This window comes from Hypomesus transpacificus, chromosome 26 (assembly GCF_021917145.1).
Source record: "Hypomesus transpacificus isolate Combined female chromosome 26, fHypTra1, whole genome shotgun sequence".
Classification (NCBI taxonomy): Eukaryota; Metazoa; Chordata; class Actinopteri; order Osmeriformes; family Osmeridae; genus Hypomesus; species Hypomesus transpacificus.
In genome coordinates this window covers 4,721,875-4,792,848 of record NC_061085.1, presented here as the reverse complement: position 1 = coordinate 4,792,848, position 70,974 = coordinate 4,721,875, and the positions used below count along the sequence as shown (strand labels likewise).

Genomic DNA, 70,974 nt, shown 5'->3' with positions numbered 1-70,974 from the left:
TGAAATCTGATTGATTGATTGATAACTGTGTCTCTTTATATCCTTTATCATTTTATAAATTGAATTTTCATAAAGTGGACAAATGCATGTCTGCAGCAAAGTAACTACAATGTATGATATGGTGGCTGTTATTTGCAGCGTGTATCAGTGCATCAATAAAGCTAACAGTCCAGTATACATAATCCTGAATCATGTTTTTTTCACTACATGCCAAGTGGGTACATTTATACACATAATACCCTCTAGCATCATTGTTAGCAGGCGTAAGAGTTCCTGCATACTGCTCTTGTTATACCTGTTGTTATATGAGCCGTAAGAACATACAGTAAAGTAAGTCCTTTTTTTACACGTTTTGAAACAGAGCAGAGGCAACACAAAGATTAACCATTTGTCAGCTTGATATATTTGATATTATTAAAGGAGTACTCCATCAATTTAGTGACTCAAGGGACAAAATATTACAAAATGATGAAAATCAAGGCAGGTTGAGATATCCTGATTTTTTGTCCCTAATATTGGTCAAGCTCAAAAAACGCTGGATCCTACAATTCCCATAATGCAACAATTGTGTCTTTCATTAGACCCACCCTGCCTCAAGCCCAAGCTGAGATAACCCTGATGACATCACTGGGGTTATTTTCTCAGTTTGGAAAGACATTTTACAAATGTTTTACTGGCTGAGTAGTACTCCTCTTAACAAGTAAACTTTACCTTGTGTGGCCCTTTAAATATTTAATATATTATGAAATTCTTTGTGAATTTGTCTTAGACCAGGGATTCCCAAAGTGTGGTGCGCGCACCCCCAGGAGCTGCCTCTAGGGGGTGCGCGAGAGGAAAAATGTAATGGTGGTCTATTGGTGTAATATGAATTATTATATGGCAACGACAGTACAAGCTTTCTGATTGGCTAATGGATCCTGCTAGCCGCGTATTGCCCTCCTCGCCCGTCTGACACGGATCCGGACCAATTATTTGTTTGTAAACATTCTGGATGCGCGCGCAGCATGGTAGCAGAAAACGGGGAAAATATAGCCTTTATAAGGGCTAGAGAATTACACGGATTATTCCAATAGTTAGATTTTAAAAGACCAAAAAGGTCGGGGAGGACAACCTTTTTGGGAGAAAGCGATTCCACATTGATCTGTCACATCAGAATTTGATTTGGGGCACAAAAGTCTTGAAATTTGAGTGAGAATGTCGCCCGGTAGACCGCATAGTCTTAGGTGGCAGCCATGTCTTCACGTCATGACAAAGTTAATATTTTTTACAGTTTTACAGTCAGTCCTACAACAAAAAAAGTCGAGCAGGGCAGCTTTCAAGAAATCTGGGAATTCTGCTTTTTGCCAGCTGGTCCAATTATTTTTGTGATTTGTGTAAAACTGGCAATCTGAGTGAGACTCTGTCCCCGTTACTGTACAGTAGTGTTTTGACGTTAGCCTCAGTCAGACTCGGGTCGCTCACAGGCAGTCTGCACAACGTTGTTTGTCACTCCATTCTACACTTAGAACGTCAGGGAGGACTGCCTTTGGTAGATACGAGCCTGCTGAAGATAGACAGATTGCCCGTGTCACTCCTCAGGCTATTTATAGGTACATGTTAGCCAATGAACGCCAGCAAGATTGGCACGTGACTTGAGCATATAAATTGATGTGTTCCTGTCAAATAAATATTTCTCTAGTTTCTCTCCCATGAGAGCTAGTTCAGAAATCATGTTTCTTTCACCTGCACTGTTAACACTGGGTCAAATACTTACGCCAGGATCGCAGCAGAAACCTACTCTGCAAAACAGGGCGTTTTCAGCGGACTAAATCTTGTAAACAAACTTCACGCGCTAGCAAACTGTTCTCTCATTGGTACGATTTTAATGCGGCTTAATAGGCTGTTGCTTTTTTTTTTAAAGGTGTGGGGGAGTGGGGGTGCGTGAACCCAGTCGGGATGTAGTAGGGGGTGCGTGGCCTAAAAAGTTTGGGAACCGCTGTCTTAAACCAAAAGTTAGTACTGACACACCCCTTATTCTTAGGAGTTTCTCCTAACTCGGCCAGTTAGGACAAATGTTTAGCATTAGGATGTTTTGTGAATACGGTCCCAGATTTGTGAGTAAGAATTAGGTTCACATCTCAGCTTGTAATTTCCAGTTTTGTCCACCATAGGGTGTTATACTCGCTTATTGTTAGCTTTTAACCTGAGACAGAAGACTTCAGGTCTGTGTATCTATGTCGTAACACACAAAGGGAAAAAGTTAGCATGAGAAAATTACAACCCTCTCAACAACAAAACAATGTTTCCAAATTTCTGCACTTTTGTTCCTTAGTGAAATTTACTACTAATAACTATGTTTTAAGTTGGTGGTTATGAATTTATTATATTATTATATAATAAATATGAAAGTATCGACCCCCCCGACTTGTGGTTTTTACCTCTTTTGGGGGCGTCCGAGCCTTAATCGGGGGGGGGGGGGGGTCCGACCCCCCCAAACCCCCCTATAATCCGCACACTGGTCCTGGGGAGCTGCGGTCCTGGGGAGCTGCGGTCCTAGATTTCCGACACTGCCACCTATTGAATTATATAACCATGGACCGGAACGAGATCATCAATATATTCCTGCAGTAGTGGATGTAGGTTACGGCTCAACATTAAATTATAACAAGAAGAAGAAGAAGTGAATGTACCTTGTTTCATAACAAGATTAACGAGAATCAGAGTGTAAGTAGCTATCGTGAATCACATGTGGTTATATATAAAACAATTCTGGTGTCTTGAATTGGACAATAAAGTTAACATTAGCTAGCGAACTTCAACTTTGCTGTCGAAATCTTTTCCTGACACCGGACTGGTTTTCAACGTCACTACTTGATTAGCTAATATTCAGTAGTAGAGCCCGACCGATTTATTGGCGGGCCGATATTATCAGCCGATATTAGGCATTTTCCAAACTATCGGTATCGGCATTTATAATGGACTATAAATTAATATATAAAAATGAATTAAATAACAGACCAAACACCATTCAACCATGTTATGAGTGTTGGCATTGCATGTCCACCAGAGGGCACTCTACAACGTCCCTGTTGGCAACACTAGTGCTCAGAATGCCACAAACCCTACAGCCAGCTGATCCAGCCAGCCAGAGTTGGGTAGTGTGTCAGGGAAATCTGTTTATGTTTTGCTACGGGTTTCTTTTTTATATATATCGGCCGATATATTGGAATATCTGATTTTTAAATCATAAAATAATTATATCGATATCAGCCTTAAAAATCCTTTATCGGTCTGGCTCTATTCAGTAGGCTAGTTAGAGCACTAGCTATCTACACACAATCATTTGTTAGCTTTTTAATAGCTTGCTTCAAAACTAACTGTAAATTGTTACTCTTTGTTTATGTGTTTGTTTATTTTCCACAGAGTTGGAACTATGTGTTCCCCCAAGGACCAGTTGAACAGTTCACAGAAGACAGGGCCAGTTGTTTGTAGCAGGTCCCTCAGGAGCTTGTTATTACCGATGTTATCAGGGCATAATGCTTTGGTGAAGTTAAGCCCATCAACGCAACTCTAGAACGAGTTCAGAGTATCTGCAAATGTGCCACAATCCTCAAGGCTCATGTTGCAGGGTGTACATTGGTTCTCTGTAGTCCCATAAAACTTTTAAGGCCACTCCAGGCATCACACATCTGTCCACATTGATATATTTTCCACATTTTCTTTAGGCTATTTTAGCTTCCTTAATTTGCTTACTTAATTTGATCAAATTACACTGGATCTTGATACCTATGGAATATGTACATTTGTTTTTAATTGAATTTTTATTTGAACATATTTTCTAATGTTGTACCTTTCTATATAATTGCGTCATCAAACATCATCACAAATGCTGACAAAGCTTCCACAGCCTCATCAAGTGTGTAAATTAAACACTGAAAAAAACACTGTCAAGTCAAAAAACACTGACCAGTCTGTGCTATCAAAGCAGTCCCTGAGATATATGATTGTCTTTACCTAATGAAGGACTTTAATTTGTAGTGTCTAATCCAATATGTAATGATGGTATTCAATGACACAAGTCTGTGTTCTAGAAGGAGTGGTCTGGAGTCGCTTGGGTCCGATAATATCAGCTTTAATGCAGCAGTTGGAAATCAGAAGTACAGAGTACAGATGAAGTACAGAGCTCTGGGGTTGTCTACGTTTCCCTACCTATATATTATACAGTGCAGTAAGACAAAAATATGAAAAGAGGCTTGAGCTTTCTCATTTATCAGGGAGTTGTTCTTGCCGGCGAGTCCCACCTGCTTGGATGCCGGTTTCAAGGTTGTTTCTGAAATTAAAAGATAAAGACACAAAATACAGCCCGTTTTCCACACACTGGGTGAGATACAATGTTTAAGCCTTAGCAAACTTCTAAGTTCATAAGACATAACTTTAATAAACCCAATATATAATTTGAATAGACACAATATATTCTTTAAGTCATGCATCCTTTATAGAGTCGTACGAACATTGTTCCTGTTGCCATATTCACTAGTGCAAAGTGCCCGTGATGCATTCGGTGATTAAGATGCCACAAATATTAATAACTGGAATTATAGATAGTGCTGTGCCTGTGATGCAGCTGGTGATGACAACTCAAGAAGTGTACTGTAATGTATTATACATTCATTATTAGTCAAATCATTCCACAGATATGGCCACGGTTTGTTCAAGTTTTCACCAGTACATCAAAGTGCATAAAATCAAAGAACTTCTATTGACAAGAAGGAAAAGCCAATAGAACGCTCCATAGCAACACCAGCGCCCAGCCATTTTGGGGTGAAAGCGACTCGGCAGTCCCATATAGGTCTATGGGCAGGCCACTAGTTTGTTGCTGTCGCTTCGGCAGTATCAGCTACTTTGTTAAAAAAAAAAAACGCGATGACGACAACACAGAGTAACGTAATCATTAGACTAGTGATTATCAAATCCCTTTTAACAGTTTATTTTACACATGCAACAGATAATCGGGAATGTTGGACAATAAATGTATAACAGCAATAGAACAGCTTTAAAGTAAAAAAAAAGATTTTCAGTATATTAATGACGTTCAAGCAAGACTCAAATGTGTATTTAATGATGGGACTCGACAACTGATAACAAAACATAAAAACACAAGACAATACAGCATTTACTGTGGGTGTAGCTATTAAGTGAACAACATTTACTGATGGCTTGATTTAAGAAATGTTCTGTTCCACTTCTGATTTGGCTGGGAGATTCTCTAATAGTGAGTGTGCAAGATATGATGTATTCGAATCCTTATCGAGAGTCTAACCATGTAAATTAGTGACTTTTTGCACTTTGTGTCACACTACCCCAGCACTCGCACAAGCACCATACCACAGGTAAATAGCTTCCTACCCATTCCAACTGTGTGGATAACTGAGCTGATATTTGTTCGGAAGTTGGACTCCAAAGCTATTACTAAATCCACCAGTGCCATGCTGGGCACTTTAAGGTCCTTCTCTCCTAACTGGAGGTCAGCATACTGTTTTTCCTTGAGGAATATATACTGTGAATCAGCAGGGATATCTGTGGTCAAGATTTTATACTCCTTACAAGGACCATATTCACTGTCTGCAAATTTCCTCACAACCTTACTGGCCATTAACCCAGCTATGTAAACCAGTACATTTCCATCATGGTCAAAGGCAGATGCTGCTGAAACAGCTGGCCTCATCTCACTCAGCAGGTCCAGGACACGTTTTGGTAGGACACCCTCAGGGACCTTGACATCAGACTCCAGCACAGCAACACTGTTCTGGAAATACAAAATACATACACATATTATTGTGAATATGAATCAACATGCACCAATGCTAAAATGTTCTATATTTCATAATATCCATTTGTTACCAAACATGTATTCATTACGTCAATTAGATAACTGTAAAATTATCACTGACACCAAATTAACATTGGCCTTTCTAATCTTTGTCAACTGGTTCACTTCCCTAATTTAACAGTTTGTTGTTGCTTATGGCATGTCTGTATATAGACCTTCATGTTCTTGCAAATAGCTGGTCCTGGCTGAGTACGCTCCCTGGATTCTGAGATTCTCAGTTTTACTATAGGTAGATAGCTGGTCCCTCAAATAGCATTCCTTAGATGCTGCACCCACCTGTAGAAGACAGTATTGTATGCATGTTTTTTTATATTTAGGTAGAAATAATTAGGTGATTATTGTAACACCAGTCAGTTAACGTTATAGCAGTTAAAAGAAGCTGCTACTTAACCAGGCTTTCTTTCCACAGAAAGGAGGAAAGGAAACAGGGAAGGTCAATGATTTCATTAATTACATTACTCTCTACATTAGGCCAAGTGTGACATGTAAGAATAATGTTCTACGAGTTCATATAACGTTATAATAGCCTAACGTTGGACCGTTTCCCAGGAGGTAGCCCTACACAACGTTACAGTACTGTACATACAAAAATAAGTTATGAAATATATGAATTCAGCAAATTAATTGTAGTTTAGTGTCATATCCCTATAAATTATTCTGGTTTCTATGGCTAGGACTTGCAGTTCCTAGAAGGAATTAAGTTTACTAGCCTAATACAAAAAAAACCCAAAAAACTTTAAGTTTGCAGGTGCATAAAATGTATCCATCAGGATCTTTTGGGAAAGCGATGAAAGGCCTAAATACTGTCGCACATAGTTTTTGCAGTTGATTGCCTAACACTGCTTTCTTTAGTCCACTTGGACTTTGTAGTCATCTTGCGTCTCTTTCTGTGTAACTGTTACTATGAGTTGTCCAGTCATTTCAGTTGGACTTGGAATTTTCACCCCACAATGGCGGCACGCTACCGAAGCGTCCCCTAGTGAATGTTACCAAAAAAACATCAGTGTCGCTCGCCTCTTGTGCTTCTCTGATAAAATGCATCATCCTTTAGTGATGTCATAATCAAGCTATTGAATTAAAGTGGGTTAACATAACGTAAAATATATTTTTGAAAGGAGACAAACATACATCAGTTACTGCAAATCTTTCAAAGAGCAATTACACATGAACATGGATTCAAACAACCTTCACACATTCAACCTGAATCAAGGTGTGACCAAGGCAAAGATAGATTTGTTTTAAATAACCAGATAAAAAGCCCATTTAGATCAACACCTCTTTCACAAGGGTGACCTGCCAAGAAAGGCAGCAGCGCACGTCAGTGGTCAAAACAGACAACACAGGCAGTAAAAAACAAAAAAAACATTTAAAATCTTAACGAGAAAAGAAATAAAGTGCAAAAGTTATTGATATAGTAACAATTTAAGAGCATAGGCACTGTTCAAAAGATTTCCATTGTCTTTTTCATTTTTTTATAGAGTGGAATGTCCCGTCAGCGCCTTAACTCAAACTTGGATTTTCAGTGTGAGGGTTCCACTCACACTTCTTGAGCCACTGGAGGAGGGTGAACCCTAAAGTGAGACACACGGTGCTGGAGAGGCTGAAGGTTTTAATTGGCTCAGCAAAAGTAAAAACAACAAAAGTAGCACTCCAACCAAACCCCCCCCCCCCCCCCCGAAAAAAAACAACAACTTAGAACTTGCATAGGCAACTGGCATCAGAAACAAGCAAGGTATGCATGAGACAGAGTCCCCTAAATGAACCTAACAGAACGAGGCCCAGGTGAACCTTATAACAAAAATCAGAGCTGAGCAAGCCGGGCATGAGGACCTCTAGTGGCCAAAGCACAAAACAAAAACTGACACTTCCAGAGGAAGGTTTGCAATTTTAAGTTCTAATTGAAGGGCATTCCAAGCTAGCCTGGTCCTAACCAGACCCTCGTACATTTCATTTGTACAGAGGGTCTGGGATCTCTCGATTGACAAACGTTAACTTCCTTGAAGGCGGGTCCTCTGTTGAAGTTTAAAACTATTGGATCCACCCAGAGCCACTCTGATTTGCCATAACCAATCGCAAGCGTTCGCCTTAGCCAACTCCTTCACCACTACTGTAACGGAGCTAGCTGCCGTAGCTGGAAAATCAAACTTTTCCCGAACCCCGTGGTGAGGAGGGCCACAACATCATGGCCACCAACAAAACTCAGCAAGGAATGTTCTTGCTCCGGCTTTAACCTATATTCGGCAGCGTTGCCACAACCGCAGAATAGTTTCGCTCGCATCTTTCTCCGCCGCCATTACTGAACTACTCAAACAAGTGCACGACATTACATTACATTTACATTTATTCATTTAGCGGACGCTTTTATCCAAAGCGACTTCCAAGAGAGAGCTTTACAAAGTGCATAGGTCACTGATAATAACAACAAAACAAGCCCCAAAGCATTGCAGGTAGCCAAAAACAGAAGTACACATTGTGAACAACCAAAAATAAGTCCTAAAGGGAAGAAACCATAAGAGCATGTAGTTAAGCAAATTACAATTACACAACATGAATCTCTAAGTGCAAGTGTACCTGTAGGAAAGCAATAAAAATAGGATTAAATATAATACAACAGTTTAAATCAGCTACCACTAACCAACAAGAGCAACAGTCTAAGCAAGAGTCATTGTGATCCTTGAGGAAACTAGCGTTGGGTTCAACAAACCATTCCTAAGTACCGTTGTACTTCTGGAACAAGTGCGTCTTGAGCCTTCTCTTGAAGGTGGAGAGACAGTCTGTGTCTCTGATGGAGGTGGGGAGTTGATTCCACCACTGGGGGGCCAGGCAGGAGAAGAGCTTGTGTTGGGACCGGGCAGTCTTGAGCGGTGGGACCACCAGGCGGTTGTCTGAAGAAGACCGTAGGTGGCGGGTGGGGGTGTAAGGCTGCAGGAGAGACTTGATGTAGTCGGGTGCAGTCCCGTTCACTGCTCGGAAGGTCAGTACCAGGGTCTTGAATCTGATGCGGGCCGTTATGGGTAGCCAGTGGAGGGAGATGAGGAGCGGGGTAACGTGGGAGCGTCTGGGTAGATTGTAGACCAGGCGGGCCGCTGCGTTCTGAATCCTCTGAAGAGGGCGGGTTGCGCATGCTGGGAGACCGGCTAGCAGCGAGTTGCAGTAGTCCAACTTGGAGAGGACCATTGCTTGGACAAGCAGCTGGGTGGAGTGGTCAGACAGGTATCTCCTGATCTTCCGGATGTTGTAGAGGGTGAATCTACACGACCGGGAGACCGCAGCAATGTGGGCCGTGAGGGAGAGCTCGTCATCCATGGTAACCCCAAGGTTCCTGGCAGAGGATGAGGGGGTCACCGTTGCAGATCCCAGGGTGATTGAGAGGTCGTGGGAGATGGAGGGTTTGGCCGGGATGATGAGAAGTTCCGTTTTGGCAAGGTTCAGCTGGAGGTGGTGCTCGGTCATCCAGGCGGAGATGTCTGCGAGGCAGGCCTCAATCCTAGCTGAGATCCCGGGATCGGTCGGGGGGAATGACAGGTACAGCTGCGTGTCGTCAGCGTAGCAGTGGTAGGAGAAGCCATGGGAGGTGATGATTGGTCCAAGTGAGGTGGTGTACAGAGAGAAGAGGAGGGGTCCAAGGACGGAGCCCTGTGGGACACCAGTGGAGAGCTGGCGAGGGTCTGACAGTTTGCCTCCCCAGGAGACCTGGTAGGATCTTCCCGACAGGTAGGATGAGATCCACTGGAGTGCAGTGCCAGTGATCCCCATCTCAGAAAGTCTGGAGAGCAGGATCTGGTGGTTAACCGTATCAAACGCCGCAAAAAGGTCAAGCAGAATGGTGACGGATGACGTCGAAGCCGCTCTGGCAGACTGGAGGGCAGTGGTGACTGAAAGGAGGGCAGTCTCTGTGGAGTGGCCGGTCTTGAAGCCTGATTGGTTGGGGTCAAGCATTAACGTCATCGTTCTCAGCCACTCCCTCTGTTCGCTGATTGGACCTACAAAAAAAATTGTTTCTGGAAACCGACTTCAGAACCGACATCCCAGACCTAGTTCAGAAGCAAAATCCAAATTGAGCGGAAGTACGTAGGAGGGCAGAGCCAGGCTAATTCCAAGCAGATGGGGCAGAGAAACTTAATGCTTTCTCCCAGTTTCAGTTCGAACTCGAGGAGCAGAGATGCACTATGTCATTTGAGCGTAGTGCATAACGACTCGGTTCTCCGAAGGAAAGTGCATAAAAAAAGTGGGAATTAGGCCAAGAAGAGCCTTATACACCAGAGTCATCCAGTGTGTGTAGCGTCTCATTTCCAAGGAAGGCATGCCAGCTTTTACATATAGTTCAGTGATGGTTGAGGCAGCTACAACCAGTGATGAACCTCAGAGCACAGTGATACACAGGAATCAGGGAAAGAAGGCAGCTGGTTGACGCTGGCATATACACACACAACATCGCCATAATCAAGAACAGGCAAGAAAGTGGCCGATATTAGAAGCTTTAGAGCTCTGAGAAAAACATGATTTATGTCTAATAAAAACCAAGCTTCACCCTTAATTTTGATATCAAGTTTTTAACATGTAGTTTAAATGAGAGCTCTTCATCAATAATGAAACACAGGTAATTATAGCTGGTAACTACCGTCACTGGACATACCATATGTGTCTTTTGGAAAGTTAATTTGCTAATGCCTTTACCGTTTCACAGATGAAGCCTCATTTGGGGATGAGAACCGTCCAGTCATGCATGGGTCTAACCCTTTCCTCTTGTAACAAATACTCTGCGGAGACTGGGGAGACGGTACAAGTGCAGAGCGCACACTTGGTCCGGGGCTGGTCAAAAGGGCTGGTCAAAAGGGCTGGTCAAAAGGGCTGGTCAAAAAACTAAAGCAAAACAGGTTAAAGCACAAACAGCTTGGTATTGAGAGCTTTCAAAACAACAAAACCTCACAAAGCACCAAGGTCAGATGGGAGCATTAAATAGGCAGTGCTTAATAGGCAACAGGTGCTAGTACACAGGTGAGTGTGTTCTACAAGTGGAGTTGCGTTCAGGAGAAGTGGGTTTGTGAAGGAGCTGCAGGTAGAGGGCGTGAACGATCTGGAGGCTGATTGAGGGAAGACCCAACAGCTCTGTTGCGGCCCTCAATCCTCCCCTAACCTGGGGTAGACCTAAGCCCAACAGAGGTGTCCTTTCAGGTAAGCTGAACTGCTTTTTCTGTATAGAGTGGTTTTACGAGTTTGAAATGTCCTTACAATTAGTCAACTCTCTCTCTCCTTCCCCTTCAATGATTCAACCAGCTACTCCCTCTACAGGCAACTGTGGAGGCCTGTTTTGGCCCTGGGAGTCTCCTGACCTCAAGGCTGGGACAAGCCTCTCCATTTCTGGGCCGGATATGAAGCGCAGAAGCTATGGCCAGGCAGGGAGAACATCCTAGCGTCTGCTGTCCTGGAAAGAGAGAGATGATAGGAGCCTCAAAAAGGCTCACAAGTAGTCTACTTTAAAGCCCAGCTCCAACAAGCGTTGGAAGGGAGCGGAGAAGCAGTCCACATCCTCTAAGAAGAGAAGGAGACACGATGGTCACATCCATGGAGAGGCCTGTTCGAGCTACAGTCCCCAGCCTGGAGCCAGGAGGAGCCTCTCTGAGGACAACACCATGCCCAACACCACCAAGAGGCTCAGGGAGGAGGAAAGAAAGGACCCTGACAGCATCATCCCTGGCAATAACAACAATCTTGTCTTGAGTATGACTGAGTTTCAGAACTGCTGTGTTTTATTCTGAACTTCAAGGCTGGCAAAATTCAGTCATAAACATACAATTTGTATTTTATTACGTGAACTGTTGATCAATGACACCTCCATATGTGGACACTGAAATAAACAAAGGTTGTGGTGCACATTCGTTTAGAGATCAATATGTAAGTAAGTACAAAACGTAAGTACAGTGTTTAAAAAAGGTCTCAATAATAATGTAGGTATACATTTCACAATTATCTGTTTTAGAAAGCCCCCCCCCTCCCAACACACAAACACCCATTCATTGCCTGACTCAAAAACACATCCTGCGTCAACACTCCCAGTGTCCTGAGGCCTGTTCCATAAAGCGAGTTTACTGAATAAGCCCGACTTAAGTCAGTTAGTCGGACTCATTTCTTGTTCATTCGGTTCCATAAAGCTAGCTCAACGTAGTTCGAACTCGGTTACTATGGCAACTTAGGCTATGAAACTAGTCTGGTCAGGGTCAGACTAACTGTCAGGCTTAGCGTGACTTGGTGCTTAACCAGACGTCCCTGTAACACTGACCCAACAGGAAGATGATGATTTACCGTATATTCTCATTTTCTTATTCTCATCAGTTCAACATTGATAGAAAATCAACGTAAATAGCCTACATAGGCTACAACATTTATCCTAATGCATTAAACAATGATGAACAATGCTTTGATAGGCTACGCTGCGCACCATAGCCGTTAAATGTATGGATGTTAGTTTGTGATTTCAAATGTTTAGGCATCAGGCATAGGCCTACATCTCAATCTAAATTATCCAAGTATAATTATCATAGCAATATAATTGTTAACAGTAGCCTACAATTGCAAAACAAACCTAAATCCGCCCCCCATTTCCCGACACAAAACCCATGTTAAAAAGTAGCACTAGGCTACTGGATAATGTTTTAATTAATAGTAAGCTATTTATTTTAAACGATGTCAAAAAAGTCAATTTAGATTAGTTTAGAGGGTATTTTTTAATCAACGAAGGTCTACGTTCACGACGTCAATCCTAGCGTGTCATTTTACTTTGATTGAAGTGGTGGATGAGGGAGATGCCATTGTACACGATTTAAAGGGGACGTTCTTTCTGGAAGAAGTCGTGTGGCCGTGTGCATTGCTTTTGCCGTGGTGGATTGTATGATCCATGTTTTACCTCTCGGGCTGTTAAAAAATAGGGTGCACGCGCAATTAACTTGACTACGTAAATCTGACTTGAATTAGTTGGACTGCCTGAGCTGAAATTGGCCTTTATGGAACCGCTTAAGCCCCGCTTGACTAATTAAACTTATTAAAGTCTGGTTTAGGACTTTAAGTCCAGCTTTTTTGAGCGGCCTTTATGGAATAGGCCCCCTGGTATGCCCCTCTCCTCTTCCCCATATAGTCCAGTGGAGGGTTGTCAGAGTTATCAGGGGGTCTCCATCACCAGATCCAAAGTAGGAGGAAAGAGCTTTATCCATCCCTCTCCCCATTCATTCCTCTCCTTTTGCTCTTACCATCCTTCTCATCCGTCAACCACAATCTGACCACCCTTCCCCTCATCATCTCTGACCTCTGACACAAAGTGTGTGTGTGCACATGTGTATGTTTGTGTGTGTGTGTTTATGTCTGTGTTTGCATATGTGTGTGTTTATGTCTGTGTGGGGTTCTGTGTGTGTTTCCACGCATGTTTCTGCATCAATGCTTAAAGGCCAATTTATAATTCTGCGTTTTTACGGACACGCACTCAGGGAACGCCCTTTCCGTCAAGGAACTCGTGCGTGCACCTCCTGATTTTCCTGACTATCTGTCCGTCATTTTATGGATACCCCTTGGCTGTGATTGGTCCGTATTAAGAACTGCTTGAGTCAGGGGCGGGGGCGGGGTTGCCGTGACCAACAAGAGAACAAAATGCTTTGACCGCCATTGTTGTAAGCTTTTACAATTCATCTTTCAGCTAAACAGTACATGTAAATCAGCATCTGAATTAAAATGTGACGAGAAATGGGCAGTGTAGTTGCTGAAAATGTGCTTATTTTATTGATGAAATGGCTCATTTGAAAATTTGCTCCCAACTTTTCGATAACTTAGCTTGCATCGCAGTGCAAAGCTATCTACTGTTCTGGTGGTGAATTGCTTTCAGCACGCAGAGCCGTTGGAGTAGTATAAATGCAACCAATCCATCCGACTCCGTGCATGCATCTGTCCGTAACGGAGTCGGAGTATATAATCGGCCTTGTCTACGCGTGCCATACTGCTCTACGTATTCACAGAGCAGAATTATTTAGCTGCTGACAGATCAAACAAAGGCTTTCTTTTTAGGAGCCATATTTGCAACAGCAGAATGTGATTGTGCTTCATTCTGCAGATGAGTAGATAAGAGGCAGAGACAGATTTAATTTCACACCAACAGTGGGGTCAAATAATAAGCACATTGTTTAGATACCGTCCCAACCAAAGACACTCAAAAGCCTTCAAGAGTTGTCAAAGTGCTGTTGTTGTAAAAAAACGAGTTGCTTCACATGTCAGAACTGTCTTGTTTGGTTAAGCGCCTCATTCAGGTTTAAATAAGACAGACAAGGACAACCACACGGCTCAGTGAACAGTGAAAGTGGACAGGGGTAGTTCTACAGGTGAAAGGAATTGTTGGAATAAACAAGAGGGCTTTCATCCACAATGTTTCTCGCTGGGCGGGAAAGGAGGTGCAGGGGGTGAGGAGGTGAGAGCAGGTTACCCTCAGGTGCCACAGGTGTTTTTGTTTTCACATTTCAGGTGGTTGCATTCCTTTGGAGTTTAAGCCTGCTCCTCTCTCATTGGTCGGAAATTGGCAGGAAGTGTCCAAAGATGTTTGCAATGGCCGTTTCGGGTCATTGGATTTGTCTTCTTTTTCTTTTTACTCCTTGGGGCGCTGGCTTTCTTCCTCCCTCCTCCCAAACTCCTATCCACCTTTCCCTCCATAACCTAATGTCAAGACTACTTCTTCACAAAAGGGAATCTGTTCTTGTTTGCTCATGTCACCCTGATATATAGGACAGAGTCATTGTCCTCTCTTTGCAAGAGAGAGCATGGGGGGACTTGTATGTGCGTGTGTGTATAGGGTTTGTGTGTGTTTTTGTGCATGCCGCGTGTCTGTGTATAGAGCTCACAACACAATATGAATGACTCCTGGACATTTGTTAATTGTCGAGACTCCTTGTTCTGCAGAGGTAACCCTCTCTAGCCACACAAGACAAGGACAGGTGCTTCCTGTTACAAAAGATCAGCTAATAAAGAGGGTTACCACAGGGGCAACTGGAACATCCATCTCTGTTTCATCACACCAGGTGAGAGAGGGATTACCTTCGGGGTGTTAGTTTGTGGAGTTTTCCTCCTTGCTCTTTTTCTTTATATCTGTAAGAACAAACCCACTGAAAAGCGAAATACGCTGTCGTACTTAACTGTTAGTACGAGATGACAAAGGACATTTTTGGGTTGTGCTACCAGTTGAGCCAATTGAGGGCAAGTGACAAAACAACAACAAAAAGAAACCACAACAGCCATTTCCTGTCTTTCTTCACCCTACTCAGGTGTCATTAGCCAGGGAGGGAATGATAGCATCTGGGCCGTCCTGAGTGATGTTGTGGTCCATCAGAGTGGCTTGTCCCCTCTGATGTCCTCCCAGACAACAGGATGTTCTGGAGGATCCAGCCATTGAAATTACAGTGCTCAAAGAAAATATCTGGGATTGGTGTTTAAATTACATGAAGTTTAGAAATGTGTTGTCGTCATCCATGTCTGTATGTCTGACTAGGTGAAGTTACCACTCAAGTAACCTGCAGCCATGTTGCAGAGAGGAGTAAGGAAAGTAAGTAGAAAAGCACAGTTTTAGGGTAAACACAGCAATAAACAGTACCAGTCAAAAGTTTGGACACATTTTATGTCCAAACATGTGTCCAAACTTTTGACTGGTACTGGTACACACACACAAACACACACACACACAGATACACATACACGCATACATAGAGATACACACACACATACACACACACAGATACACATACAAATACACACACAGATACACATACAGATACACAAACACACATACACACACACTCACACACATTCACACACACACACACACACACACACACACACACACACACACACACACACACACACACACACACACACACACACACACACACACAGATACACATACAGGTACACACACACAGATACACATGCACAAACACAAGCAAAACACAGGTTGGCAAAGTATCACGTTGTTCACATCACATACAGTACCAGTCAAAAGTTTGGACACATTTTCCCATTCCATGTGTCCAAACTTTTGACTGGTACTGTATATGAAGGAATGTTCTTGAAAGCTCCTCTTGTGTGTGCGTAGGTGTGTATGTGTCTATGTATGTGTCTATGTGTCTATGTGTCTATGTGTATGTTCTGTGTACATCTACAGGACAGGCAGGGGAGAACAACCTCTGATATTGCCATCTGGATTTTTGACCTTTGATCTTAAAACACAAATAGAGAAAGGGAATCCCACCTGGTATTCAACATTTAAATACTAAGATTAAAATAGCTCGTAGTTGTTTTAAATATGTCCATCATTGTGCCACTGCATCTGTCCCAGTGTCTTTTAGATGACAAACTTTGTGATGTTTACCAAAGCTGCCAATCAAAACAGCAAGCCCTCTGTATTTAAATATACTTTCAAAGGGTCTTTTCATGTTACTTAATCAGAGAACAAAGAACTGACCAAATACCACCTTGACACTGAACAAGTGTAATTGGTTTGTGTTTATTGGGGGTTATGTCCATTTGGTCAGAGTTTGACCAGACCAGGACCAAAGGACAGTGCCAGCATCCTATGTCATTAAAAACCCTGAACAGGGTGTGCCCTTCATCCCTCCACACCTCCACATAGTCTCCTCCCAAGTCTTTTCATTACCTTTATTCTACTTTGCCTTTGAAAGCCAGACTTTTCAGACTGTCAGAAGTGGGAGGTAGGGAGGGAGAGAGCGAGAGGACGAATGTATCGGCATTGCGTGCAGACGGATATTAGGCCCTTTAAAAGCAAAACAAATATGCGTGTGTGCCCTGTAATTTTGCTGTTGACATGTGCACTTACAGTGGGGCTGGGGGACCATCATAATGACTAGGGCAGGTAAGCCTGGAGACAGGTGGAGGGACTCGTCTGTCCGAGTAGCCTTGGGTAAGAAAGGCAGAGGGAGAAAAAGAACGAAAGAGGGTGACACGGAGAAAGACTCGCAGACAGACAGGACGGCACCTTATGATGTCATTGAGGTTAACAGTACTTACTAAGCAACAGTAAAAAAATCCCCCTTTTAATGGACAAAGCCATTCCTGAACAATGTACTCACTGAGGCTAACCGCACATTGTCACAGAATGTTATTTACTTATGGTGTGTGTCCTTGAACTCACAGTAGACGTCCCACTCTTACCCAATCTGTCAGTGACTGGAACCATTTCTACTACTATTTCAAAGGTTTGGTCAAATATTGGTGCCCTCCTGTTCCTTATAATAGTTCACTTATCAAGAAGGGATCCATGTCAGTATTGCTTTACTGCACTGTAAGGGATCTGTGACACACACATACACACACATGCACACACATTCCCACACGTTCACCTTTGTGTGGGTCATAGCTTAGGCCTTGTCACAGCCGTGAGGTCATCTGGAGTGAAGTCCTTCCTGTCCAACCATGAGCTCAAGGAAACTTTATCCTCATGTCAGAGCGTGACTGTAAAGATCAGGTTCCCTTGTTTGGCAGCCACCACCAAAAATGACTGGAATCTGAGAAGCAGGAGAGAGTGAGAGAGACAGAAAGACAGAGAGACAGAGAGATAGAGAGACACAGAGTACAAGTACAACAATAAGAAAAGATGAAGAGAAAGGTTGAAATAACCAAATCTGCGTTTATTTTTTTTATTTTTTTACTTTTACACAAAGTTGCAGCAAACAGTTTTTTTTCAATTGAATATCCATGAAGCCCCATAAAATAAAAGAGAACATTTCAGGGGATTAGTCATATGAGTTGAGAACCAAAATAAAAGTGAACAACGAATCATCGATTGTGATATATATACAGTGCCCTCCAAAAGTATTGGAACAGTGAGGCGAATTCCTTTATTTTTGCTGTAGACTGAAAACATTTGGGCTTGACATCAAATAATGAACGTGAGACCAGAGATCAACGTTTCAGCTTTTATTTCCAGGTATTTACATCAGGATCTGATGCACAACTAAGAAAATATCACATTTTGTTTGAATCCACCCATTTGTCATGTGATCAAAAGTATTGGAACAGATATACTTAAAACATATTTAAGTGAATAAGACTTAATATTTAGTTGCAAATCCTTTGCTTTCAATAACTGCAGCAAGTCTGTGACCCATTGACGTCACCAAACTTTTGCATTCTTCCTTTTTGATGCTTTCCCAGGCTTTCACTGCAGCCTCTTTCAGTTGTTGTTTGTTTTGTGGGGTTCCTCCCTTCAGTCTCCTCTTAAGCAGGTAAAATGCATGCTCTATAGGGTTTAAGTCTGGAGATTGACTTGGCCAGTCTAATACCTTCCATTTCTTGCCCCTAATGAACTCCTTTGTTGTTTTGGCAGTGTGTTTTGGGTCGTTATCTTGCTGCATGATGAAGGCTCTGCCAATCAGTTTGGTTGCATCTTTCCTTAAATTGGCAGACAAAATGTTTCTGTAGACTTCCGAGTTCATTTTGCTGCTGCCATCATGTGTTACATCCTCAATGAAGATTAATGAGCCCGTCCCAGAAGAAGCCATGCAAGCCCAAGCCATGACATTACCTCCACCGTGTTTCACAGATGAGCTTGTGTGTTTGGGATCATGAGCAGTTCCTTTCTTTCTCCAAACTTTAGCCTTTCCATCACTTTGGTAAAAGTTAATCTTTGTCTCATCAGTCCATAAAACTTTGTCCCAGAATTTTTGAGGTTCATCTCTGTACTTTTTGGCAAATTCCAGCCTGGCCTTCCTATTCTTCTTGCTAATGAGTGGTTTGCATCTTCTGGTGTAGCCCTTGTACTTTTGTTCATGAAGTCTTCTGCGAACAGTAGATAGTGATACCTTCACTCCTGCCATCTGGAGGTTGTTGCTGATCTCACTAACAGTTGTTTTAGGGTCTTTCTTTACAGCTCTCACAATGTTTCTGTCATCAACTGCTGATGTTTTCCTTGGTCTACCTGTTCGACGTCTGTTACTTAGTACACCAGTAGTTTTCTTCTTCTTCAGGACATTCCAAATGGTTGTACTGGCTATGGCCAATGTTTCTGCAATGGCTCTGATTGATTTTCCATCTTCTCTAAGACTCACAATTGCTTGTTTTTCACCCAAAGACAGCGCTCTGGTTTTCATGTTGTTTTCACCTCTGAATACAGTCTGCATAGACAAAACCTATCTTACCCAATCTGAACCTGAGTGTAGACATTCAGTGGTATTTATTGATTGAATAATGTATGTAATAGGACACACCTGGGCAACAAAACACACCTGTCAGTCACATGTTCCAATACTTTTGCTCACGTGACAAATGGGTGGGTTCGAACAAAAAGGTGATATTTTCAAATTTGTGCATCAGATCCTGATGTAAATACCTGGAAATAAAAGCTGAAACGTTGATCTCTGGTTTCACATTCATCGTTTGATGTCAAGCCCAAATGTTTTCAGTCTACAGCAAAAATAAAGGAATTGGCCTCACTGTTCCAATACTTTTGGAGGGCACTGTATATATTGTATGTGTAAATGTATATCTTTTAATATGCGTAAATGTTAGTTGATAATTGGTTGATTAACCAACAGAAAGGCACAAACTATCTCAAAATAGAAAATAATTCCTTTGAAGGAGAGCCAAGCACCGTAAAGGAGTCGGCAAGATCAGGGAAAACACATATCTGCAGTGAACGATGTTCTGAGAATGTATTGCGAAGCGCTGACAGTATTGTGTATTGCTGTAGTTTATCGAGATCCCATTTGGCCAATGTTCTTCCAGTTAAAACCTCAGTGTGAGTCTGGGTGACAGGGACGGAGGGCTGCAGTAAGATCCAGGCAGCTTCTTTCTCCTTTAACAGGCTCCTCACATTGTTTTGGCTTCTTCCTGATTACTGAAGACATGACACAACTGTGAGACACACCATCCGGGAAGGACACATACGCACACATTTTTAAGCAGGCAAATACACCAACACACACGTACACCCCACACATCCCACCTACTGAACCATACATTCCACATACAAATGATAAGATCTACAGTACTTTGTAGAATCACATATGGAATACAGATGAGTGGCTCCATTCTATGTGTGATCAAAATGCTTCAGGAAGATTACAAAACAAATGTAGGATTTAAAATTAATTCCAATCTGTCAAAGAAACTCTTAATTTGAGGACTGTGACAGATGACCCAACAGCAAATGAATACATTCTCATGCATCCTTTATTTGTCCCTCATAAATTTACCGACCTATCCTCGCACAGTGACCTCTGTATCATCAGGCTTTAGGATAGCTTACCTTTCATTATATGGTTGAATTCTATTTTCATAATCCCTGGTTTCTTTGCTTTACTCGGGTTAAAACTCATTATATTAATTAATGAAACCTTTAAATCTTTGCACCCCGATCTGTCCTTAAGCTTCCTTGGTCATCACTTCCAAGGACAAGCAGATTTGCCAGAGATGTGGTGATAATGGTTTTTAATGGTTTTACAATTCCTTTACGGTGACATATATGTTGCAACCAACAACCCCAATATTGAAAACTCACCAAAGGCCTAAGAACAAAGAAAAGAATCAGAGAGAGAAAGATTCAAAGTCACGGAGCAAAGTGAAGGTGACATGGGGGGAGGGGATGGAAGGGAAAGATAACACAAACATTTGAAACATTCTTCTCAAGTAACCCATAAACAGTTCAGAAGATGAGGAAGAGGGTGTGTGTCAAATATTTCCCCTGAAATTAGTCATAAAATGACGGTCAGAGTGTTCCCTGTCCAAGACCATTGTCCCTGACCGCCTTTGGTCCACCCCGTGAGAAATATCCCCAGGCAGCTAGGAGAAACACAACGAGGGAATTACAGGCCTCAAAACCAGTACCATATTAACTCTCCTTGTTAGTCTAGCCATTAACAAAGGCCCCCAAGGTGTCCTCACTTGCCTGTATAAGACACACACACATTTGTATACAGTATACAGTATTCTGTGTATTTCATTGTGTATTTGATGCAATATTTCACTTTCAATCACATACACATGCAAGGAATGCCTCTGGTTGGATGTTACAAAAGACAAGACACAGATAGTTGTTTATCCAGTCACTGTGGCTTTCGTCTTTATGTCAGTCAAAGAATGTCGAAACACAAACCTATGTTATGCAAATAGGATGCTGAACCAACCACCCACCCAATCTCTATCTCTCTCTCTTTTTCTCTCTCGCTCGCTCTCTCTCTCTCTCTCTCTTTCCCTTTTCTCTGTCTCACACACACACAGACATACACAGAAATATATTAGCATGTCTCTCAAAAACACACATTTAAACATTATTGTGTGATTGTATAATTAGAGCCTTAAACTGTTGTGTCACAGCAAGAAGGTCATTCCACAAAGCTTCTATTCCTGCTTGGGGCAATGTTCGGCCCATCTCCAGGCCGTTTCTATGTGGAGTTTACATGTTCTCTTCATGCTCAAATGGTAGAAACACGCAAAATAGATTGCTCTCCTGCGGTCAATACTTGGACTTGGCCCTCGGTCACCTTGGTTTAACACTGCTCCTGGAATCTCTTGGAGGAAGGACAGCAGGATGGATGAAAAGCAGAGAGGGATTTTCATCAATGGACACTCAAGCGTGTGTATTCGTGTGTGTGAATGTGTCTTGGTGTTGCCAATCCCTGCACGTGTGTGTGTCACATTGTGCAATCAATAAACGCTTCTTCTCCTTCTATTTATGGGAAGCGTGCAGACAGCACCTTCCTGGACAATGACCAATATTTGTGGCTGTGGTAGATCTCACCCCATGGACAGAGAAATCACAGCTGTTCAGACTTAACCCTAAGTGTATATTGCTGTTCACTGTTGTGTGTATGCGTGCGTGAGGCATGACAGGTCGATGACTGTCATGTTCTTGTGCGGAGTGAATGGCAATGGGGGGAGCTCAGCAGAATGTGACGAATGAGTCGTCTGGGGAGGAGAGAGGAAAAAAGTGGACTCTAAATTATACAGCGCTTCTTGCTTGTCGACGGCCATAATTAGTACCCTGCTCAGGTGTGGTGAGTAGAGCAGGATACGGGAAAGGAACAGCCAAGAGTTAAAAACAACAAGTGAAAGAGAGTGTTGTGGATGGGTAGATATCATTTAGTACTTGCTGGACAGTGGTGAAAGTAAACATGCACACATTTTAAAGGTAAAGTGTTGTTTTTACATGTGGGAAGCATTTGTAGCACTAGTCTTTTCATTTCATAGGCGCTGTCTAGCAGTGTTCCATGTTAAAAAGTGATTGGCCACACTCCGCACATGGGTGGGAGAATTGCCAACAGACACAACACTAACAAAACAGGTTAAAACATTTTACAGTGGGAATAAAATCATTTAAAAACTTGTTTAAGAATACATTTCATTCACATCTAATCATTTATTCAATACAAAAATAAAAACGAAAAATATTTTTGCAAGTTGCAGTCGTCACATATCACATTTCTACAAATTACGTAACAACAAGTTTGTTTATGCTGAAAACGGATTGTGCATTCGTTTTATGTACCAGATCTAAGGTGTAGTTCATTTTGGGGGGATGTATTTGTTAAAGGTTACACTCATATGTCATCTTGCATACAGGTAACATCAACCACCCATGGAGACAAATGCATAAACAAACAAAAAACACACACAGAAGAGTGTCAGAACCAAACCTCCAAACCCACAATGTTATCATTTCCTTTCTAACCATCCCCCACCCATACCTTGGAAAAGAGACATGGTTAACCCCCCGTCCCCATTCTTCATGAACTTTGACACACACACACGTACCTTAGATTTGCATTCACACCCAGGAAATATGTGGGGGGGGGGGGGGCTGTCAGAGAAAATTGAGATATATATGTCTGAACCGGACATATCTGTGTGACAGGATGTAATGCCTCCTGGAGAAAGCTCTGTTTTTGTTCTTATCAGAGTCATTGCCCCTGGGGCACAGGACGGATGGGTGATGAACAGCTCACTGCTCTGAGGAGGAGTCACCAAGGGAGGGAGGGAGGACGAGAGGGCAGGCTTCCACACCCACCCTCCTCCTCTGTGACTGTGGCGAGAGAGACATTGATCTTCTCCACACATATAGGTCTGTCATTCTGTTGCACGGGTACTCACAGAACAAACGGGGTCAACTGTGTGTGTGTGTGTGTGAGTGTAAGAGAGAGAGAGAGAGAGAGAGAGAGAGAGAGAGAGAGAGAGAGAGAGAGAGAGAGAGAGAGAGAGAGAGAGAGACAGAGATAAAAAACGCAAAAGAGGAAGAGAGACAAGGTCAGGTAGCACCAGTTGCGTGCAGGAACCCAGAAACGTGAGGAGAGCATAGCTAACCTCCCTTATGTGTGGTTCTTCTAAAGGCTTCACAGTAAGTTCTTCAACATTGCTTACTTTTTATATCTGTATTTCAGCCTACACAAGTGATAAAGTATAGCTCTATAGGGCCAATGTGAGGTCTTTTTTCAGAATGTAATTACATTTTTAAGCACAAATCTAACAATATTATCTTATATCAATAAGTGGTTGTAATAATAGATTTTATTTGTAACACACGTTATATTTAAAACAAATCTCAAAGTGCTACAGTTAAGATTATTATAAGTTATAAAAAGTTTTTATTGATATTTCTTTCATAGTTTCCGGCATTTCTACCTTGTGTTGGAGCCCAGCTGTGTGTTGTTGTTGTGTGGTTTTCATAGTCTTTATCAGTTGTGTCAGAGTTTCATGTTTTCAGAGTAACTTTTCTCCGTTGTGCTGTAACAGACATTCAGAGCCACCGGCTGTGGTGACACACACAAAAGGTGCCCTTTGAATGCTTGTGAATCTTAAATCTAGAAGCGAGTACTTTTCTACGGTTCTCAAGAGCATTGCCTCTATATTCTGGTGTATAACTAAGGCCACCGTTCAAATTTTTTTTATGCATACTTTCAATTCACATTGACAGTTTTGATTCAAGTTTCCGCCTACAGTTTGAGATAAAACAGAAAACATGTTTTCAATCATTGGATTTCGGTGTGAAAAAATATTAAATGATTTGAATTTGTGCAGAGGAGAAAGGTATAAGGTGTAAAGTATTGCATGACGGGGACCTCCCTTCTCAGAAGGGATGTGTCTTGAAACAAAGCCTTGCTGCTACCCAATGGTGATTTACAAAACCTGCACTAATACACTCACACGGTAACTATAATTGTATACAAGACCAGGCAATATTTTTGACAGCACAGATTCCAGGACCGCAGAACAACCTAACCCTAATTCTCTAATTGTTTGTCTTTTGTCCAGAAAATGAAATTGAATCTGTAGATGCATTTAAGATGAAGTAATAAAATTCCTTGAACTTAGTGAAGGTTAACCTTCTTGCTTATTACATGGTTATTTTATCGACTGTTTCAATATTTTCTAATATATATATATCTAATACTTGGTGTCACTGAACTCTTCACAATGTCCTGGAGTGGCAAAGATCTCTATGAATCCAACGATAGTGTACAGGAGGAGAGAAAAAGTTAGAAAGCAATATAAATAAAGAACGAAAGATGGAGAAAAAGGAGGGAGTAACAGAGAGGATGGCTGGAACACGGTGCCAGGTCCCAGTTTAGCTCAGAGGAAGTCTGGCTTCACTAGAAGCCTTGGTTTCCTTGTGAAAGTACGACTGCTCCTGGTTGCCTGACGTGGACAGGAACCTCCATCTCCAGGCGGGGGTCGCCTCCTGGGCACCCTCAGGATGTTTGGGCCCTGTGAAATGGAAGCGGGGTGGGGTGGGGGTGTTGAACGGGGAGAAGGGACGATGGGTCAGGGCGACTGGCTTTGAAGTTTGTTTGTCCGGTTGTGGGAAAGTTAGGAAGGACACCCCACCCCACCCCCACCCTCCTCACCTCAAACCTCCTGCACCTTTCTTCAGTCTCACACCTGGCGTTTCCATATTTAGCTCATTTTAAAGACAAAGCTTTCTCTCTTTGCTTTATCTGGTTATTTGGGATGCTTGAGGATTTTGATTCTGTCTTTTCTTCTACAACGTTGACAAGGCATGGTGGGAAGGGGGTATTGGGGGGGGATATGAGATAAAGACAGGGACCGAAATAGGTAATGAGACTAAATGGAACAGAAGAACTAAACTACAACAGAGACCATTACACGATGGTCTCTCTATGTTCCTCAGCCCTGATGCACACCCAAGTCATTTTTCACATTCTTATCCTCTACTCTCTCTCTGTCTGTTTCTCTCTCTCTCTTTGCAGGCCTCTGCCTCCCAGCTTGACACAGCCATGCTCATCTCAGAGGAGTCGCCCAGCACCCTAGGGGTCATCCTCGCCACAGCGGCAACGACAGTCGAGTGGGACATGGATATGACGGCATGGAGCGAGGCTGAGTTCGAGGAGAGGTGCACATACACAGTGAAGGACCAGCTGTTGGACAATGACCCAGAGGGGGACAAGGGCAGGACGCAAGCAGAGAGGTCTCTACCGAGGAACCTGGCCTTCAAGCGATGTCCCGAGTCCACAGAAGTAAGTATGACACAAACCACGCCCTATCCCAAAGATGGCTGTTCCTGTGACTTAAGTCCAGAGCATGTTTGTATTTGAGACTGTGTGGCTGTGTGTGTGTTTATGTGAGAATGTAAATTTCTGTATTTTAATGTGGATCTGTGTGTATATGTGGCAATGCCTTATGTACGAGTGCGTGTGTTTGTGCCTTCTATACTGTAGGTGTGTGTGTTTGTGCCTTACATACATGTGTCGTTGCACTCCTCAACACCGCGTACATCTCTCTTCTTGTTTTCATGCCAGGATGGCAGGACATGCAGGAGGGGTGTTTGTGTTCAAATCAGCATACGTCGCTCCTTCACCCCCACCCTTACCCCCCCCCCCCCCCCATCCTTCCTCTGGAGGAGGAAACGGTCGACAAGTTGTTGTCTAAACTCAGCCTTTCCTCTCCTCTCTCTGCTGAGCGCGTCTTGGAGACAGGCCGGACAATGGCCTGGGCCCTAAGAACTCAGCCTGAGGTCACATGATTAGTTGCTGCCCAGGATTCCCGGCCCCCATTGTCCACAGCACGCCATTAAAACCGTAAAAACTGAGACACGTGGATGCACCTCAGGGTTGGTGGTCGTAAATAACCCTCCGTTTGTTACAGTAGGACTGTAGGTCGGAGTAGGGCGGGGGGATCGACGTGAAAGTATTAGGTGGTTGATGTTTAACGGAGGAGGAGGTGGGGGAGGGCGGACTGAGATAGGGAAGTATCAAAGTATGTTTGGGTTGAGGGCCTTGGGAGACACTTTGTTCCTGTCAATAAGAGAGGACGCCCTGAATGGGCCCATGTGGTTTCTTGTTTAAACACATTAGTTACAGTCGAAGACTGGGCCTTTGTGTGTGTGTGTGTGGGTGGGTTGGTGGGGGTGTGTGTGCGTTTGTTTATGTGTGTCTGAGGGCCTCATTTATCAAGCCGTTTGCGCCTGTTTCCAGGCGTTAATTGTTCGCCAAGATTGACTTCACCGATGTGGGATATTTACAAACAGGGCGCACTTGCGTAATATCGCAGATTGCGTGCCGCATGACCGAGTTGCACGTTCAATATGCGTTGGTGGGAGGGTCATGGGGATAGTTGGAGTTCCACCCAAAAAGGTGGGAGGATCCGCGTAAAGTGCGCCTAATTATATATTCTGCGGTATGTACAAAGACTAAGAGCGCGCCTCTAATTTGCGGGAGAAATTTACCGCCTCTTAAAAGCAGGTGTAAACCAGGAGCGCTTTTTCCTGTGTGTATGTAGCCGGTGTGAACTGGTGAAACTCACTCCTCAGGTATGTAATGGGCCACCCGCATCAATGAATAGCTAGCTTTTCTTTGGCGTAGCTGGTAGTGGTCGCGCTTGGCAAGTCAGAGGTGGTGAGTTTGACTCCTGGTCGGTGCGGCCAGATACCTCTGATGGAGTTTGCTTGCAAGACCACTACTGTTGCATACCTGTTACATGTACATATTTACCTTATTGATCTATTCTGATCTTATTGATTACCTCAGTGATCCGAGTAAGGCGAAGACATAGGCCATTCTTTCCGAGGGTGTGGATGTTCTTCATGTTAGTATGCTTCATGTTTTGGTTAGCCGCAATGTTTATGGGCTATCTCGTTGTTTATGATCATTGACTTATGCACTTTTGTAAAGCTCTCTCTTGGAAGTCGCTTTAGATTAATGTGTCTGCTATGAATAAATGTACATGCAAATGTTCAGCACTGTAATATGTTCAGGTTGCAGTTACTTCATGCACGTCACTACATTGAGGCTTGCGCTTTCTTTTTCCCATAGGAAGATCCATAATAGAAACATGCGGGCCCATTGTTCTTTTAGAGGCGCAATAATTGTAGCCTGGCTCTGCCCTCCTACGTACTTCCGCTCAATTTGGATTTTGCTTCTGTACTCGGGCTGGCCATTCGGTACGTTAGTCAGATTTTGCAGGTTGATTTTCTACCGGCGAATCAGCTAACAGAGGGAGTGGCTGAGAACGATGACGTTGATGTTGTGCGCAAGTTTGTGTTGTAGTTCCGTAATGGCGGCGGAGAAAGATGCGAGCGAAGCCATTCGGTCCGTTGTGGCAACACTGCCGAATATCTATAAACTAAAGCCGGAGCAAGAACAAGTTTAGCTGAATTTTGTTGGTGGCCATGATGTTGTGACCCTCCTCCCCACTGGGTTCTGGAACAGTTAGATTTTCCAGCTACGGCAGCTAGCCCTGTTACAGTAGTGGTGAAGAAATTGGCTAAGGCGAACGCTAGCGATTGGTTATGGCAGATCAGAGTGGCTCTGGGCAAATCCAATAGTTTTACATTTCAACAGAGTACCCGCCTACAGGGAAGTCAACGCTTGTCAATGGAACGAGGCCAGACTCTCTGTACAACTGAAATGTACGGGAGTTTGGTTAGGAACAGGCTACAATAATTGCGCTTGAGGACAGAGTATGCGCTGATTGCCTGATGAGTGGAGAGGCGGTTAGAAAGTGTACTGTACTGTAGCGAGTGGTATGTGCCCGTGGAGCGAGTGGTACGTGCCGGTGCCTCAACTGGCAGGTGACAGTGGCTAGTGGTACGTGCCAGCGCCTCCACTGGTACGTAACAGTAGAGGCACTGGCATGTACCACTAGCTACTGTCACATACCACTCGCTCCACTGTCACATACCACTCGCTATAGTAAACTGCTACTGGATGAGGGTCAGGTTTGATAAATACTACGCAAAGTGAGGAAGCATAGCGGGCGCCATTACCGAACTTGCATAAACAGACGCAGCGTAAACTGCGTATGTGTTAGTAAATGAGGGCCTGAGTCTCTGAGTGCCTGGGCGTGTGTGTGATGTGTGTGACATTTTTTCTTCTAAAGAAACAATAGCAATGCAGTTAATCACAGTTTAGCGACTAAAGTCTACGTCACAGGATGATACAAAGTGTACAGTCTAATGCTTGTCGCGCTCACAAATAATCTTTTCCAGTAGAAAGTACTGGAAAGCAAATCAAAACACAGAACAATTTTGACAACCTTTCAAGCAATGGATGTATTTACCCAGGTCTGTTGCAAACTGAAGCATATGGTATATCCCTAAATTAGAGTCCCAGGTCTGATATACACTGTACCATTTGGTTGCAGTACATCCCTATTGTACAGTATCGGCCATTTCAAAGGCGAGACAACATAGCATTACAATGACTTGGATTTCCTTTGACAGACCTGAAGGTGCTGTTGATGGCTCAGGGTGTGTCTGACACCGTATCCTCCCTCCTCCCCTGTTTCGGAAGCCTAAGACGGGCTAAGTTTCACGCCTGCAGGTGCGAGAACGAGAGTCACGGTAAAACTTTAATAGCGCTCTGTGCCCGAGGGACAACCCGTTGCATTAGTTTATGAAATATTCAATATGAGAGCAAGGCTACTGAGGCAAATCTGTTTTGGAGCCATTGAAAGGCTGTCATGTGCGAGAGGTTTTCCATACTTCTGATGCAGCTACACCACTCTCTTATTCAGTTGTATGTGTCAAGATAAGGGTGATTAATCTATTTTCTTGAATTCCACCGACATACAGTATGATTTCCCTGTGACCATGCAGTTGTTTTTGAATGAGTTTGTGGCTTGTTCACGTAAACCAATTTTGATCTTAAGCTAACCCCAAGAAAGGTACGACTGGTTTCTACAGAATCACATCAATCTAATCTGAGGTTTGCACATGGGTGTCCTCATTTACGTCAGATTCTCTGAATGACTCCATGGTTTTGTGTCTGAGACATCTCTTTCTGTGTGTTGGACAGGTGCTTGGAGTGACCAGCATTGAGCTCATTCCAAAGGGGACACGATTCGGCCCCCTGGTTGGGCAGAGCTACACCAATGAAACGGTCCCAAAGAATGCAAACAGAAAGTACTTTTGGAGGGTAAGTCAATGGGAGCATGTAGCCACATTCTATCTTTAACTGGGTGACGAGGGCGGGGCGGGCGGACAGTTGTGTTCTGACATCCTGTATGATGTCTGTGAGAGCAAAAGCATTTGTTGGTTAATTTTGTTTGGTGTACTTTCCATGTGTGTTGCCTTTATACTCACATACACGTACACACACTCGCACAAACACATGGATGTTTGGTTTCATTGTTGCGGCAGCTCCTCTTCTCTGCTTTTCTTGGTGGTGCCATGGTCTCGCTGCCGGTAAATACACACAGGCAAACAAACACACACACATCAACACGTGCACACACATACACACACTCCTGTGTGCACTGTCTCTCATACTGGCTAAGCAAGGAAGTGGCTTTGAGCCAGCGGGTGACAACTTGATTTTGCAAACATAAGCGATGACACGATATTGTAGAGATACCGTCATGTAGACGTCAGAGTATTGGTCATTTGCACAGATCAAACAAGGACACACTGGGCATTGAGGCCATACATATAACATAACTCATAACATTGAAACAAAAATGGCATGGACCCAAAACCAAACTGTGACTAAAGGGCTTGTGTCATCGCTCAAGTGCTGGCATGTGTCTAATAGCCCTTTAGTCATGACTGAACCTATTCATGATTATGATATCTCCAAGGGTGACAGGAAATAATTTAAAAGAAAAACTAAATGATCTAAGCCAAGGTTGATTATCACCACTCTGATTAATGTACCAACTACAGTAAGGGAATGACGTGGATGGAGAAAGTTCTATCAGGAATCAGAATGGTGTCAGCATGCTCAGTTGTGAATTATCACCGGGCAAGCTGCAATGTTGTCATCTTTCCAGTAGACCATCGCACCCAAAAAAAATCACAAAAACCAAACATTTTGAATAGAAAAGTATGTCTTACGTTAAGAGTAAAAAAGGGAAGAACAGGGAGTGAGTGTAGTCATTGAAACTTCCTCTCCAATTCTCGCCCTCCAGGTTTTCTCCGAAGGCCGATTGCATCACATCCTGGACGGCTTGGATGAGGACAGGAGTAACTGGATGCGGTATGTTAACCCTGCGTGTCGTCCGGAAGAGCAGAACCTGGCAGCATGCCAGACTGGCATGGCCATCTACTTCTATACCGTACAGCCCGTGTGCCCGGGCCAGGAGCTGCTGGTATGGTACTGCCCGGAGTTTGCTCAACGCCTCAACTGCCTTCCACCCCCGATACGGCTGGTGACGGAGAGGATGGGTAAGAAAAATGTGTGTGTGTGAGTGTATATGTTTGCGTGGGACGTTGTAGTTTGGATCCAGTCCGAACAAATCCAATTCCATATTTTAAAGTCAAACCGTCATTGAGTCTCTTCTGTATGGTGTCTGTATTACAGGGGGGAACCCAAGCAATGCAATTATTTGATACTCTTTACTGTTTTTTATAAATCATAATGGATCTGAGGAATGGAATCTTTGGTCAAAGCGCATGCTGCCTGACACACTCTTTGTGTGGGAGTTTTACGAATAAAAAGTATGCCCACGGGGTCTTGGCAGGGACAAAGAAAAAGCTAAGAATAGAAAAGAGGGGATCTATCTCCAGGTATAGTGTTCATGTACAGTGAAACCAATTCTAGTTGTTCTGTTTCTACTTTTCAGAAGCTTATTCATGCCAGTCCATCTTCATTACAACACTTTGCATGGCTGTGAAAAATGTATATACATGAATGCTTACAAACTATAAAACACACTAAGGGCCCTATTGTAACGATCTGAAACGCAAGTATCAAACGCAAAACTCAAGTAACTTTGTGGGGGGAACTGGGGCGCTGTTCAGGGGCTGTTTTACACTGGGGCCTACAGGGGCCAGTGCCCCTGTAAAAATGTCCCTGCCCCCCCCCCCCCCTATGCCCCCCCTGAGCTGACTGAATAAAACAAATATATATATATATTTTTTTTACACATTTGTCTTCTTCCAGTCATCATAAACCAAGGAAGGGACATTGAAGCCTTTTTTGCCCCAGTAAATAAAAAAGTCAGAGAAACATATCAAGGTATTGAGAGAGCTGAGGAGCTGGATGAGGGAGAGCCAGAGCCGTTTGCATGATTTCAATGTAATGCAAAATGTAAGTATTTAACCCGTTAAGGAATAACTTCGCACAAGTGTGATTCTGAACATTCTAACCGACTATTTTCCAATAGACAAAAACTATATGACTAACGCTATAGTATGGCTTCAAAATGTACAATTAGGAGGCTAACAAGTAACACTAGCAGGTAGTAGCATTTCTACGAGAATTATGCTAGGTTGCTAGGTAACGGAAGCTAACTAAAGCTAGCTAGCTTCCGTTTTGGAAAAATAACTCACTCTGGTGGAAGCGTCGGTAATATTTAGACGTCACCCATCTAAAGGTTAATGTTTAAATATCATTTGTTTCCGTTTTTTAATGTGCCCCTCTTATTGAACACTGCCTCCCCCAGTAAAATTAGTCTAGAACCGCCACTGGCGCTGTTGCTATTATACCGGCGCGATAAATTACTCTTGCGCTCGACGCAAATCTAAAAGGGGTTGGTCTGAAGTAGCTACATTACTCATAGGTATGGTTTGGGTATAACATGCAATAAACCAGTCAGAGCATCATCTCACATTACCTTTAAAAGCAGGCGCGCTTGTTCCATGGTGGATTGCTATTGTAATGTTGGATTTGCCAGACGCACGCCAGGAGCGGTTCACAGCCGAGGAGACCGACGTTCTCGTCAGGGCCGTAAAAGACAGAGAAGTGACATTGTATGGGGATGGGAGAAGAAACCCACCCAAATTAGCTTCGGCAGAACAGGTGTGGGAGGAAATTGCCACAATTTTTACAAATCAAGTTCACATACATAGAGATTTCTCATGAACATCTTTTTAATAATTGACATGAAAGAAATGTAACACAGCCATTCAATAAATCAAAACAATGTAACGCATCTTCGCAGGAAGAAGGACCTGGCCTCGCCAGCAGTGCACACGGGCCAAGCATGCGGGTATGGGCCCTTAAAATAGCATCTGAATAAAGCTACTAACTTTAAACAAAAATATTCTGGTCTGTGACGGAACTTTTGTCTGAAACTGCAAAATAGCACCAGGGAACGTTTGCGCCGGGACACGCCTCCTCTTTTCGCTGAACCGCCCCTGGGAGCGCAATTTCATTCCCTAATTTACCAACTCGCATCTGTGGAGGGAAAAGTCCGCTGTGCGTCGGGTGCAAAATAGGAATGATACATGTGTCGGTGTAACTAGTCAATTGCGCTGGGTGCAAGATAGGGCCCTAAGAGTGAAGCAACTCAGCTTGGTTGACGTGATGACAGCTCTCTGGCACAACCCCTATATTTATTTGTGTCTTGAAGAGGAAGAGGGGGAGGATGTGCTCCACTGACTACTTGAACTTCCTGAAGAGACGACCCGCTGACAGATTGATATCTCTCTGAGTGTCGGCTGTTTGTTTGCCGAGAGCTCACTTCTTAGGATATCAGGATGGGGGGTAATGGTGGGGGAGGGAGGCACATGTGGCACACATCACAAACAAGGGTGTGTCTGTATGTATATATCTGTGTGTGTCTGTGTATATCTGTGCCCCAGTCCTGCACGTATGCACAGTGCTTTTGACGGATGTTGCAAACCCCCATTAGCTTGCTGGTTGGTCTGCTTTATGTAACATCTTGCAGGCCTCTGTAGCACCTTCAGTCTTGTCTTTTGATCTGGCCCCTATTGTTTCACCCAGAGTGTCAGCTTTCCCAGGGCCCAGCCAGTGACTCTTTATGAGACCATCTGCAAATGTGGATGAACACTGACACAGATATAGTTAGCAGACATACATTCTTAGTTGTCCTTTTCATCTCACTGACACAATTACTGGTTATAATGGAGTACTCCCTTGAGTGTGTGTGTGTCTGTAGGTGTGGTGAAAGCCACAGGGGTAATGTCAGACTAACAGCAGTGTAGTTAGTGTATGTGTGTAGCAGTGTGTGATCGTAGACTGATATGAGTGTCTGATGTTTCTGTGGTACTAGATTGTATTGCACAGGAATGGCATATACCTATAAATGTGTCACTTGTACTGGTATGACACCGATGACTAAGCGAGAGTAGATATGACCAGGTAATCCTACACAGCAAGTTCAGTTGATACTCAGTTTGTGTGTGAAGACCAGAATGTTTCCTTTCCCAGGAGAACTATTGACTTGACAGTTGAATATACGTGTCTGTCTTGTGATTTGTTCTGCAGGGCAGAGTGGGAGTCAGGAGAAGACCTCAGAGAAGAGAGGATACAGTGTGTCGGAAATCCTCAGGAAGGAGCATACCAAGCGTCATCCCACCTCCAGCCCCCTACGGCCCACCAGCCCCCCATCCCGGCACCCTGTCTTCCCCCTGTGTCCTCAGGTGGTCTACCCCATCCACCCCTGCGTGGACCTCCTCGACCATCCCAGCTACAAACCTGTCAGATACTGTGGCCCTTCAACCCCCATTAGACCAGCAAGTTATCCTGTAGCACCCCATATCCACTTCCCTGTCAAGCACAACCTGGGTGCTCTTGCCATGGGCAAACATTACCCAGAGTCCTCTCTGTCTGGTCGATCAAACACAAGTCTACGGCATGCACCCTACCTCATTCCTACCTACCCGCAAAGCCTCAACAACATCCTACCTCAACCACACTCCTTCTTCAGCGATAGACTTCAATCCCATCTTCCACATCCCTTACTTTCTTTTGAAGGTTATCTGCACTTCCCGCCTCCCCCAGCCAGTGAGCATACACCCCTGGCACTTCCTGTAGCATTGACCAATAGCAACAAAGCCAGCACGTGCACTCTGACAAATAGAGGCAAAGATTTTGAAGACTTCACAAATTCAACTAATATCTACCTCAGAAACCCAGTTGTTAGGTTAGAGGACAGCTACAGGGACCTAAAGCATTCCCCATCCTTCCCTTACGAGGATCCCTCTCCTCCAACTACCCACAGTGCCTCATCTGTGGTCACCTCCCTCAGGGATGTATCATCCCCTCTCACACCCAACGGAGGTTCACCTGTGATGGGATTGGCTGTCTCCTCAGTCCGCCTGCCCTCCAAGTCCACCTCCGCTATTCTGAGGTCCGGCCATCTGGCTGGGGGGGCGGTAGATCTCCGCAAGGTCAAGCGAGGGCGGGTCATCGGATACAAGACCCTATCCTATCCCCTCAGCAGGCAGAATGGAAAGATCCGGTACGAGTGCAACATCTGTGGCAAGATCTTCGGGCAGCTGTCAAACCTCAAGGTCAGCTCACCAAATTCCCAGTGCCTTCCATCAGGATTTCCATACGACGAAAATGTAAGTTAATGGAAGATAAACAACGCAACTAGGGGTAACCATGTCCCTCTTCATCTCTATTTCCCCTCGTCTCTCTCCATCTTTTCCTTCTTGTTACCATCTCCAGGTGCACCTGCGTGTGCATAGTGGCGAGCGCCCCTTCCGATGTCAGACCTGCAGTAAGGACTTCACTCAGCTGGCTCACCTGCAGAAACACTTCCTGGTTCACACGGGAGAGAAGCCACATGAGTGCCAGGTAAAGGGACACTATGATTCATGCTTTGCATGTCCACTAGCATATCTACTTTACTGCACCAGTATCATTTGTTGTACCCCAAGAGATCACTTCAGGGTCACCAGAGAAGTTGGTCTACTCTAATACTGCATCAGTGCATTCATGCATTTAGAATCTTTTAAGCCTCTCCTTCAATCTCTCCATCTTCAGGTGTGCCACAAGCGTTTCAGCAGCACCAGCAACCTCAAGACCCACCAGCGACTCCACTCTGGGGAGAGGCCCTACCTGTGCAAGCTGTGTCCGGCCCGCTTCACCCAGTTTGTCCATCTCAAGCTCCACAAACACCTCCACAGTGGGGAGCGCCCTCACCACTGCCAGTACTGCTCCCGCTCCTACCTCCACCGCTGCAGTCTCCAGGTACATCTCCAGGGCTTCTGTCCAGCCCCGGCCCCCTCCTCGAACCTTCCCCATGGCCTCTTGCAGGAAGAGCTCCACCGCGTCAATGCAGAGATCGACAGGTTCGACCTGAGCGAGGCCGCGGAGCGCCTGGAGACTATGGCGGTCGAAGCAGAGATGGACAAGGGGAGCATCGGCACTCTGATTCGGGAAACTGAGCTGGTAACCTCCAGCCACCAGGGCTGCACTGGCGAGACCCTGTCTTTAGAACATAACGGCTACGAAGTAGCGGGGAAATCGTTGGTCCTCAGGCTGCATCACAGCGGCACACTACCTCATGATCCGACCAACATCAAACAAGAGACAGGCTGTATCTCAGAGGTGTGAAATACAGCTCATGTCATCCATCATCCATAATCTCTGGGAGTTAGCTGACCTATTTGAAGAACACCTCCTTTACAGCCCTCTCATCTCTGGACAATGTTAAGGAATGGGCCTTTGCAACAAGAGCCCAAACCCAATAATATAAATGTGTCTATGCATATTAATCATACATATCCCTTACCCTAATTTATTATGCCATTTTGTTGTAATTTAAGGAATCCACAGCACGTGAACTGTGGACTGGGAGGTCCAATATTTTGAACAGGGTTTACTAAGTTTCCTAATATCTATTTGTATTTAATTCCCATGTGGAGTAACTGAAGAGATGTGATTTTAGTGCATAAAAAATGACGTGCCTTACTTTATATTTATCTTTGCGAATGTGTTAATATAATGTTTTTGTGCTGATGTGAGACTGCGTTGTCCTGTGGTCGCCAGGGTTGTGTACAGACTGCATTTGGCACTGTGGAAGCTTTCACTTTGGGGAATGTCAACACACACACATGGACACACACACCCACCCACAGTATTATTATTAAAACATTCTAGGAAATTCACTTTTGATAAAGACCACTTACTAATGTGAGTTATTTGTATGAATCATTATCCTAAGGATGTGCATGGAAAAAAGTTTGGATGTCATTCATACTCACGTAATCAATGTATCAATGAATTAATCAATCAATCTATGTATTCAATCGTGGTGTGGGGCTTCCATGAAATGTGTCACCAACAAATGAATAGATTGACACACAATTATGAGGGTAATATACCCATTTTCATAAACAGACACATACACTCATAGACCAATAGAACAGAGGGCTGCATAACAATGGTCAACACAATTTCAATGTAACAAAGGGAAGGGCTTCTCAATTATAGGCAAGGCTTATCCTTCAATCCTACTCCTTCATCCTCCCTCCTTTCATCCCTCCATCTTCAGAACAAAGGAAACAAGATAGGGTTCAAAGCTGTGACCAAAGACAGTAGTTGGGGTGAGAAGTCTTTAGGTCACAGTACCTTCCATGTCATTATCCTCTCTCTTCATACACATGTGGACGCTGTAGTAAAACAATTTCTGTTTAATAAGACAAACACCTTTGGTCAGCAAAGGTCCCTCCTACAGGTTCTAGAAATAAATACTTTTTTTTGTCAAAAGGTGCCAGCAAAACTATAGGCTACGGCATAACCAGTTTATTATTACATAGCCAACACAACATTAAAACAACAGAAGTGATATTCAGGAAAGTTTGGATCGTGATGAAGAAATCAATGATGCGAAAGCCAAGGTGACCATCAGGATAGTACAGTACACCTTCAACTGGAACGCTACCGCTTTAAAACCGTACAGTGACGTCAGATATTTTGATAGGAGGCAGGCAGACGCCAAACGAAGGTAGCTAACGGATCTGCCAGGGTCAAGGATGGCAATAAAAATGATCCCGGTTGAATTTGACTTACACATCAGCGTATCTTGATAGCCGCTGGGCCGCTCGCCGGTACGATGCCCTCGGCTGCTCGGACCGGGTGTTGGATAGCGTGGTGCCAGGCAATCCTCTTTGGTGCGTCGGCGCTGGTTATTGTCGCCGAAAGAAGCGCGCGTAAGTGGATCTGAATGAATGCTAGGCTAGCCAACGTTAACGTAGTGATATTACATTAACTCATTCCACCCAACACTGAATTGCACAGTATTGCTTTTGTGTCCGATTGTAATGCATTTACTTTCGGGTTTGGCGAGCTAGTGCTATCTAGACTGGCTTCTGTGACAGTTCGTGGTGTGCGTCTATCATCTACTCTAGTAGTAACCTTGTGCATCCCTTAGATGCAATACTTTGATGTATATTGCCAGCAAATGATCCAGACATAGAGCCGAATATTATGTGATATATTGTGGACATACACCGTTACTGTAGCTATTAGAAGTACCTAGGATGTAAATGACACTCTAAACAACAGTCCTCCAAAACTGTTTGTCATATGGTCTACCCAAGCATTGTCTTGAGCATCTGTCATTCAGTGCTCGATGGGGCACCCTTCCCTCTGCCGTTGTCCTGGAAACGGACGTGCAGTGCGTTCAGGGGTGCTCCGTGAGATTCATGAGTAAGCAGATCAATGACACGGGCAGGACACGAGAGACGAGGTGAATGGGTGCGGGTGAAGCCACTTTTGTCCTCGACACGGATGCCTTTCAACAGGATAAAAATACCCCACCGCAAAGGCTCCACCGATGGAGTCAGTAATAGGGATCAGGATCACGGCAAAGGAAACGAACCAGTATGTCCAAGAGCTAGTGTAGCCTACTTTTCTGTGAAAGTTCGCCACAAACCATATACATGTTGTCAATTCTGAAGTACAAAATTCTATTAAAAAAATAATGTATTTCATATTTTAGAACACACCATTGCCTACTTTTCAAATGATGCAAAGAATTTTCAGTTATGAGGATAATGAAAGTGTGTGTGTGTGTGTTACCACAGTGATGTACTGTATAGGCTTTTACCTATGGAACGAGGACATGCAGTGGGCAGGCCTCACCCTTGGACTGCTGTTGCCAGGGACTGCTGCCCAGTTTCTAAGCTTGAAGTGGTACCATGACGACGGTAATGAGAGGACATGCTTCCTGTCAGTCATGCATATACTGCACTTGGGAATCTTCAAAAGGTGACACCCAAATGGATCTCAACCGGCCAGCCTTTATGTGTTGTTAAAGCTCTATATCTCAGTCCTCTGATGTTTGTCTCTCTCTTGTGGCAGGTTATGGGACTGTATGTTGTCAGTGTGGTACATGCAGGGCTCGGCTGGGGAACTTGGCGCCGCAGTGATGCAGCAGGCTGATGTTTCTGCCCTCCGCCTGTTGGAGGCGCTCTTACTCACCCTCCCTCAAACCCTGCTACAGACGTATATCCTGGTGGCCACAGATGTTGGCTTCATGTCTCCAGGTAAGACAGCCACTACGTAAGGCTGGGGAGGGTGGACTATGTATGATCATATGGAACTCAATAGAATAGAAAGGAAATATGACTGGGTCTGGGTCCATACTCTTTAAAGGGGTCTTCTTACTATGGTTCTCCCACTTTCTCTCTTTCTCTCCTGCTCTCTCTGCCTCTCTTTCTATCCCTCTCTCTATCTATCTCTCGCTCTCTCTCTGTCTCTCTCTTCTTCCTCCCCTCAGTGGCCATGTGCTGTGGCTTGTGCCTGCTGTCTCTGTCCTGGGCCGTGGTGCTGTACAGCCGGGCGTGCTGTCTGATCCGACCGGGCCACCTGGCCATGCCGCCTGCTGCCCTTGTGTGCCAGCTGCTGTGGAGGGGCGGAATGCTCGGCGCCAGGGTGGCCAGCCTCATGTTCTTTGCCCGGGTCTTCAACTGGTGGGTCCTTGGCGTGGCAGGTGAGAGAGAGCTTCCAATTATGCCAAGTTTGGGAGGATTAAGTAAATAATCTGAATTTTTTGAAAATTTTGGAAAATCGAGGAACAGTCCTAGTCAAAGGGGTCTAATGAGCAGTGCCGGTCATAGCACATTTGGCGCCCTAGGCAAGGTTTGTCTCGACACACTCGTTTGAAAAAACTTGTTTTAAAATTGTATGCACTCGGGAAGCTGTCCCCTTTTTCATGCCGCCCTAGGCGGCTGCCTATGTCGCCTGTAGGAAGGGCCGGCACTGCTAATGAGGCAATGGGTTTTTCCAGGCAGCTTCTCTTGGCATAGATAAATAGATGTTCTTTATTGTCCACAAAGGGACATTTGTTTGCTCAGGTCAGTACCATAAATACAGACAATAAATAACTAAAATAAACACAGCAGTACAAAACAGTGTGTGGCATGTCCATCACAATTAACTCTACCAATTAACTCTACAAGCGGACAGCTATCTTCTCCTTCATGTCCCACAAAATGATGTAACTCAGATCTCTAATCTGTCCTTCAGGCTTCCACTGGCTTACCGCCTCCTTCTGGCTGGTTTCCCAGCAACCAGACATCTGTACAGGCCCTTGGTGCTGGCGTCTGTTCAACAGTGCCCTGGGGGTGGTCCACATCTTCCTTTTTCTCAACGTCAAAGATGGACCATCGCGGTTCCGCATGGCCGGATTCTATGTGGTGCGTTTGTGGTCTACTGGAACAAGACCCGCAAGAGCTTGTTTTAGCGTGCTTAATGTCTCCGTGTCTATCATTGTCCCATTTGCGTTTTTTCCCCTCTGTGTTTGTTGCTGCATTTTTCTGTGACCTACAATTCACGTATACAGCAGTGTCCCCCAATTGTCTCCTGACTCTGCAGTCACTGACTTCATCCACTGTGTCAGTCCCTGTTCTGTGTACCTAATTCTGTGACCTCTGTCCCTCCTAGGTCATGCTGCTGGAGAACGCCACTCTTCTGCTGGCTGCCTCTGACTTCCTCAGTGAGGCATCGTGGGATAGCTTAACCCTCCCCACAGCTGTGCTGTGCAGCTTCCTGTTGGGTAAGTGTGAGTCACAGTGCATCTGGGCTCTGAGATACTACCAGCCAAAAGCCCCAGGTTATGCTGGAGGCTTGGTAATAGAGTACAGAAGAGGAAGATCAGAGAGTGTACTCAGAGCTATTAGAGAGGCAAAGGAAATGGGCTGTTGGCTTTGTATGCATTTTGTGAACTGTTTATGATCAGTTCATGGCTGTGGAATAACTGCTTTGTGGCCTCTAAGGCATTCCTTCTCTTGCACCCAACACACTACTCTGTATAACAAGTTCTGTGTATGTGCTATGCTTTGTGAATGTACTTAGTCTGCATTTGTCTTGGCTGCATACCGTACGATACCTGCCCGTCTTTTGTCCAATTCACTAAGATAAAGCTCACTTTTCGCTGTCACCCTTATTTATCTTCTGAAACCGTAGTCAGTTAGATATGCAAGTCTCACTTCCTTTTATGCCTTCATTCCAGGCACCACTTCTCTGGTACTGTACTACCGCTTCCTCCACCCCAAGTCGACAGAGATCTCCCAGGGCCTCGACCACAGCCACATGGGCAGCACCTGTTTGGAGAGGGACGGGTCCTCGCCATCCTTAGGGGACAAGAGTCTCCCCGCCGCCTCCCTGCACAACCACGGCAGCTTCTCCCTGTCCGGGGTGGCCGGCTCGCTGGTGGAGCACCCTGGGAGTTGTGGTGCCAGGCCCAATGACTCGTGCCCCTGCTACCACCACCACTGGCTCCTGATCCGGCTGGCGCTGAAAACAGGAGACGTGGGGAAGATCAACCGGGCGTACGGTGCTGGCGGGGTGGCTGCCATGTTGGACATAGAGGAGTATAACCCGGAGCTGAAGAACAAAGATGGGGGGACAACCACTGTGGCCGGGGGCAGCTGCGACGGGGTCTCCACCTCCGAGTCCCTGGGGAAGGGCCTGGCACCCCTCTCCGACTGCAAGGAGGAATTCCAGAGCATCAGCGAGCCCACGTCCAACGAGGCCCAGGAGGAAGAGGATGACAGCCTGGAGATGGAAAGCCCACTGGAGTCGCCCGTGTCCGACTTCAAACGCAGCTCCCCTGAGGGGAAGTCGGTGTTTGGAGACAGCCCAGAGCCCTACTTCTGCCCCACCGAGTCCAGCTCCACGTTATACTTCAGTGCCGACCCCCAGTCCCCAAGCAGCACCAGTAACCCCCGCCTGGACAGAGAGCCAGGCGGCCTGGGCGAGCATGCCTCCTCAGGCCTCAGCTCTGTCCCCAGCGACCCTGCATTGCACCGAAATGTCCGGGGCTTGATGGGGAGGGTGGGGCCTCGCTACACCTCCACCCCCAAACTGGACTCTGGAACGCAGGATTCCAGCGTGCCCCACCTCACAGGCCCCAGGAGGCAGCTGATACTGTCACACCGTAATGAAGAAGACCATTTTTAGTCATCCATGACTAGATTAATTGTGGTCCACATCTTAAATGGAGGATTAGCAAGGAAGGGGGACTACAGCTGCAGTCCATCTGCATTAACATTTAAGCTCAGGCCAGAGTTTGTTGGCTTCTTAAAAGCACAAGTATCTAATGTAACAATTCCTAGTGTGTTTTATTATTCTCATTTAAGAATACCTCCCTAACCCCAAAGAAGAACATTCTCACTGGCAGGCATTGCTTTGAAACAGGGCTGCTGTGTCAAGCTGACAAAACGGTTTGATGTTGAAGTGTTACTGGTGTCTCATTTTAAATGACACATTTTGCCTTTGGGAAGTTGATTATATGACTCAGTAAATATTCAACACTAAGAGCTAATTCATTTTTTAAAGTTACTTATGTTGCAAAAAAATATGTTTTTTATTCTTTGTCGGAAACACATGTTGAACATGTAAACATTTACAAAAATATGCTGTTTTTCATTATAATTCTGTAAAAAAAACAAACATCTCAGGCACTGGTTTTGTCTTCAAACATGTTCACATGTGAGTGTGAGTTAATTTAAGGAGTTGGCTCTAACATTTGGTGACAATGTGTTTTTATCTCTGTTCAGGGACCTTTTGCATTTGATTGAGAACATATGTGAACAACAATAAGATCCACACATATAGAAAACATTGAAATGATGCTGGTTTTCATAGTTTCCCCTCAGGTGCTTGCCTATTTTACCATGTATCTGTAGGTAATAGCCACGGGTGGCTTAATGAGCAATAAATGTCTTATTGGTGTGTTTGAAATCAAACATATTTTCTAGTTTCATTAACTATCAATGTATCCTCAATGTGAAACAGGTGAACTAAACCTTTGTCTCTTACTCAGTAAACGCACACATTTTGTCAAAATATAATTTTTTGCTTAAATGCTATCTCCTTGTTCTCTCAAACTGAGATACAGTAATTGCCTCAAACTGCCGCAGAATTGCCTCAAACTGCCAGAGAATAAGGTAATATAGGACTAGTCTTAAGGTGATGCTTACAAGACACCATAATGAACAATAAATAATGAATAATGTGAGACACTTAAAAGATTAATCGTTTTAAACGTAAGCAACGGATAGAAGCAAAATTAATGGAGCATTAAGTGGCCAAAATACTGAATAAAAAAAACGAAACAAGCTTGTAAATATAATAATAACAATAAGACTTTGTTTATATAGCATATTTCATACAAGAATTGCAGCTCACGGTGCTTTACATAAAATCATTCAAAACAATAATACAAGTAATAAAAGTAATAAATCCCTTCTGAACACAGGCCGCAGTCTTTGCGGTATCTCGAGCCACAGTCTTTGCGGCATCTCCAGCCACAGTCTTTGTGGTTTCCCAATATAAATAGAACATAAAGTAGGCTATGTAGTGGATAGTGATCTTTGTTTTAATATTTTAAATATATTAAATCAAACTGAAGAAATACATTTATAACTTGAAACATACACTATGAAATATTTAGGCTGAACATAAAACTAGGTGTATTTTATTTCAGTATTTTCTCGCTGATACTTTAGTGTAAGTGTATTTAAGTGAAACGTCTCGGATAGTGGAATTTGTGAAACGCTCCCTTTAAGAGATTGCACATGCGCAGATCTATGAGAAAGTTAACTCAGTGAGAACTTTCGGATTTCGAAAAAAGTAGGAAAAACTCATTCTGCTGAAATGGCATTTCGAAGAAGAAACAAGAGTTATCCTTTCTTCAGCCAGGAATTCCTCATTCAGAACCATGCCGACATCGTCTTTAGTTTGGTGATTTTTATTTTGATTGGATTGATGTTTGAGGTGAGATGAATTTTGGAATCTCAGTTTTTCCTCGTCCCACTCAGCTGTTTTTTACTGGCAGGTCCGCTACTGATCCAAATTGAGATACACTTTGGGTTCACGTTAAATTGCCCAAAACGAAACAGTCGGGAACAGTCTAGCTTGAATGATACCTCTGGCTACATTCTTTAGGTTATTATTATATTGTCATTTGCAGACTTGTATAAAAAGTTGTCCGATTAATAGGCTACATGTGAAGAGATCCACTGTTTCCTACGGTTCAGTGTGGTTAGTCGTTGTTGTATCATGGAGAGATACACTTTAACTGTAGCCTTCAACTTCCTCAAGTATTCTTCGTCTCAGTACGGTTAGCTCATTTATCTTCACGTTTTCTCAATGATCGTAATGGGACACTCACTACATCGGCTTTTAAATTTGCAATCGAGATTGGTTGGTGGTTAGATCATAGCCTATCAACAAAATAGCCTGCTATAGTCATTGTGGGGTAGAAATGTGCATTAAGTCTATTTAAAGAAGACTTCGCTTCAGTTATTGAGCCGTCTGATGGCAAGGAAAATTTGAATTTCTTAGCCAAACCCTCCCCCAATACATATTGTAAATGTTTTTGTATCTCTTCATAAAATAGCTTTTTGCATCTGAGGCAGTCTGCTGCCCCAATTTGATCTCCGGGTTACTGCCACGTCTCAATCTTTGAGCGGGGCAGCAGCGGTTGCAAGCTGTTTCAACATGAAAGAGTTGACTGAATTCGTGTCCGATGAATCGTGTTATTAACTCCCAACAGTAGGCTGTAATTAATTTACGATGTCACTGAAACATTTGACTTGGCCGTCTGTAAGACCTTTAACTCAATAGACGACAGTGTCCCTTACTGTCGCATCATTGAGAAATCCAAAACGAAATGCTTTCATTCCGTCTAGTTTGGGAAAACTTGGCAGCTTTTAGCCTTCTTTTCTTTGTAGGTTTATATCCGGAATCGGATATTCGTTTAGGTCTCTGTTGTGCGATTAAGGAATGAGTCAAGGGGTTTTTCAAGTTTCGGAAAGAAAGTGTAGTGCACTGTCAGGACAAACTTTTGTGAACAACAGATATCAAAGGAGTTTGTGGCTTTGCCTTTAACAGGGCACCTGTGGCTGGGTGCGCATGGAATTCTGGTGATTTACGGGTGCACCCCAGTGCGAGATGAGGGGTTATCCTGGTCAATGCAAGCCTTGTCATGCCGATCAGTTTTTTTTCTTTTTAACGCACCGTCATCCCATGGAATTTACTTCCGAAGTACAACGTCAAATTACCCGAAGTGGGAGGTGTTAAAATTCTGTCTCTAGGCTAATGCCTAAATTAGAGACATTTACTTAGGCCAGTTCAAGGCTGTCCACGAGACATTTCAAATCTAACCAGATACTACGGGAGTACAATGGTACTTAGGAATGGTTTGCTGAACCCAACGCTAGTTTCCTCAAGGTTCACAATGACTCTTGCTTAGACTGTTGCTCTTGTTGGTTAGTGGTAGCTGATTTAAACTGTTGTATTCTTTTTCTAGTTAATCCTATTTTTATTGCTTTCCTACAGGTACACCTGCACTTAGAGATTAATGTTGTGTAATTTTTAACTTGTTTAACTACATGCTCTTATGGTTTCTTCCCTTTAGCACTATTTTTTGGTTGTTCACAATATGTACTTCTTGTTTTTGACTACCCGCAATGCTGTGGGGCTATCTTGTTGTTATCAGTGACCTATGCACTTTGTGAAGCTCTCTCTTGGAAGTCGCTTTGGATAAAAGCGTCTGCTAAATGAATAAATGTAAATGTACTAAATGCACTTGTTTTTCCAGGCAACAGCAAAGACTGCCATTCAGTTTATTCAACCTCAGTACAACATCAGCACTCTATCACCAGGTTTGTCCCAAAGTGGCCTAATCCCAGCTCAAGCTGTGTGTGTGCTTTTAATTAAATACTTTTACAAACAACACAATCACTTACTGTGGCACGTGAATAACATTCTACATAAAGTTTTTTGTACATTTAAATCATAGTGAAGTACAGTAGTGAGCCTAGTTTATCCAATACAAAAATAATATACACACTATAAACACATTGTTTTGTATACACAAATGTACACTGTATTTCTATTCACTCTGCTGTGTGTGCGTGCGCGTGTTTGTGTGTGTGTAGAGGGCGAGGTGACACTCTATCAGTATGGGTGGAGAGATTGCGCCACCATCCTCTTCTACTTCTTTATCACAATCATCCTACACGCTGTGGTGCAGGAGTACATCCTGGACGTGAGTATTGGTCCATCCCCCCTTCCACTGCATTGTGGGAGTTTGAGTCTTTTGAAACCTGAATGACATGTGGCTGCGTTCCAAATTGTCTATCCTGCACCCTTTCAACGTACAAGTACTTTGTTATGCTGGTGTTAAATCTTTGAATTGGTGTCAATGGGCCTAAGTTTAAGAAATGTATGTGGTTTTCGTATTGCTAAAGGAGAGTTAGGACAAATGGTTGACCTTAGTGTGAAATGTTACTGACCATGACCCGTGTCTCAAGAACCCTGTAAGTTAGCCAACCTAAGACTCACATATGCGTTGGACAGTATATATTCAGGGTAAACACTGACACGGATAATCATTTGTCAGAAGTACGAAAGACATGTATGTAGATGGCACAAATGTTTGGCCAAGGTATTTTGTTTCAGTACACTTCTGAACTTTTTTTGGGGGGGGTTAACCAGGACGCACAACCAGAGCATGGTGTTAATCCTTGCCTGAAACAATATTGTAGGCCACCCACGTTGGAGAAAATCTGTGCTAATTACACATTCTGTGATGATTCTTCCAGAAAGTTAACAGGCGATTACACCTCTCAAAGAGCAAGAACACCAAGTTTAACGAGTCAGGCCAGCTGTGTGTGTTTCACCTGGTGTCCAGTGTGTGGAGTCTCTATATCCTCATAACAGTAAGACACGCACACACACACAGGTTGCAAAATGTGGAACTTAGATTTTTTTTAAAGTAAATACAAAAGAAGAAAGTTATGAAATAATGTACATGTTAGGTTTATGTTTTGGAATCAGTTGATTAAGCTTTGTAACTAGTGTTTATTCTAAATAATCCCAATTTGTATGTACATTTTCTCCCTCCCACATCAGGAAGGATACCTCCTGCATCCCAGCAGCCTTTGGGAGAATTATCCTCATGTTCACCTCAGGTAGGCCTCAGCTCGGGTCTGAGAACAGTGATGAAACACTGAAAGTCTCATAAAACGAACCACTAATCCACTACTGTTGTGTGTGTGTGTGTGTGTGCGCCTGCACTTCTGCACTGCAGGTTTCAGGTGAAACTCTTCTACCTCACTCAGCTAGCCTACTGGCTCCATGCCCTGCCAGAGCTCTATTTCCAGAAAGTGCGCAAGGTCAGTTTGGAGGACTATGGGAACCAGGAAGAATGTCATGGGAGAATGTGTGTGTGTGTGTGTGTGTGTGGAAGAGAGAAGAATGCAAATGATAGACAGAGAATGTGTGTGCTTTTTTGGTGATAGATTGGTGTGTACTGTAACTTTATGTTTGTGTTTTGCTCTTTACAGGAGGAAATTCCACGTCAGCTTCAGTACATCTCTTTGTATCTGCTGCACATCTCAGCAGCCTATCTGTTAAAGTAAGAACTTTTCTGGTGAAACTGTGTTCTCCACCCTTCCTGAATGGCCTTTTCAGATTTTGTAACACATTCACACACGACGTTAGGTTTATATTTAGGTTTATTTATTCAGCACTTGGAACCAAAACAGAGTTCAAATGGTGGAAGTGCAGCAGATAGTCAAGGACTAAAAGTGCATAGTTTTAACCTGAACTGACTGTATTTTACAAGATGTTCATCACTGAAAGGTGACTCAGGAGCAATCTACTAAATTTATACATGAAAATGTAAATCGAAAGTAAGATGCACCTGAAGTGTAGAGCTCCTTCCTGGGTTGCATAATGAACGATTACACAAGTTAATATGGCTAAATGAAGTGGCTGTATCTATCCTGTTACCATCTTATTTTGAACAGGGACATCGTTTTACCCTTTTTTTACTCTCAATGTTGGGAAGTCAAAGAGTAAGGTAAAAGAGAGCTTTGGGGAACAATTGATACACAGCCCGTGTGTAGATTTCATAAGTTACAGCACTGTGCAAAAGTCTTTGGCACAATTACAATTTTCTAAAAAGTAAAACAAAAATAATTTAAGAAATAATTCAATGAAATTACTTTTTATACTGCCGCACAAATACAGAACACAAAAAATAAATATATAAGACAATATCCATTCATGACTAAGACTTCAGCACAGTACTGTGTATTTGAATTCCCACACGTCCATGTTGTGTGTGTTGTTGCAGTTTGAGCCGTGTGGGACTGGTGCTCCTGTTCTTGCAGTACTTGTCCGAACTGGGCTTCCACATCGCCAGGCTCTTCTACTTCACAGATGAGAGTCACCACAAGATGTGAGTCCGGCACCCAATTTAACACTTTCCTTCAGGACATTACAAAATACAGAATCACACTTCTTGTCTTTGAGATACATTTTTTTAGGCATTACTGGAACCCACAGAATCACATTTCTGACACAGCTTCAGGCTCAGAATGATTACAAATGACTAGGGCTGTCCCCACTCAGACGACTAGTCGATTTTCTGCGATATGCTCTTGGTCGACTAAGATTTTTTTAGTCGAGCTGCCGTATGGCAGTGTGAGATCTGATTCCCGCTTGTGTCACCATTGCTGAATTAAAGAAATGTTCTACGTCTGCCGAACAACAAACTCTGCCATAGCCTACTTTGTCGGTGTTATTAGGCAAAATGGCAAAGAAATCTGTGGTATGGCAGCATTTGATTTACAGTACATTTACAAAGTACAGGGTGACTCAAAAAACGTTGAATGCAAACTCTGCCAAGTTTTTTTTCTTCATAGTTTGACGTTGAATATGATGTAGCCTACCACCTGAAAACCATAAGTTGGCCTACTTCGCTCATGCTAACTTGTGCTGGGTTAAAAAAGAATATGCCTAGTATAAGAATCACATCCAAATTGAATGGCATTATCTTCTTCGGCCAAGACAACACAATCTTTCTCTGTTGCGCCGTTTCCTTCTCGGCTTCTACGTAAGTTCGCATGCTGCACTTTTTCAGGCAGTGAATAGCGCGCTGATTTGCATGTTAAACAAACAATATTTTCTATTTGTAGTACATTTTAATAGATAATAAATAATAACCAATCAGGCACTTTGTATTATATCGGCATTCGGTAACAACAGGACTGGTGACATGAGGAGTATTATTAGTAATAGCTTATTTTATAGCGGCTGAATCTGGAATGTCCAGCAGCTACATTGAGTCAGATCGGGAAAATGTTCTCCCTTCTTACGTATGTATTTCTTTCATATTATCTCTTAAAACAGTGAGGTAAAACATCACAAAAAATGGTTTGATAAAGTATTGACATTTATAGAAAATAAAAAAAAGTTTCACATTTCGATTAATCAATTTTCAGAAGTGCTAGTCGAGTTTTGGTCGACCAAAGAAAATCTTAGTCGGGGACAGCCCTACAAATGACAAATACTGTTATTTGGTTTAGTTTACAGAGCACAATTAACTCAATGGCTGGTCTTAGAAAGACAGATAGAAACTCAAATCAAATGCACCTTGAAATGGGTTTTGAGTCGAGGCACTTGATCAATCTCATTGAAAATGAGTCACCTGGGTGCTCATTGTGTGCTGTGTAAAGGTTTGACCTGTGGGCGGTGAGTTTTGCATTGACGAGGATGGTGACCCTGACCGTCATGTTCCTGGCCGTTGGCTTCGGGTTGGCTCGGGCAGAGAACCAGGGGCTGGACTGGGAGACGGGTAACTTCAACACAGCGCTGTTAAGGTATGACAAGACTTAAATCTGTCGGTAGATGGGTTTTTGTACACACACACTAATAATGCATCAGTTGAAAACCCATTTGTGGTATTCTTTCCACAACATACTTTACACTAACATTGATAATGTATTGTCAATAAAGCCCAGCCTTCCCTGATGTGTGTGCAAATGTGCGTGCTGTACCTGTAGGATGACTGTGCTGCTGCTGGTGTGTCTGACCCAGTCCTGGCTCCTGTGGAAGTTCATCCGTTTCCAGCTACGACGGTGGCGAGAATTCAGACATGAACAGGCGGCACGCAAAAGGGCTGCCACCAAACAACCCGCTCGGCCGCTGAAGAGAGACTCCCGTAAGCACACACACACACAGGGTTCATGACACCTCTTTTTAAATTGTGTTGCTTAAAATCTCCTCTCTTTCTGTATCCCTTTTTTTTCCAGTTGGACACCATGAAAACGGTATAATCAAAGCTGAAAACGGAGCATCACCCCGGACCAAGAAAATCAAGGCCCCCTAAGTTTCCCCCAATATGGCTGTTGTTTAAAAGGCGGTGTGCTGCCCTGGCTATGGCTTATTTACCAGAACAGAAAAATGGGGGCCGCTGGTCACCCACATCCTGTAAGCGTCTCTGGTGCTGACACAGGGTCTCTGTCGCCACGGACACAGGCTTTGATGCTGGAAATGAAAAATCCAAAACAATCTCCTCTCGAGTCCAAACAGACATGTACTCTTTTTCATATCAGTGTTTTTTTTTTGTTTTTTTTTTATACACCCTCACTGCCTGCAATGTTTTTTTTTTTTTTTTTTTGGGGGGGCTCCTTTGTATACTAAAGTGATTTCTATGTATATGTGTGATGCACGGTGTACCTAAGCATCATATTGAATGTTTCCATGTCATTTCTCTTTATGCATAAGTACTGTACCAGTCTAGCATTTGTTCTTAGTTGCCTGCTGTGCTGTGTTCTGTTGATGAGCTGGCTTCGCTTTCTCGGTCATTCTGCACAGGAAGGATGTTGCTGATGCTACAGTTGCCTTTGAGGGACATAATGACAGGGCTGGCTTTGACAATATCCTGTTTATTTTGATGGTAATGGGGTAATACCTGGTTGAGATTGGACCAATCTTAAGGAATGTCAAGTCTTTGGAATCTGCCTTGTGTGGTGTCAGTGTAAATTAATGCATTTGTGCCATGGTCACTTACAGAGAAGCATCATGTATGTTGATAATACCGCATGCTATTCCATGTTTTTTGTTTGGTAAATTGTTTATTACTTTATTAAATATTGCAGTTCTCTGAAATGGTGAGGACAGATATGTACTATGTACATTGCACAATGTTACTGTAGAAAGAAATCCAACTGACATTTTGTACCAAGACGGGTAGGTATATGGTAATCTAGGTTCAGTAATAAAGAAAAGAAAACTCCCCCGTAGAAGGCGTTACTCCAAAACGACAGGAAACAAGAGCTGAAATGATTTAAATATGCAATTTATTAACACTAGAAAGATACTGCATGGGTATGATGATGCCATGGATTGTAGGATCTATTGAAGGGGTCAAAGATGAGGAAGGTAAAGACACTTGTTTAGAATGGAAGGAAGCTTCTGGCATCATGAAGACTGCTCTGCTTCTTTAATCTCATCTGAGGAAGTAGACCAAAGGGGATAAACAAACAATTTATTAGAAGTGGTAGATTCCCACACAAAATAATCTAGACTATCAGCAATCTCATGATGCAAAAACCCTGATGAGGTGTCAGTTTTAGACCGTTCTGTGATCATGCTTTTCATAAGATTTTATAAGTTGAATGTTATAGACCGTAACAATCCAATTTATAAACAGTTGTATCTTGAACCAGAAGCCAGAAAAATGGCTGTGTTACCTGAGCTGTGACCCAACCCAGGAGAGGTGCTGGTTTGGTCGTCTCCCTGTTCCAGACCCCGGCCAAGCTTCTGCCTAATGGACACCAGTGTCTGAGTGGGGATCTGGTCCGAGATGGACTCCAGGTATTTGAGCACATAGTGGTCAGCATCGGTCAATATGAATCTGTGTCTGAAAACTAAGGGAGGCACAACAGGTTGAAGAACATTTGATACTAAATAAATAGATCAGTTTTCCATCTTTGGTAGGAGGGGAGTTGTATCACTGTGATGCCTCACCCTCTAAGGTAGCTCCAATGGCAAAGTCGGCAGGCCCATAGAATTCGGGGTTGTCCACGCAGCAGCCTGGCTTTGGAATGCGAGTCTTCTCCAGGAACTTGCCGCCGATTATCCCAGAATTGCGTGTGGACGTCTCGAAAATACTGATCATGTCATCGGACAGGAAGTAGGAGAGGATGAAGCGCCGGCCCTCATCATGAGCATTCTGAGAGTCCTGTGATTGTCATAAAGGATTGATGGAATTGATATTGTAAATACATATTTATATCCATGTTTCATTTTCCATTTTTTCTCACATATTGTAGTACCTCGGTGACCTCATTTGAGAAACACTGGATTAGACCAAAAAATATGACATCGGGATAGACAAAACCCCCAGTTTACCCCATACAGTTATACTGTATGTAGCTCTAGGTATGTCATCCCCTACACCTCATCTCTGTTTCTCTCCCTCTTTTTCTCCCTATCTCTCTCCAGCTCTGGTTGGTCTCTCACCATCCTAGCAGCATAGCGTAGCTCTTTGTGGTCGTTCTCCAGCATCTTCATCAGGTCCTTCTTGGGGGGCTCAGGCACCAGAGAGAAGCAGTTCTGGAGTGAATCCTCCAAGGATCCGTAACCATTGTAAGGCGGAAAGCTCTGAAGGGTGCGTTCAAAGCATCAGACACAATGCACAAGACCACAGTACACAAGACACACAGTACTGTGCAAACGTCTTAGGCTCAAATAAATACAAATTAAGTAAAGCAAAAATGCTTTAAGACATTATGAAATGAAAAGACTAAATACAAATGTTCTGAACGTTGCAATTTTATACTGCAGCACAAATACAGGAGACCAATAAAGAAATATAGAGATAATTTCTGTGTAAAACATCTGGGGTGTCTTTTGAACAGCACTGTAGAAGCATGTTCACATACACATGAGCATGAATGCACTCATACTCCCCGCACACCTACTTTTTTCTGGTCCTGTTCCACCTTCCTGGCCACTTCCCTGGGCTTAATCTCAATGTCGGGGTGGTTCTGCTTGTAGAAGTTCTTGGTGAACTCATCACAGTCATACAGCAGAAAACGTCTCCCCATCATCATGAGCGTCTCCCCTACCCGGAAGTCCTTCGGGGTGTAGTACTGTTGTACTTCCTGTGATGACACCTCCAGCACACATCTGGGAAATGGCTCTAATGAAAACATTTGAATGAAAACGTTAAAGAAACAAAGTACCACCTAAAGCCATTCAGATTTCTTGGCAGCCCTATACCTTCGGAATCAAAGAGAATAATCTCTCAATTAACATGTAATAAATTGCACCTGTTGATATTTTTCCTTTGGAACATAAAGTTGCATTGTAGCGTCTTACCACAGGTTGGTTTGGTGGTCTTGGGCAGCCTCTGTCTGCGAAGCAGCACTGGGAAGGGGTCTCGCCCACTGTTGTGCTCGTGGACCTCACGGATCTCCACAGAGTCATCCACCAGGTAGTACTGGATGGTGACGGGTCGGGCCTCTCCGTACAGGGAGTCAGTGTGGTCCCACAGCGCATAGAAACGCAGCACCTGCATACAAGAGCGACACAAAGCTAGAGATCAGGAGTCTGGGAGATAAGGACATGAGAGCCAGGTACTATGATAAAGTTAATCACCAAGTCGTCCCCGTCCCCGTCCCCCCCTACACACAAAAACACAGATCATTTGGATGTAGAGGCGAGACAGATTTGGACACCTTGCGGTCCATGGTCACAAACTGCTTCAGACGGTCGAAGTCAGAGGGGGTGACGTAAGAGCGCTGGGCCGGGGTACGCCGTGTGAGGTAGGGGTCGACCGGGGCCGGCTCCGGGTCGTTCAGGACCAGGCCCTCACTCTCCATGAAGTCCTGAAGGATCCAAAAGAGAGATGTTTGACTTCTTTGTCAGGCTCACACAGCACTTTGAATAGGCTCAACAAATTACTTGGTGGAAACTGAGCCAACAAAAACGGCCAAGCTACCTGTATGCTGCTTGCTTTCATTGGTTGTTCCAACCAGGAGGTTTGGGGCTCACAATACATGTATTTGGTTCTTTACCATATTTCAGCCAATTGTAGCAACTCTCATAACCTACACAAATATGTGTTTGTGTTCCTGTGACACTTTGCATCGTATGTGTATGCATCAAAATCCTTGGTGTAATGGGTGTGAACCTGTGAAACTCACTCCTCAGGTATGTATCAGGCCACGCGCATCAATGAATAGCTTGCTTTTCTTTGGCCTAGCTGGTAGTGTTCGTGCTTGGCACGTTAGAGGTCGTGCGTTCGAGCCCAGCGAGTGTCGAACGACACCTAGTTGCGACTGAGCGTGGCTACGTCTGTTACATACCGTCACATTGGGATGTGTTTCCTCACATACAGCATCCCAGAGTGTCATGGGCTCGCTTACCTGTGTGAAGGCATCACAGTGTGTGATGCGATAGCGTGTACCGTACACACACAAGTCCATGCCTTGGTTCAGGTCCTTCCAGTGGTAGGGGTCACCCCGGTCATTCTTGGGCAAACGATGGCGCTTGATCAGCTTTCCCTGGGGTATCCCAGAATTCTCCACCGTAGGCTCAGAGATGAGCATGCTGTCGTCCTCCAGGTAGTAGTAGATGACCACAGGACGAACGCGGTACTCCTCATCCGGAGAGTGCAGCACTTTCTGTTGAAAGTATCCATAGAAACGCAGCACCTAGAGCAGACAAGAGACATGAGGATGAAAAAGAATTAAACTCACTGTATGCTATAACGTTTTGCAATTGATCTAATGCATTTACTGTACTTTTGTGTTTGATAATGGTGCCTGGATGAGGATATTTATCTTTTATCATTACATTCATCTGCATGCTGTCACTGCAAGCTTTTCCTGTCTGTCTCCTTTGTGCTACATACTGTCTCCTACCTTCTTGTCATAGGCCACATGAGCAGGGATGAAATCCAGGGCAGGTTTACGGCGGGTGGTGCCGTACGTCAAAAGAGAGGTCTCTTCGGACAGCTTGTTGAACTCATTCTGGGTCAGCTGCTCTGATAAGAGGGGGGTTTGTCCGATGCCCACCGTAGGCCGACGTGGAAGAGCATACCCATTCTTGTATGCCAATGTTTGGGACAGGTTGAAAGCTGACTTCTACATATAAATATTTACAAATTTCAAGAAAGCGGAAAGTACATTCTCATTTGGCGTACAAGTACATTCTCATTTGGTCACAACGTTGATGTGTTGAACTGTAGGCTATGCTATGCTTGGTTTAAATTAAAACTAAACAGTCAGCAAAACTTTTTTCAATAAATCCTTCTATTATTTCGGATTCCATAATAACATTATTAGACTACACTACTGTACCCGAAAAATTATCGTGTGTGAGTCTGTTGCGCATAGGCTTACACTTCTAGCATTGTTAAATTTCATTGAAGATTACAGTACTGTGTATTGTGTCTGCCAATTTTACTAGCATGGAGGTTTTACAGATCTACAAAAATAAGGACAGCGCCAATTTGTTTGAATAAAACTAGGACTAGCTACCTTAAGGCACTACCTATAGGTCGTAAACAAAGCAATTTATATCGTAAAAACAATTACAGGACAGTAGCTCTACAATTGTAAAACTACTAGCCTACCGTAATGTCAGGAAAAGAATTTCCTGGCAAAAAAGGTAAACCATGGCCAGTGTTTACAGACATTCTCTAACCCTCCGGCTGACTCCTCCACGAAAAAAGTGCCTTTAATGTATTTAGAGTTGATTACGTTGCGGTGTTAGACAATGTTTGCTCTAACGTGCTACTATTCACAATATAGTAGCTCTAGCACTACCACCACCTCTACAATGAATATTTTATTGTTAGGATACCATACACTGGCAGCAGTTGCTATGGCAAATCAAAACAAACCAAAATAATCTAACGACTAGATCGAGGGGGGGGGGGGGGGGGGGGGGGAATGAGTCTCTTCAGGGTGGGATGTCTGGGATGTCAGTTCTCCAGGCCTCTATGGGGGCGGTAGTGCTAAATGGAACAGCTTGATTTTCGGCCCACGGAGCGAGACGGAGAGCGCAAAATTGGATGCACCGTTATTAGTTTGCGTGCTTTCGTTTTTGCTTGTGTTTAGTCTATTTGCATGTGTTTTCTTAATTTGCAGCGCAGTTGCACATGTCGGCCACCGTACTTCTTTGACTATGGCGTTTACAATCACGAAACAAAATATTACACTTCTGTAAAGTGTTCTCGAACTTGCTCCTACCGCTTTCAACCATGAGCGGGGTTCAACTCGAGCTTTTTCTCTCTACGTCTACAATCTTCCTGTTTCTTACTTCAACCAATCAAAACAAATATTCAGATAAATCAATTTCCCTAGTCAATAACATTTAATTTTCACAATGAAATGTTTCTAAACAATTTGACCACAGCATATTTTACATTATTAATTGTAAACATTAACTTTATGTATTTATAACCATTGAAATGTAACCCTTTTATTTAAAATAGGCCATCTTCTTAAATGTATTTATTACAACTAAGTATTTTAATAGCTATACTTTCCTGTGGGTTACATAGATGTATTAGTAAATTGATCAAATTCCCATTGATTTTGATAGTTATTAATTAGAAAGGTGGCATTCCTTGAGGCAGGACCATGCCAATATGGCTGACTGTGGTTGGACTCTACTATGACACAACAGCAGAATATAATCCAGCTCCATGTCAGGAACACATACACTAGCACACACACACAGGCACATGCATGCACACACCAACGCAAGGTCAATATTGTTTTCTGGTTGTTGATAGATTAGGGAGCAAGTCCTCCTTTGGAGCATCATTTCACGTGTTTTGGCCAATAACAGATTTGCATGCCAAATATGAAGTAAGGTACGTTAAAATGATCTCCCGCCCTAAGAGCTGTCCTCCCCCACACCCAACTACTACTTCACACACTGTACTTCCCCTCCTGCCTGCCCTGCAGGTGTCACTGTTGAATCAGTTTACAGTTTTTTCCAAATGCTGGGTAAGCACAATTTTTAAAACAGGGCTCACCTTGTCAAAACACAACACACGATTCACACAACTAGACACACAAGTAGCAGAACACCTCCAATCTTTTCCAAAATGAAACACTTCGTTCAAAACTATACAATCATGTATAAATACCCATTTCTGTAACCGTATGCGACACACATGGTTCATACAGTTGGACTCTGTTTGAACCAGTTACACACTGTAGCGCAAAATGTAAAACACTTTTACACTTTTAACTATTCTTTTCTAATGATATAACCTGATTGGTTTAGTCAGATATATTGTTCCAGTATAGTACAAGTACATGAATATGTTGACCAAACACAACACACAAGACCAGTACTGCACACTACTGAAAATATTTACTGTATTTTTCCACATTGTCTCCGTAAAGGTTGCATTTTGTGCAGACAATCAGAACATATTTCAAATCAAATACTGTAGTAGGCTACATAGTAATCTGTAAACACACCAAATACATTAGCGGAGACACAGGAAATAATACAGAAAATGAAATACAGTACATTATTTCAATCATGGACTGCAGTGAATATGTACAAAAAAAGTACTGATGCAGTGCATATAGCTGTAGCTACATGTAGCTACATTTTACTGTACTGTACTCTAGACAGTAGAGAATAGTAGTTTTCACCTGAACTCTCTGTCCAGCCTCTCTCAATGTTGCCCCATGGTTCACAACATAGTCAACCAATGTTCAATGTTGTTGGAATTTCATTAGATACTGTAAATCTGTCCCTATTCTTCCACGGCCTCCAGGTCTACCTCTCCCTCTCCCTACCTTCCTCCACGGGCTCCCCCTCTCATCCTACCTCTCCCTCTTCTTCTATCTGCAACATTGCCTTCCATTTCTTATGAGGACAGGTACACTGACCTGTTGCCTTTTTATAGTGCTTACACCTGATTGGTATGTTTACAGTTTAGCACTTTAGTGCTTGTACACCTGATGCCCGTGTTTGATCCATCTGTTCACATGTGTGGCATTTTACAAGGCAGTGTCTAAAAAAGTCAATGAAGTGATCTTACATTTCTGTGTCTAATGTAGAAAAGTGTGTTAGTGATTTTCAAAACACTGTGTGTAGTATTTTGCAAATAGTGTGAGGATGAGCATGTGCCTATAGTTGTGCAGGTCTGGGCTTCTGTTTTGCTCCCTGAGTGTCAGATTTCACTAACTGTGCGTTATTTGACATTTTTGTGTCTAAGCAATTGGACAAAAGTGTAAACAATACACTTTTGTAGTGTATTGTAATAGTGTTACAATAAAAACAAATAAATGTTGTGCTAAGTTTGTCATTTCAGAAGTGTTGAATTATTTTGTGCAGTCATAAACTGACATCTGAAGAACTACAATATCATATTTCTTAGTTGAACGCATGATGGTTTGTAACAAAAATTTATATTGTGATGCTGAAAATACTGTGAAATACAAAAATGTCATGGCTGAGAATCACATAAGAGATACACAACAGAAAAGTTATATTGTTTTACTCAATGCAGGCTAGTGGCTTCATTAACTGCATAGTTTGTGGTAATTCCATAGATCAGAGCTGTCACCTTTGTTTCAAGCTTAGTGTATTCTATTTTACACAAATAGATGTTTACGTGGTCATTGTCTCAATAAACAAAACAGATAAACAGAAGTAATTTCTTTGAAGATAGAATGGATTGGTGAGACTTTTCTGAATTAAACTAAATGGCATTCTGAGATGCAAGCAAAATATTGGAAAACAAAAAGCACATGCGTACGTGTACAATGTAAATTACAATCAGCGCCTAGCCTCCATGGCATTTCTGGAAGGTGATGAAGGTGGCCCCAGCCTTCACCCCCAGTATCCCCAGGCACTGGCTGTCCTCAACCGGCTTACCATGGAAGACAAGGTTCAGGCTTTCCACCATGCCAGGTCTCTCCTCCAGGAACATCTGCTTGAGTTTGCCAATAGTGTCAGTGCTCTTGAGGTTCAGTGAGGTGCTTTTTCCAGTTGAGCCACTAACAACTTTCATATGGAAATCAGTGGTGTCAATGGGATCAGGTTTGTTAACAACATTCAGAGAAGTGTGAATTGTGTTGAAGAACCTTGAATCATATGGAACGGGAGGTGCAGGGTCTCCTTTTGGACAATCTTTGAATATTTCTTGTTTACCCTGAGAAAACAACAAGTAGAAGACTGAGTAAAAAAAAGAGCAGAGATATTAATTCCTATTCATATACTTTTTTTATATAAATGCTTTTTATAGAATTTCAAAGCATTGGGATGAAAAATGTATTTGGTGTCAGAAAGATTTTTTTGACATTCATTACTTTCATATTCTGTAATTTCCCTTTAAATCACACAAGGAACAGGTCATATTTACAAGACATTTGACACACAGTACATAAAAATACACAATATACATATCTGCGACAACATGTACATATCTATAATAATAAAGGTGTGTTTCAAAACAAGTATGATAGAAATACTTGAAAAGTGACTTGCATTATGGAAGATAAAAGTATTTACCTTTGGGATGCATGCTGTTGCCATTCTAATGTCTTCTTTCTGCGTGTACTCCTCAGAGTTTTGAAAAATTTGCTTTCTGTTTGTACTGTGTCTGATTCTTATATATCGCAGGGAAAGACCAAGTTCTAGGAAAGTCCCAGAGATACCTTTATATGTCATGTGATTTCAATGAAGAGTGACTAATTATTATTTGTTTTTTTCCAATCGCTTACATGCTGAAATTACTGTAACAGGGCAAGTCCAAGTTCTAGGGAGTCTCAAAGTCCTTTTGGAGTTTGGGCAATATACCTGTAGGCTACATGTCAGGTGATTTCTGTGAAGAGTGTATTATTTATAGTATACCATCAGTGTATAGCTGGTGCTTCATGTGTTGATTCAAATTATGGTTTGTGTATTCAGTTTGACGCATTTTGATTATTATTATTAGGGTTCCTCCTGTAGGAAGAAACCTATTGTTTTTGTTACTATTCTTATTATTTTTCTTATTGTCCATGAAATGGCTCAATAGCTCAAAAAGTCCTTGGCCCGATTTTTTCGCCCAATGATAAAACAGGTCACTCACTACTTCCAGACTGCTAATGGCCCTCGTATGCCCATAGGTGGTGCTATGAGCCACGGCTAAAGTGTATGTGATGTGTGCTCCATTACTCCAAAATGCCTGAAAATCAGTATATATGCTTTATTTCGAAGCAGGGGCAGAGGGCGGGACCGAGGCAGGGCCACAGGGCGGGACCGAGGCAGGGCCACAGGGCGGGAACGAGGCTGGGGCACAGGGCGGGACCGAGGCAGGGCCACAGGGAGGGACCGAGGCTGGGGCCCAGGGCACGAACGAGATTCCCTGGCAGGAACAGCCTCGGTGGTCTGGGTGCTGGGCGACGCAACCTTTTTCGTCCGGGCGGAGGGCGGCTCAACCTCAGGATGAGGTAGGGGCACAGGGCAGGACCGAGGCTGGAGTGGGGGTAATGCCAAGAAAAAGACAGGACACGAAACAGGAACCTAAATACACAGAAACAAACAAGACACAGGTGGACTCAACAAAACTAACGAGAACTGAACGAGAGACAGGTGAAGACAATGAGACAGGGAACACTAGGACAGGCCAAAGCAAAAACAACAAGGGGGCAAGGCTGTGGCCGTGACAACCATACGCAATTTCACCTTGATATGTCAAGAGATGACTGAATTACAGCTGCTTAAATTTTGTCCCAAAGCTAATACTCAATGTAGATTCAAAGATAGTGCCTTAGTCGTAAAAAGAAGTGTACATGTATGACCCCCTTTCAAAGTAAATAATTGTATAGAGTAGGGACACAAATACAGCACATTACTGTAACAACATACAATTCTACAAAATTATAAAATGAATAATTTCACCTGCTACAAGGCTTTGTAGGTAACTTGCAGGTGACCTGCTACAGTAAAAAAGACACTCTTCATTGCAATCACCTGACATGTAAAGGTATCTCTGGGACTTTCCTAGAACTTGGATTTCCCCTGCAGATACAATCTGACACAATAGAAACAGAAAGAGAATTTCAATGCTGAAAGGAGAAAGCAGGGTTGGTCAGGTGAGAAAGGTCATTGGTCAGTTATCCAGGTTGGGCATTGTCCAAGCTGGTTCCCCCCAAAGTTCACAGGTGGATTTGATCAGGAGTCATTTTAGGATAATGTCCTTAAAACATTCATACATCATAATGTATCTACACAACATGGATTAATGGTTTTGGTCGTATGTTGCCATTTTCATCAACATTTTTATCATGGATTTTATTCTATAAATTATACTTCGATTTTCTGATGGTTTATTGAAACCAATAACTTATTTTATATTTTAATATCACCCCTGCCTCTCAAAAAGAGGAGGATCAACCTCTTCTGCCTCATTGGGCCAGCCTCCACTGTCATTGTTTGACTCACAGTGTGGCACTGATGTAAAGACCAAATTCATGTTGGTATATAGTACGTAATGGCATAAAAATGCACCTGCCCCTCAGGGCCGGCGTTTGCTATAGGCGAACTAGGCAGCCGCCTAGGGCGCCATGAAGAGGGGGGCGCCAAATACCGAAGTGTGTTCATTAATTAACCGTTCCACACCGCCAGCAGAGGGCTGCCCCTGAACAAAAAGGAGGGACAAAAAAGGAACCAGAGGAACATGTACGAGTAATGTTGATATTGTTTTCAGCATTTATTTGCTTAGTATTCTGTATTATATAAAGTACATGAAAATGTTGAAATATTTTCCTGGTTCCTGGTTGAATTTTAGTCTATTTGGTGGGTTAAAGCATCATCTATAATATTGCATTAGTGGAGTGAATCAAGCTATCTACCAAAGCTGTATTTCTTGCACAATATTCAAAAAAACTTTATTTATAGAGAACTTTCATAAAACACAATGGATATCAAAGTACTGTGTATGGAGTTACAGAAAATAAGACCACATACACACAGCTAACAATACAACATGTATTTAAAGCCAACAAGAACAGCATACGAGAAAATGTACATATTTACATTTGTAATGCAATTAAATGAAAGCTAGGAGTCTAGGAGCTGCCTCGGTAAAAGCTCCATCACTTTGAGTTTAAAGGTGAAATCAAGGAATCGATAGACACAGTGAAATTAAGAGACATTAAAGACTGATGCAAACGTATTAAATCAAAGCTGTTCTCTGGTGCTAAACCATGATAAATAAACTGAAGTAAATAATTTGAAGATATTATGGATTGGATGAACTTTTTTGAATTAAACTAAATGACATTCTGAGATGAAAGCAAAACATGGAAAAGAAAAAAAACATGCCTTGTGTACAATGTACAATCAGCATCTAGCCTCCATGACATTTCTGGAAGGTGATGAAGGTGGCCCCAGCCTTCACCCCCAGTACCCCCAGGCACTGGCTGTCCTCAACCGGCTTACCATGGAAGACAAGGTTCAGGCTTTCCACCATGCCAGGTCTCTTCTCCAGGAACATCTGCTTGAGTTTGCCAATAGTGTCAGTGCTCTTGAGGTTCAGTGAGGTGCTTTTTCCAGTTGAGCCATTAACAACTTTCACACAGAGACCAGTGGTGTCAATGGGATCAGGTTTGTTAACAACATTCAGAGAAGTGTGAGTTGTGTTGAAGAACCTTGAATCATATGGAACGGGAAGTGCTGGGTCTCCTTTTGGACAGTTTTGGAATATTTCCTGTTTACCCTGAGAAAACATTGAAGTTGAAGACAACAAGATTGAACAAGTGACAAAGAAAGAGCTGAAAATGAAACAATATTCCCATTCATATCCTTTTTTTTATAAATTACTATACAAACTTCAGAATTACAAAGCATTACAAAACGTTCATATTTGTATATTCCCTTCAAATCACAGAAGGAACAGCTCATATTTACAAGACGCATTTTCCATATGTATACACAGTATACATGTGTTGCATATGTTTTCAGACCTTTGAATATCATTTCAGCAACGACATCGAGGCATGTATCAAAACATAAGCATGATCGAAAATACTTGAAAAGCTAAGATAAAAGTCTTTACCTTTGCTAAGTATTTTGTTGCCATTCTAATGTCTGCTTTCTGCGTTGTCTCCTCTGTGTTGAAATTGTCTTTCAATTTTAGTCTTGCCTTGCCTCTTTTATTCCATTAACAGGGGAAGTCCAAGTTCTAGGGAAGTTTCAAACTCCTTTTGGAGTTTGTCCAATATACCTGTAGGCTACATGTCAGGTGATTTCTGTGAAGAGTGTATTATTTATAGTATACCATCAGTGTATAGCTGGTGCTTCATGTGTTGATTCAAATTATGGTTTGTGTATTCAGTTTGACGCATTTTGATTATTATTATTAGGGTTCCTCCTGTAGGAGGAAACCTATTGTTTTTGTTACTATTCTTATTATTTTTCTTATTGTCCATGAAATGGCTCAATAGCTCAAAAAGTCCTTGGCCCGATTTTTTCGCCCAATGATAAAACAGGTCACTCACTACTTCCAGACTGCTAATGGCCCTCGTATGCCCATAGGTGGTGCTATGAGCCACGGCTAAAGTGTATGTGATGTGTGCTCCATTACTCCAAAATGCCTGAAAATCAGTATATATGCTTTATTTCGAAGCAGGGGCAGAGGGCGGGACCGAGGCAGGGCCACAGGGCGGGACCGAGGCAGGGCCACAGGGCGGGAACGAGGCTGGGGCACAGGGCGGGACCGAGGCAGGGCCACAGGGAGGGACCGAGGCTGGGGCCCAGGGCACGAACGAGATTCCCTGGCAGGAACAGCCTCGGTGGTCTGGGTGCTGGGCGACGCAACCTTTTTCGTCCGGGCGGAGGGCGGCTCAACCTCAGGATGAGGTAGGGGCACAGGGCAGGACCGAGGCTGGAGTGGGGGTAATGCCAAGAAAAAGACAGGACACGAAACAGGAACCTAAATACACAGAAACAAACAAGACACAGGTGGACTCAACAAAACTAACGAGAACTGAACGAGAGACAGGTGAAGACAATGAGACAGGGAACACTAGGACAGGCCAAAGCAAAAACAACAAGGGGGCAAGGCTGTGGCCGTGACAACCATACGCAATTTCACCTTGATATGTCAAGAGATGACTGAATTACAGCTGCTTAAATTTTGTCCCAAAGCTAATACTCAATGTAGATTCAAAGATAGTGCCTTAGTCGTAAAAAGAAGTGTACATGTATGACCCCCTTTCAAAGTAAATAATTGTATAGAGTAGGGACACAAATACAGCACATTACTGTAACAACATACAATTCTACAAAATTATAAAATGAATAATTTCACCTGCTACAAGGCTTTGTAGGTAACTTGCAGGTGACCTGCTACAGTAAAAAAGACACTCTTCATTGCAATCACCTGACATGTAAAGGTATCTCTGGGACTTTCCTAGAACTTGGATTTCCCCTGCAGATACAATCTGACACAATAGAAACAGAAAGAGAATTTCAATGCTGAAAGGAGAAAGCAGGGTTGGTCAGGTGAGAAAGGTCATTGGTCAGTTATCCAGGTTGGGCATTGTCCAAGCTGGTTCCCCCCAAAGTTCACAGGTGGATTTGATCAGGAGTCATTTTAGGATAATGTCCTTAAAACATTCATACATCATAATGTATCTACACAACATGGATTAATGGTTTTGGTCGTATGTTGCCATTTTCATCAACATTTTTATCATGGATTTTATTCTATAAATTATACTTCGATTTTCTGATGGTTTATTGAAACCAATAACTTATTTTATATTTTAATATCACCCCTGCCTCTCAAAAAGAGGAGGATCAACCTCTTCTGCCTCATTGGGCCAGCCTCCACTGTCATTGTTTGACTCACAGTGTGGCACTGATGTAAAGACCAAATTCATGTTGGTATATAGTACGTAATGGCATAAAAATGCACCTGCCCCTCAGGGCCGGCGTTTGCTATAGGCGAACTAGGCAGCCGCCTAGGGCGCCATGAAGAGGGGGGCGCCAAATACCGAAGTGTGTTCATTAATTAACCGTTCCACACCGCCAGCAGAGGGCTGCCCCTGAACAAAAAGGAGGGACAAAAAAGGAACCAGAGGAACATGTACGAGTAATGTTGATATTGTTTTCAGCATTTATTTGCTTAGTATTCTGTATTATATAAAGTACATGAAAATGTTGAAATATTTTCCTGGTTCCTGGTTGAATTTTAGTCTATTTGGTGGGTTAAAGCATCATCTATAATATTGCATTAGTGGAGTGAATCAAGCTATCTACCAAAGCTGTATTTCTTGCACAATATTCAAAAAAACTTTATTTATAGAGAACTTTCATAAAACACAATGGATATCAAAGTACTGTGTATGGAGTTACAGAAAATAAGACCACATACACACAGCTAACAATACAACATGTATTTAAAGCCAACAAGAACAGCATACGAGAAAATGTACATATTTACATTTGTAATGCAATTAAATGAAAGCTAGGAGTCTAGGAGCTGCCTCGGTAAAAGCTCCATCACTTTGAGTTTAAAGGTGAAATCAAGGAATCGATAGACACAGTGAAATTAAGAGACATTAAAGACTGATGCAAACGTATTAAATCAAAGCTGTTCTCTGGTGCTAAACCATGATAAATAAACAGAAGTAAATAATTTGAAGATATTATGGATTGGATGAACTTTTTTGAATTAAACTAAATGACATTCTGAGATGCAAGCAAAACATGGAAAAGAAAAAAAACATGCCTTGTGTACAATGTACAATCAGCATCTAGCCTCCATGACATTTCTGGAAGGTGATGAAGGTGGCCCCAGCCTTCACCCCCAGTACCCCCAGGCACTGGCTGTCCTCAACCGGCTTACCATGGAAGACAAGGTTCAGGCTTTCCACCATGCCAGGTCTCTTCTCCAGGAACATCTGCTTGAGTTTGCCAATAGTGTCAGTGCTCTTGAGGTTCAGTGAGGTGCTTTTTCCAGTTGAGCCATTAACAACTTTCACACAGAGACCAGTGGTGTCAATGGGATCAGGTTTGTTAACAACATTCAGAGAAGTGTGAGTTGTGTTGAAGAACCTTGAATCATATGGAACGGGAAGTGCTGGGTCTCCTTTTGGACAGTTTTGGAATATTTCCTGTTTACCCTGAGAAAACATTGAAGTTGAAGACAACAAGATTGAACAAGTGACAAAGAAAGAGCTGAAAATGAAACAATATTCCCATTCATATCCTTTTTTTTATAAATTACTATACAAACTTCAGAATTACAAAGCATTACAAAACGTTCATATTTGTATATTCCCTTCAAATCACAGAAGGAACAGCTCATATTTACAAGACGCATTTTCCATATGTATACACAGTATACATGTGTTGCATATGTTTTCAGACCTTTGAATATCATATCAGCAACGACATCGAGGCATGTATCAAAACATAAGCATGATCGAAAATACTTGAAAAGCTAAGATAAAAGTCTTTACCTTTGCTAAGTATTTTGTTGCCATTCTAATGTCTGCTTTCTGCGTTGTCTCCTCTGTGTTGAAATTGTCTTTCAATTTTAGTCTTGCCTTGCCTCTTTTATTCCATTAACAGGGGAAGTCCAAGTTCTAGGGAAGTTTCAAACTCCTTTTGGAGTTTGTCCAATATACCTGTAGGCTACATGTCAGGTGATTTCTGTGAAGAGTGTATTATTTATAGTATACCATCAGTGTATAGCTGGTGCTTCATGTGTTGATTCAAATTATGGTTTGTGTATTCAGTTTGACGCATTTTGATTATTATTATTAGGGTTCCTCCTGTAGGAGGAAACCTATTGTTTTTGTTACTATTCTTATTATTTTTCTTATTGTCCATGAAATGGCTCAATAGCTCAAAAAGTCCTTGGCCCGATTTTTTCGCCCAATGATAAAACAGGTCACTCACTACTTCCAGACTGCTAATGGCCCTCGTATGCCCATAGGTGGTGCTATGAGCCACGGCTAAAGTGTATGTGATGTGTGCTCCATTACTCCAAAATGCCTGAAAATCAGTATATATGCTTTATTTCGAAGCAGGGGCAGAGGGCGGGACCGAGGCAGGGCCACAGGGCGGGACCGAGGCAGGGCCACAGGGCGGGAACGAGGCTGGGGCACAGGGCGGGACCGAGGCAGGGCCACAGGGAGGGACCGAGGCTGGGGCCCAGGGCACGAACGAGATTCCCTGGCAGGAACAGCCTCGGTGGTCTGGGTGCTGGGCGACGCAACCTTTTTCGTCCGGGCGGAGGGCGGCTCAACCTCAGGATGAGGTAGGGGCACAGGGCAGGACCGAGGCTGGAGTGGGGGTAATGCCAAGAAAAAGACAGGACACGAAACAGGAACCTAAATACACAGAAACAAACAAGACACAGGTGGACTCAACAAAACTAACGAGAACTGAACGAGAGACAGGTGAAGACAATGAGACAGGGAACACTAGGACAGGCCAAAGCAAAAACAACAAGGGGGCAAGGCTGTGGCCGTGACAACCATACGCAATTTCACCTTGATATGTCAAGAGATGACTGAATTACAGCTGCTTAAATTTTGTCCCAAAGCTAATACTCAATGTAGATTCAAAGATAGTGCCTTAGTCGTAAAAAGAAGTGTACATGTATGACCCCCTTTCAAAGTAAATAATTGTATAGAGTAGGGACACAAATACAGCACATTACTGTAACAACATACAATTCTACAAAATTATAAAATGAATAATTTCACCTGCTACAAGGCTTTGTAGGTAACTTGCAGGTGACCTGCTACAGTAAAAAAGACACTCTTCATTGCAATCACCTGACATGTAAAGGTATCTCTGGGACTTTCCTAGAACTTGGATTTCCCCTGCAGATACAATCTGACACAATAGAAACAGAAAGAGAATTTCAATGCTGAAAGGAGAAAGCAGGGTTGGTCAGGTGAGAAAGGTCATTGGTCAGTTATCCAGGTTGGGCATTGTCCAAGCTGGTTCCCCCCAAAGTTCACAGGTGGATTTGATCAGGAGTCATTTTAGGATAATGTCCTTAAAACATTCATACATCATAATGTATCTACACAACATGGATTAATGGTTTTGGTCGTATGTTGCCATTTTCATCAACATTTTTATCATGGATTTTATTCTATAAATTATACTTCGATTTTCTGATGGTTTATTGAAACCAATAACTTATTTTATATTTTAATATCACCCCTGCCTCTCAAAAAGAGGAGGATCAACCTCTTCTGCCTCATTGGGCCAGCCTCCACTGTCATTGTTTGACTCACAGTGTGGCACTGATGTAAAGACCAAATTCATGTTGGTATATAGTACGTAATGGCATAAAAATGCACCTGCCCCTCAGGGCCGGCGTTTGCTATAGGCGAACTAGGCAGCCGCCTAGGGCGCCATGAAGAGGGGGGCGCCAAATACCGAAGTGTGTTCATTAATTAACCGTTCCACACCGCCAGCAGAGGGCTGCCCCTGAACAAAAAGGAGGGACAAAAAAGGAACCAGAGGAACATGTACGAGTAATGTTGATATTGTTTTCAGCATTTATTTGCTTAGTATTCTGTATTATATAAAGTACATGAAAATGTTGAAATATTTTCCTGGTTCCTGGTTGAATTTTAGTCTATTTGGTGGGTTAAAGCATCATCTATAATATTGCATTAGTGGAGTGAATCAAGCTATCTACCAAAGCTGTATTTCTTGCACAATATTCAAAAAAACTTTATTTATAGAGAACTTTCATAAAACACAATGGATATCAAAGTACTGTGTATGGAGTTACAGAAAATAAGACCACATACACACAGCTAACAATACAACATGTATTTAAAGCCAACAAGAACAGCATACGAGAAAATGTACATATTTACATTTGTAATGCAATTAAATGAAAGCTAGGAGTCTAGGAGCTGCCTCGGTAAAAGCTCCATCACTTTGAGTTTAAAGGTGAAATCAAGGAATCGATAGACACAGTGAAATTAAGAGACATTAAAGACTGATGCAAACGTATTAAATCAAAGCTGTTCTCTGGTGCTAAACCATGATAAATAAACTGAAGTAAATAATTTGAAGATATTATGGATTGGATGAACTTTTTTGAATTAAACTAAATGACATTCTGAGATGAAAGCAAAACATGGAAAAGAAAAAAAACATGCCTTGTGTACAATGTACAATCAGCATCTAGCCTCCATGACATTTCTGGAAGGTGATGAAGGTGGCCCCAGCCTTCACCCCCAGTACCCCCAGGCACTGGCTGTCCTCAACCGGCTTACCATGGAAGACAAGGTTCAGGCTTTCCACCATGCCAGGTCTCTTCTCCAGGAACATCTGCTTGAGTTTGCCAATAGTGTCAGTGCTCTTGAGGTTCAGTGAGGTGCTTTTTCCAGTTGAGCCATTAACAACTTTCACACAGAGACCAGTGGTGTCAATGGGATCAGGTTTGTTAACAACATTCAGAGAAGTGTGAGTTGTGTTGAAGAACCTTGAATCATATGGAACGGGAAGTGCTGGGTCTCCTTTTGGACAGTTTTGGAATATTTCCTGTTTACCCTGAGAAAACATTGAAGTTGAAGACAACAAGATTGAACAAGTGACAAAGAAAGAGCTGAAAATGAAACAATATTCCCATTCATATCCTTTTTTTTATAAATTACTATACAAACTTCAGAATTACAAAGCATTACAAAACGTTCATATTTGTATATTCCCTTCAAATCACAGAAGGAACAGCTCATATTTACAAGACGCATTTTCCATATGTATACACAGTATACATGTGTTGCATATGTTTTCAGACCTTTGAATATCATTTCAGCAACGACATCGAGGCATGTATCAAAACATAAGCATGATCGAAAATACTTGAAAAGCTAAGATAAAAGTCTTTACCTTTGCTAAGTATTTTGTTGCCATTCTAATGTCTGCTTTCTGCGTTGTCTCCTCTGTGTTGAAATTCTCTTTCAATTTTAGTCTTGCCTTGCCTCTTTTATTCCATTAACAGGGGAAGTCCAAGTTCTAGGGAAGTTTCAAACTCCTTTTGGAGTTTGTCCAATATACCTGTAGGCAACATGTCAGGTGATTTCTGTGAAGAGTGTCTTATTGTTTTTTACGAAAGTGTTTGTAGAGTTTTGCAAGAATTGTTTGGTTTTACAAGAGATCTATAATATTTTGCTGTTTACTGTAAGGTTGTGTGGTTAGTGTGTATAGTTAGGTAAATATAGCCAAAGGTTTAAAAGATAGTGTTTTAGCAATCAGATTTTTTTAATGCAATACAGTATGTCCATATCATTGTGCATATCATTGTGTATTATATAAATACAGTTTGAAACAAGTAACATAATGTTCTAGTATTAAATGGGACAGACCCTTGTTTAGTTTGCACATCACACACCAAAACAGTTAATTTCATGCTCAGAATCACACAATGTAAACTAAACTCAAACACTAATTGTCATAACACAAACATACACTAAACATAACACCATGTATACCAAAACCTAACACACGTTCTCTTTCAACAGGAACATTTAATCATTCATAGCGCAAAGTCATAAAAAACACAACATTTAGTTTATTTTGCTGCAGAAATTCAGAACAAGTAAGAATGACCCATCTCAGAGTAGCTTTAAAGAATGTACGGTTACTGTATTGAAAAAGAGAAGACAGAAACATAATTGCTGCAGTAAAGTCTGAGTCTTGAAAGAACCTCAACACCTGAGTGTTTCCTTGTTGGGAATCAGATGGGATTTACAGTATTTGAATAACTTCAACCAGCTGTTTCTCAGTAGCAATGGAATAAAATACAGTGGATATATTTGTCTTTCAATTCACAATATGAACAGCTGTTCACTTTGACTTTAGCCAATGAGTTAGAGTTTGAACATGATGTTATCTGTTCTGACATACAGTGTGAAAGCGTTGGTAAATTGGGCAGTAAAAATCGATGCATTTTGTGTCAAAGCAACAAGAAATGTGTTAATTGTATAGCCAACATAGACGGATGGTGTGCTAACTGTGTCAAGAGTTTAGTAAACCTGTTAAAAGAATTGAAAAAATTGTCATAGCGATTGTTAAATACTGTAATGATAGTAATGCAGAACAATAATAATAAAAATAAGATGCTCTTCATTTTAATCACCTGACATGTAAAGATATCTCTGGGACTTTCCTAGAACTTGGACTTCCCCTCCAGACACAATCGAAACCGAAAGAGAATTTAAACGCAGAGGACAACCTAGAGAAAGCAGGCATAAGAATGGCAACAACATAGCCTGACGTTGTCATACTCATAATTCTAGTCAGAATATGAGTCTGATAACTCTCCGTTGGGCTGTGAGTATAGGGCGTGTTTCAACCGAACTCGTAAAACAAATGCCTCTTCGCTCAATTGGATAGACCTACAATCAATCAGAGCAACGTAATATGTTGTTTGTTAAAAACGAATTCAACCCAAGCGCTCTTTGGTGACTTTGTTGATTACGTTACTGTTGATCATCTGTCCATCATCGTATAAAGCAGAGCCTGTTTAAGGACACAGGGTTCTGTATTAGACATTCTCTGGTATAAAGCCTGCCCGGACATAGTTGTTCCCCAAACGTGCCCCCCCAGAACCAACTTCCCGACCAAATGTTTTGGTGGGCGAGGGTA

General features: G+C 42.8%; 4 protein-coding genes across 6 annotated transcripts; 3 read left to right on the top strand and 1 right to left on the bottom strand.

Annotated features, from left to right (window-relative positions):
• Positions 1–23,072: 23,072 nt before the first annotated feature.
• LOC124487365 (PR domain zinc finger protein 1-like) lies at positions 23,073–36,387 on the top strand. Of its 2 annotated transcripts, XM_047049643.1 has the most exons (7): positions 23,073–23,240; positions 25,111–25,377; positions 29,155–29,274; positions 30,266–30,521; positions 33,529–34,556; positions 34,717–34,845; positions 35,035–36,387. In XM_047049643.1, the coding sequence occupies exons 1-7, from the start codon at positions 23,214–23,216 to the stop codon at positions 35,605–35,607; spliced, it is 2,400 nt and encodes a 799-aa protein (XP_046905599.1). In that variant the 5' UTR covers positions 23,073–23,213; the 3' UTR covers positions 35,608–36,387. The 2 variants fall into 2 exon arrangements, with proteins under 2 accessions (XP_046905599.1, XP_046905600.1); XM_047049644.1 differs by lacking the exons at positions 23,073–23,240; positions 25,111–25,377 and adding an exon at positions 28,598–28,700.
• Positions 36,388–36,967: 580 nt separating this feature from the next.
• xkr5a (XK related 5a) lies at positions 36,968–42,248 on the top strand. Its single transcript, XM_047049646.1, has 7 exons — positions 36,968–37,205; positions 38,082–38,265; positions 38,359–38,543; positions 38,777–38,989; positions 39,526–39,695; positions 39,943–40,054; positions 40,511–42,248. Exons 1-7 carry the CDS (start codon positions 37,109–37,111, stop codon positions 41,458–41,460), a joined length of 1,911 nt encoding a protein of 636 aa, XP_046905602.1. The 5' UTR covers positions 36,968–37,108; the 3' UTR covers positions 41,461–42,248.
• An 833-nt stretch (positions 42,249–43,081) lies between these two features.
• On the top strand, positions 43,082–50,469 carry tram2 (translocation associated membrane protein 2). The gene is made up of 11 exons (XM_047049883.1): positions 43,082–43,278; positions 45,107–45,170; positions 45,447–45,556; positions 46,113–46,229; positions 46,423–46,481; positions 46,601–46,685; positions 46,857–46,927; positions 47,651–47,755; positions 49,035–49,178; positions 49,362–49,519; positions 49,611–50,469. Exons 1-11 carry the CDS (start codon positions 43,159–43,161, stop codon positions 49,685–49,687), a joined length of 1,110 nt encoding a protein of 369 aa, XP_046905839.1. The 5' UTR covers positions 43,082–43,158; the 3' UTR covers positions 49,688–50,469.
• Positions 49,980–55,123, bottom strand: efhc1 (EF-hand domain (C-terminal) containing 1). Of its 2 annotated transcripts, XM_047049882.1 has the most exons (10): positions 54,947–55,122; positions 54,234–54,455; positions 53,736–54,023; positions 53,046–53,195; positions 52,687–52,879; positions 52,287–52,507; positions 51,826–51,966; positions 51,331–51,544; positions 51,054–51,230; positions 49,980–50,813 (listed from the first exon to the last, which is right to left on the bottom strand). In XM_047049882.1, the coding sequence occupies exons 1-10, from the start codon at positions 55,007–55,009 to the stop codon at positions 50,782–50,784; spliced, it is 1,701 nt and encodes a 566-aa protein (XP_046905838.1). In that variant the 5' UTR covers positions 55,010–55,122; the 3' UTR covers positions 49,980–50,781. The 2 variants fall into 2 exon arrangements, with proteins under 2 accessions (XP_046905838.1, XP_046905837.1); XM_047049881.1 differs by having other exon boundaries at positions 49,980–51,230; positions 54,947–55,123.
• Positions 55,124–70,974: the final 15,851 nt, after the last annotated feature.

What these genes read in the sequence shown, in the direction of transcription:
- efhc1 (XM_047049881.1), bottom strand. Translation starts at nt 55,009, where the DNA reads ATGTCTGTAAACACTGGCCATGGTTTACCTTTTTTGCCAGGAAATTCT. An exon ending in ACTGTGATGCCTTCACACAG is followed by an intron (nt 53,196 to 53,735) that starts GTAAGCGAGCCC and finishes TGGATCCTTCAG; the next exon opens with GACTTCATGGAGAGTGAGGG. An exon ending in TGGAACAGGACCAGAAAAAA is followed by an intron (nt 51,967 to 52,286) that starts GTAGGTGTGCGG and finishes CGCACCCTTCAG; the next exon opens with AGCTTTCCGCCTTACAATGG.
- xkr5a (XM_047049646.1), top strand. Translation starts at nt 37,109, where the DNA reads ATGCCCTCGGCTGCTCGGACCGGGTGTTGGATAGCGTGGTGCCAGGCA. An exon ending in GTGGGTCCTTGGCGTGGCAG is followed by an intron (nt 38,990 to 39,525) that starts GTGAGAGAGAGC and finishes TCTGTCCTTCAG; the next exon opens with GCTTCCACTGGCTTACCGCC. An exon ending in GCATGGCCGGATTCTATGTG is followed by an intron (nt 39,696 to 39,942) that starts GTGCGTTTGTGG and finishes TGTCCCTCCTAG; the next exon opens with GTCATGCTGCTGGAGAACGC.
- LOC124487365 (XM_047049643.1), top strand. Translation starts at nt 23,214, where the DNA reads ATGTGTGGTTCTTCTAAAGGCTTCACA. An exon ending in GTTCTTCTAAAGGCTTCACA is followed by an intron (nt 23,241 to 25,110) that starts GTAAGTTCTTCA and finishes CTCTCTTTGCAG; the next exon opens with GCCTCTGCCTCCCAGCTTGA. An exon ending in GCTGGTGACGGAGAGGATGG is followed by an intron (nt 30,522 to 33,528) that starts GTAAGAAAAATG and finishes TTTGTTCTGCAG; the next exon opens with GGCAGAGTGGGAGTCAGGAG.
- tram2 (XM_047049883.1), top strand. Translation starts at nt 43,159, where the DNA reads ATGGCATTTCGAAGAAGAAACAAGAGTTATCCTTTCTTCAGCCAGGAA. An exon ending in TGATTGGATTGATGTTTGAG is followed by an intron (nt 43,279 to 45,106) that starts GTGAGATGAATT and finishes TTGTTTTTCCAG; the next exon opens with GCAACAGCAAAGACTGCCAT. An exon ending in ATTTCCAGAAAGTGCGCAAG is followed by an intron (nt 46,686 to 46,856) that starts GTCAGTTTGGAG and finishes TGCTCTTTACAG; the next exon opens with GAGGAAATTCCACGTCAGCT.